Here is a 68,805-nt window from a genome sequence, read left to right on the forward strand (position 1 = left end):
TGGTGGCTGGAAAGTGTTGGTTGAATACTACGACAGTTTGGCTCCAGCAGACAATGGAAAAGTCCCAGAACCTGTTCCAGCTTAGATGGAGTTGCTGTGTAATAAGCAATGCCATGTGATTGGGAGAGACATTAAAAACTTATTTATCTCCAGTGATTGGTGAAGTTGTAAATATTATGTATCAGCTCTCAAAATAAAAAAATAAAAAAAAAACACGAGGCACTGGTATGGGAGCAGAAGAGTTGCCTCGATCTGCAATTAGGTTTGCCCATTGGGCGCTCTAGAGTGTGGGGGCCTTGTATCATACTGTGTTGTGCTGCACTTATTTGAAGAAATTGGATTGTTGGGTGTTTTCCTATGTTTAGTAAATCAAAATTTTCGAAACCATCCATAGAGTGGACATACACTTGAAAGAGTAAGGTCATTTTAATGGGCGAAAGGCATTGGACTTTTCATTGCCCATATATTCAAAAAGATAAAAGGACGCATGTACTCGAGGAAGGTATTTTATATCATGAGCTTGGGGTTGTCTCTAGTCTTTTGAGTGACAGGCACATGAACATCCTCTAATGAGCACTGGATATTGTCCATGTGTCCTCTTGCTCTTGCTGATTTTTTTGGAAATTTCAAGTCGGCTGTAGTTTGCCCTTTTCTCGTACATTTTAAGAAGACGAAAATGAAAAGCTTCAGAGTGATAAAAAAAAAGTTCATCAGATTCAGCGATAGCTATCAAGTTTCAAGAATTAGAAAAAAAGAAAAGAAGTTATTAAACATGTTTCGCGTTTACCAGTCCACGAAATTGCGGTAGTTTTTCTATTTTTTTTTAACCAAAATGCAGGATGCATGGTATTTTTGCAAGATCCAGACATGTTCCCAATTATCAGAGATATAAATTTATCTAAAAAGTCAAAAATCAACCCAACCAAGATAGCCCAGAAAGAGTAACCTCTAGAAATAGTCACCCATTGACCACAATCATCTTCGACGGCAACCAATCACGCCACATCCCGCAAGGATCAACGAAGGGCGTCATTTCTCACATTGGTTCGTCAAACACTCCCCTTCACGACGAAACAAACACCACCACCCACTACCACTCGATGGAGAATTTACAGAGAAAGCACAAATCAAACAAAAATCAAAAATCAAAAATCAAAAATAATAATCCAACTGAAATCAGAGAAGAGAAACCACCGGAAATCGTTATACAAGAAGAAACTGGACTTCTCAGAATCAATGTATGTCTCGCCGATCAGGATTTTCTACCAACAGACCAGCTCCTGACATTTTCAGTCTCATATAGTCAGGGAGCCATTTTAAAGAGGCAAACATAAAACTCCGACGACGATTATTACCGGTCCACACCTAGTCCGACCAACTTGAATCAAGCAAACCAAAGACAACATACAAGCCCATCATCCAATCGTCAGAAAACAACCCCTCCCCATTTAAGATCAACGATTAAAAAGAGGGCAGAGAAAAAAATAAACAAAAAAAAGTAAAGACTAGACCAGCGATAAGGAGGAACGCAGCACTGGAACTATGGCTACAAAATTAAAAAAACATTCCTCTGTCCAAAAAAACAAAGAAAGATAAGGAAGAACGCAGCGCTGGAACTATGGCTACGAAACCAAAAGAACATTCCTCTGTCCAAAAAAGCAGAGAAAGATTCGAAACACAAACTTAAACGGAAATCAACAAGAGAAAGCGAAAAATACTAACAGAAAAAATCTGTCTTTTCAAATATTACCAATGCTGATTCCCCTTCTTCTGCTCTCACACTTCTTTTTTCTCTTTTCTTCTCTCCGAACCTTCTTAATAACATCCTCTCAAATCCCTTGGCCATACCGTACTCACCAAGAAAAAAAATCGACAAGCCGCAAAGTCCTCCAACTTGCTCTTATGATTTAGGTTCTGATATTTTTTAAGTAGTTTTCTTGATACTTAAAATATTAAAAAAATATTTTTAATGAAAAAAATTAAATCATAAAATAATTTTATCTTTTTAAAATACAAAAAAAAATCACTTTTTATCGTTTGAGAATCTTATTAATTTTTTTATATATAAATTTATTAAAATATTTTATATTTTAAATAAAAAATAAATTATTTTATTAAAAAATATTATTCATAAAAAGTATTTTTCTTATTTTTCTCTTCCTGTAAGAAAATATTTTTCAAATATTCACAAAAAAATGGAGTTTTAATTTTTTTTAATATAAATATTTTTACATAAATGTTATTTTTTACAAATAAATAAGTTTAATTTATTTTTTAATATATTTCATTCCGTACAATCATAAGTAAAATTTATAATTTATTGATGAAATAAATAAATCATAATATAATAGTTAAAAAATTAAAACTTAATTAAATTCTAGAATTTTATAATTAAAAGAATCTAATTTATTCTAAGATCTCTCCTGTTTGGAATGAAAAAATTCAAATTTTTTTAATTTGAAATATTTTTATTATATATAAAAATAAAATTATGAATAATTTTATAAAAATTAATTTGAATTTTTTATTTCAAATATTTTTATTATATATAAAAATAAAATTATGAATAATTTTACAAGAATTAATTTGAATTTTTTTCTTATAAAATCATTTATGACAAATGAAGAATTAAAGAATAAATTTAATCTAATTGTGTAAAAACTAATTCGGAATTTTTTTAGTCAAAGATAATAAGTTGAGGATATTGACTATAATGATGCGTGTATATATATATTCTTGTTTTGAGAACTAAAGTATGTAAATGGTGTCTCATGACTCTTTGACAATACATTTATCTAAATTGTATATCTTGTAAATTTAATTTTGAATCATCTTTTTCATTGTAGATTTTTTTTTTCAAATAAAAAGTCAATTAAATCTGTTAAAAATGATTAATTATAGAAAAAAAATTTTATATGTGGATTTTTTTTTTGGTGGGATTAGCTACCCCAATTCAACCTCCGTATTTGACAACTTCACAAACTTTAGCAGTGGCAGGAATATGGTCATCCCATTGATCCCCGATAACAAAATTTCTGTTGTGTATTTCCTTGGACACACTTCTCTTCTCAAGTATTGAATTCAATAAAATATATATATATATATATATATATATATATATATATATATATATATATATATATATATATATAATACAATATACGGTCTAATAACAATAAATCAAACAGAATGCACTATATCTGCTGAGTAAAAGAACATCATCTCTATTTACTTAGTACAAATGGCCATCTATAATTTATTTACCCTAATAAATGAATTAACAACAATTAAAGAATCAATCAATTTTCCGAATTCTATCTCCTCCAATTTAGATAACTGAAAAATGGTTTTTCTGGAACAGGTATGCACTTGACCACCCAACCAATTGGCCATGTAAGAGCTGCCATTCCAATGCATGCACCCCATTGACCCCAATTCAATCTCTCTGTATCTGCAAATTTCTTCAGAAACTCCACCATCAGCACCTGAAGGACTATTGTTATCCCAATGATCCCCAAGAACAACTTGTTCTTATGTATCCCCTCGAACACATTCTTTTTCTCCAGCTTCCTTGCATTGAATTCATTGAACACTTGGCAGAGAACAAAAGTATTAAAGATCAGGGTGTCATTTACCTTCTCTGCCACACCAAAGATGGATTCGCCCTTGAATTGAAGTGTCAAGAGAATAGTTATCTGATATAAAGCTTGAGCCAATAGGTTCCTCCACATAATGTTGGTGATAAGTGGCTCAGTTCTTCCCACGGGTGCTTTATCCATGAGCTCTTTAGTGGGTTGCTCTGTAGCCAGAGCCAAAGCACCAAGTGTGTCCATGATCAAGTTCACCCATAGTAGCTGAACTGCTGTCAATGGAACTTCACCAGCTGAAACCGCAGCCACGAAATTGATTACGAGCGCAGCGACATTGACTGTGAGCTGGAACTGAATAAATTTCTGTATATTGTTGTAGACACACCTTCCCCACCTCAAAACTGTGGCAACAGAAGCAAAATTATCATCCAAAATCACTATATCTGAGCTTTCCTTGGCAACTTCAGTGCCCTGAATCCCCATAGACAGCCCAATATCAGCTTCTTTTAAAGCGGGTGCATCATTAGTTCCATCACCAGTGACAGCCACTACTTGGCCTTTTTGTTTGAGGCACTGTACCATGAGAAGCTTATCGAAAGGGGAAGATCTTGCCATCACGCATATTTTATCTGCTTTCTCCATTCTTTCCTCATGCGTGTAGTTGCGAAATTCTTCTCCTTCTACTACAGCTCCACTGAACATATCCTGACCAGGCTTCAGTATCCCACACTCGATGGCTATGGCTCTTGCAGTGAAAACATTGTCACCTGTGATCATTTTGATATTCACTCCAGCATGTTGGCAATCCTCCACAGCTTTCTTCACCCCTGGTCGGCATGGATCCTTGATACCCACAACTCCTAGCAGTGTCAAGCTGCTTTCTTTGAGCTTTTTCTCTTCCATCCCTTCTTCATACTGTTGTTCTGATATCTGTGCATGCGCGAAAGCAATGCAGCGAAGGCTGTTAGCTGCCATACCTTGAATAATTTGCTTGAATGCACCCTTTTGCTGATTATCCAAAATTTTCATTATTCCAGAAGCATCATAATAACTTGAGCACATTGCTAGTATCATCTCTGCAGCTCCTTTCCAGTGCACGTGGATTGTGTTGTCAAGCTTCTTCCTTACTAAAACTCCACTCCTCTTCTTTTGCGAGTTGAAAGCTTCAACATGGAGAGTGATGCAACTCTGCTTCTGTTCATCCACATCCAATTCCAAATCCAGAATGGCCCAAGAAAGAATTGCTTTTTCTGTTGGACTACCTGAGAATTCGTATTCGGCTTCTGGATTTGCTCTGTAGGCACTGCCCGTTGTATTAAGTGCAACTCCTTGTTTGATCAATTCAAGAACATATGGTGAAATAGAAGAAGTGATCTGCTCCATTGATTCTTGGCCTAACCAAAATTCTGTAACCTTCATTAGGTTCATTGTAAGAGTGCCGGTTTTGTCGGTACAAATTGTGGTGGCAGAACCCATAGTCTCGCAAGCAGAGAGCTTCCTCACCATTGCTTGATCAGCCATCATCCTCTTCATGGAATAAGCTAGAGTGAGTGTAACAGCCAATGGCAGTCCTTCTGGAATTGCGACTACAACAATTGTGATCGCAGCTGCTACAATTCCCACCACAGCATTCACTATATCATCTGCTTTTGTTTTGCTGCCATTAAATTCCGTATTTCCATTCTCATCTTGCGTGTTGCCAGTGAAGTAGCGAACCAACAACACCACAAGAACAAGGAAAGCAACAGCCAGACCGACCTTCCCAATTGATGATGTGAGCTTGTTGAGCCTAGCTTGCAAAGGTGTCTGTTCATCGGTGTCGCGGCTGATGTGGCTCATCATTTCGCCCCATGTTGTGTTCATTCCTACTGAGGTAACAAGCATTCTGCCATAGCCATCAGCAACCTTGGTGCCAGAGAACAAGAAAGGATTTTGGCTGTGATTAACTTCAACATGGTCGCTTTCCCCTGTCATGCTGGATTCGTCAATTTGCAAGGAATGCCCGTCTATGAACAATCCATCAGCAGGGACTTGGTCTCCAATTTTGAGACAAATAACATCTCCAACAACAAGTTCAAATATTGAAACCTGTTGTCGCCTACCATGTCTTACAACATCAATTTGGATATTGTTGCTGACTTTGGACAACTTATCAAATTGTCTATTTTGCCTGTAATTGCTTACGGCAGAGACAGCGATGACAAGAAACACAGCAACAAAAATACTGCCACCATCATACCAACCTTCCTTTAAACCATGTTCCTTAATGCCGAAGCCAAGAGAAAGTGCTGCACAGGCTAAAAGAATGGCGATGGTAAGATCTTTAAAAGCTTCTACCACAAAATGGAAAAAGCTCTTTGTCGGTGGTTTCTTATAGGTGTTTGAGCCAAATGCTTCTTGGCGACAAGCAATGTCTTGAACACCGCCATAGATGCCACCTTCTAGGTTGGTTTTAATAGCAGATGCTATACCTGCAACGCCACCTAATTGTCGAAGTTGTCGGTGATTTTTCTCTTTTACAAGCACAGTGAGATTTGCTTGCTTGATCTTGAAGGAGCTGTTTTCTGGATTAACATCGAGTACAACAAACGAACGAGAGGGGGGAATTTTGCTTGGACTTTTTATTGGTTTAGAGACACTGGCAAGAGAGTATATGGTTCTGGAACAGTAGATGGTGGCAAATGCCAAATGCCACCTTTTTTTGGGCTGGCTAATTGTAGAGGGCACATCAAGCAAGTACTCGATACTCGAACGCAAAAAAGCAGACATGTTTTTGGCGCAAGTTCGATTTTGTAAATCCTGAGGGACTAAACAAGGAAAACAGAAAGCACGGAGGGCTTGAATCGAAAAATAGATTTCGATATGAGAAATTCAAATAAGCGAAGACTCGATGGAATTTGGGAACCGAGTTCGTTCCGATTTATATGTTGTCTTTTACGCGCCTAAGAATGAGAGAGGAAACTACCAGTTCTTTAACCGACATTGTGTGTGTGCAGCAACACAACCTTGTAATGTGATTGATCTGAGATTCTCTTCATTTTCAAGAAATCTAAGTTGTACAGTAACGATAAACTTGGAGCTAAATTATCTTATGAGAGAAGATAGCTCCCAGAATGTACAAGTATTATCCGTGTGCTGACAAGCTGCCACGATCACACGCAATGTACGTGCACATAATTTCCTTTTATTTATGTAATCTATTCTTTTTTTTTTTTTTCTTTTAAGAAAAGTTCATGATTCCATCTATTTATTTATTTATTATTGGTTGCTGGCTTGACATTAACATGCATATTCTGTAAACAGATGTAAACATGGGTTTTTGTACTTATTAAAATGCCGACTAGAGAATTTTAATGCAGGTGGGACTGTAGACGCGTAGAATATTTATAAGCAACTGATTATTTTCTTTTCATTTATACGAGTGGGAAATATGAACATTCCTTTTCAACATTTTCCATCAAGAATGCATATTTATTTGATTAGATTCTTGAATTTATCGGGGAAACAATAAATGCAATCACATTAAATCGGAATTTCCCCCCAGCAGTGCCAAGGAACTGTTAGTCGGCTTTCCCATTTCGAGGTCGACATCCTCTTCTCGCTCGCGGGTTGGAGTACATGGTGTGCAGGGTAATTTATCATCAAGTCTCAATTTTTCTTTCTTTTTGGCTAAATATCATCAGACTAATTTGAAGTAAACTCATTAAAAAGTTGAATGTTTCTTCCGTAAATTTTTTAAATTGATATTTAGGGTTCAAATATAAGACTTATAATTAAAGAGAAAAAACTCATAATTTTATTTTATATGTTGAGATAAGTCTCAATTTTTATTAAATTTATTGTTTTATTTTATTTTAAAATTATTTAATAAAATATTTTGTAAAATTAAACTTGTTGGTCTTTTTATAAAAAAAAATTATTATAATTTTAACCATCCATATTATTTAGTTATTAGATTAATATTAGAAAAAGTTGATTAAGACTTTTTAATAGAAAGATTAAATAAAATGATTTAATAAATATAATAAATTTTAATTAAATAATTTTAAAATAGTGATAATTTTCCCTGTATTTTGCCACACGGTGTTACAGAGTTGGGCGTGATGGGTCAGCCTGCTTTATGATTCGCAGTCTAATGATTTTCCCTTCTCGCTTACGGTATGGCAACAGGTTATCCTTTAGAAAGGTGTGGTGGTTAGAATTATCTAGTTAGCAGTCAAGGGAGAGCTCAAACGCTTTGCTTATTGTGGCAATGCTGGGCCTGGGTTTTGTAATAGGTTATGAGCTTCGCTATTTGGGCTTGCTATTTCTCAGACCTTGGGCCTTTTATCCGTAAGTTCATAACTATCTATTTTGTGGAAATTTTCCAGGGAATGGGCTTAGATTAGCTAAAGCTCGAATCCATAAAAGCTTATACCCAAACCCAAAATGCCTTTGCGAATGCTAATTAGTCCTCCGGGCTTTTCCTCCCAACCCAAAACACTGTCTTCACCCTTCATCAGTCGATCATCCAGTTAAGTGTAAACAGTTCCGAATTTGTTTTTGGATGACAGGTCTGCAGAAATCTCGAGGAAAATCCAGGAAGACCTGCCATATAAGATAGTTATTTAATGCAATTATTATATTTATAATAATTGTACATCATGATTACATTACATGGAATTTAATATGATGAATGATTAATTAATAAAATCATTGCACATATAATGATTTTTGAAAATTTTTTTTGCCTGTTATGGGTTTTTCTTTTAAGTTGTGAATGAGTGCATGAATTGAAATTATATAATATTATTAAATTTAATTGAATTTTAATAAATCTAAATATCAATTCTTACATGACAAACTTGTATCTAATATAATTGTAATAATTCGATTAAAATTAAGGTAGATAATTTTAGAATTCATTTTACCCTTCATCTAAAATGATTTTAGTAATTTTTTAGCTAATTATATTATATATAGCTATTCTCTTCAGTAATCCCATAATGCATTGATTAATCCATCACAAATCACAAAAATTAATATCCCTGAGTGCTTGACATAATCAGCATCCACCAAAAACTTAAACCCTAATTTTTTAATAAAAAAAACAGAGAGAGAGGGAATAGTGGTATTCAAATATATTTGTATGGAAATTGAGAATGAATAAGAAAAATAAAAAAATAACAGGAGACAATTGAGTCATGTCCTGAGCTGCAGACCTGAGGGTGCCTGTCCTGATCCACACACAGAGGACGGTGATGTGATGAGAAATTACAAGTGAAGACCTGGTAGGGCCCATGGAGATGGTGACATCCGAAGCACAGTTCCTGTCAAGCAATCAAACATTTTTGTATTCCAGATTCCAACTTATCTTTATCCCACATGTTTTGGTTTATATTATAGAGATTACGCGGAGTCGAGGAATGGTCTAAATTCTATATTAGTTTGAAGGACGAATGGTGTGGCCATGACGTTTGATAAAAATGAAGAAAGACTAGAAAGCTATCCCCTGGTTTTCAAGGAAAAGAAAAGCGCAGGGTTGGTTGGTTGGTGGTCAATGGGAAAAAAAAAAGCATGAAATGGTGAGATGTTTTGTGTACTTTTCAAAAGGAGGGACGAAAATCAAACAAAGTGGTAGGCCTACCAATCCATTGCCTCCTTTTTTCAAAGTCCATCTTTATAACCAAAAAGAAGAAAGTTGTAGAAATTTCACATCTATGTTTGTACCGTCTTTGGTTTGTGGAGAATGTTCAACAACACTATTGTTTAGAAGAGGAACAAAAAATAATGACAAATTTTTTTACTTTCTTTGGTTTGAAAAGACGGAGAAATAACCTTTATTTTTTACAAAAAATTATTCTCTATAATTTGGTTGAGAAAAAAATATAAATCTTTTGTTTTAATTTTTATATATATTCTTATATAATTGATATTACATAATCTTCGTCCAAATCAAATTATGAGTTGTTACTGCAAAAGAGAGGTCACGTGGCAGAAATCTGACAAGTGAAAAACGCGGTCTCACTCGAGAAAAGGGAGATCTGGACACTTCAGCATCCAGTTTGATAACAAGGCTCGCCCTCTCTTGATGGACCGAGCCTTGGCATAAAGTTATCGTTATTAGACACTCTCCCATCTCGTCTGAGATCATAGGATTGCCAATTTATTAGTTAGCAATGCTCCTTATCGAATTGCCTGCCACATCATCACTGGATTCATAGAAAATGTTATGTTTATCTTTATCTTCATCTTCTTGCAGTATAAAAAGAGGGCTATCGCAAAGACAAATATATACTATTCTCTTATACAACTACTCTTGACTTCTAAATATTATAATTCTTTCGCCCTTTGAAATACTGACTTGAGCATCGAAATGGCTGTCATTGACACCCACCATCGCCTCATGCTTTCTTTCTTGCAATTTCTAGCCAATCACAGTAAAAGCTCTGTTTCGGCCACGTTATCAAACTAATCTCGACAACATCATTTGGTTCCGCTGCCAGGAGGAATCCGTTAAACCCTCTTTTGGATCACTACTGGTTCCCTATTGTTTCTTCCTCACTCGAAATCGTTGGAAGTCCTACAGCTGCTGACTATATCACTATCAATGAGAGAGTCATCATTTTCTCTGTCCCAGATAATCGGGAGAACACGCCTCTAGTGATCAAGGAAACAAACCTTAATAATTTGAACAACGAGCAGAAACTCCAGTATATCCAAAGGTTACAGGCTACTCTCGGACAGTATAAGGCCCGAAAAGAGGTATCTAAGATAGACCCCATAAGAAGAGATGAAGTTCCATAGACACTCCAAGGGTCCAGATGGAGGCAGCCAAATTACGACATAAAGGTAAGTTTGAATATGAAGATGAATCGGATGAGACTCCAAAAGGAGTGGATTGAAAGCTAGTACGGGCCGTACAAAGATATCAAAGAGAACAAGAAGAAAATTTTTAGGTTGAATGGGGTCTCACCTCTTTCGGAAGAAATACTAGCGGAAACTTTTCCTGCCAAGTTCAAGTTGCCCAGTTTGGATAAGTATGATGGAATGTCAGACCCTCGAAGTCATCTAGCCATTTTCAAGACGACCATGCAGTTTCAATATGTAAATGATTTTGTGTTATGCTGAGTGTTTCCATTGATACTCACGGGTTTGGCTTGGAAATGGTATCAACATCTACGTCCAGGTCTAATCCAAAACTTTACACAGTTTGCTACGATATTCAAATCCAGATTTATCACTTGCATACCTCCAAAAAAACTTTCCTCAGACCTTCAGAAGATCCGCCAGGAAGAAGGTGAGTCTTTAAGGAGTTTTATTTTTTGTTTCAATACTGAAACCACACAGGTGAAAGATTTAAATTATGAGATAACATGTGAGGCATTAAAGAAAGGGACCCGTAATGTCAAGTTTATGAATTCTTTAATAAAAAACCCAGCGGCGACATACCAACAACTGATAGATAAAGCCCAGAAATATATCAGGTTGGATGATAAAATCCAGACGCTAAAAGAAGACAAGAAGGCAAGTCAAAAGCTAAGTCAAAAGTTCGAGAGACGAGTCCATGAAGAGGATCACACGAGCTACCCCATCTCGTGAAAGAAGGATGAACATAGTAAGTATAAGAATTATACCCCACTAAATGACTCATAAACTCATATCTTAATATGGATAAAAAAGAATGATAAAGAAATCAGGTAGCTGCTCAAACTTAATCCCGAGAAGGTGGACAAATGGGATAGGACCAAATATTGTCACTTCTATGAAGATCATGGCCACACAACGGAAGAATGTTGACAATTAAAGGTCGAGAATGAGAAGCTCACAAGGGATGACACTCTCCAGAAATTCATGAGAAAAGGAAAAGAAGGGCTAAAATCTGAGTCTGAGGAAATAACCCCCAAGACAACTCCTAATAAAAGTCCCATGGAAGTCATACATGTGATAACATAAGGACCCGATGAGGTATAGACAAGATTATCAGAAAAGTAAAAAATTTTATAAGACTGAGGAAAACATTCGCCCATGAGGATCATCAGCTTGAAGTATTCGTTCCGATATTTTTTACGTTTTGACAAGCCATTTAGTTCTACCCTGTATGTAAACGAAAGATATTCTTTTAATAATAAAACCAACGAAGTATTTTTTATATATGGTATGTTTTTTGGCAGTTTCTGCCAGACTAATTGGGTGATGGTCCCATAAATTAAGACCACAACCAAATCAAGAGCACAAGGCAAATTGTCGCTAGGCCAAGTCACAAGGCGGTTCCCGCTAGACCACTTGGGTGTTGGTCCCACTAAGTAAGATCATAAGGCAGTTTTCGTCAGGTCAAGTCGTAAGGCGGTTTTTCGCCAGGGCAAGTCGTAAGGCGGTTTTTCACCAGGGTATCCGAACGTTGATCCCACTAAGTAAGACCACAAAACAAATATTCACCAGGTCAGATCGCAATGCGGTTCCCACTAGACTATTTAGGCATTGGTCTCACTAAGTAATACCATAAGGCAATTTTCACTGGGTGAGGTTGCGAGGCGGGTCCCGCCATACCACCCGGACGTTGGTCCCATTAAGTAAGGCCATAAGGCAATTTTTGTCAGGCCAGATCGCGAGCCAGGTCCCGCCAGACCACCTGGGTTTTGGTCCCACTAAACAAGGCCACGAGGCAAATCTTTGCTAGGCTAGATTGCAAGGCGGTTCTCACTAGACTACTCAGACGATGATCCCATTAAGCAAGGCCATAAGGCAATTTTCGTCAGATCAGGTCGCAAAGCAGTACCACCGAGCATTGGTCCCACTAAGCAAGACCATAAGACAATTTTCGCTAGATCAGACCATAAGGCAATTTTCGATAGGCCAAATGGGAAGTTATGAGCTGTCACCGCAGAATAGGGGCTACATGGCATAAATCTGACAAGTGGAAAATGCGGTCTTACATGAGGAAAGGGAGACCCAGACACTTCAACATCCGGTTTGATGTTAAGACTCGCCCTCTTTCGATAGGTCGAGGCTTGGCATAGAGTTACTATTATCAAGCACACTCCCAGCTCGCCTGAGATCACGGAATTGCCAACTTGTTAGCTGGCGATATCCCTTATCAAATAGTCGGCCACATTATCGCCGGATTCATAAGAAATGCTATGTTTATCTCCATTTTCTTACAGTATAAAAGGAGAGCTGTCACAAAAATAAATATACGCTATTCTTTTATATAATTATTCTTGAATTTTAAATATTATAATTCTCTCACCCTTCACGATACTGATTTGAGCGTCAGAGTGATTGTTGTACATACCTACTAACACCTCATGCTTTCTTTTTTATAGGTTTTAGCCAATCACTATAAAAGTTCTATTCCAATCATGTCACCAAACTAATTTTAGTAACATCAATAACCAATAAAAAAAATTTAAAAAAAGTATAATGGTAAATTCATAAATACATAATAAACAAAGTAAAATAAATATATTTTCCTTTCTTTTTTATTTTCACTTATTCAAATAAAAATAAAAATAATAATAAAATATTTCTATTTTCCTTTCTCTTCTAAGAAATTTTTCCAACAAGGCGTAAAAGCTTTATGCATTCAATGTTAATTACGTGAATTAAACCATAGGTGTTATCTTTTTATTATTATGAAAGATAATTTATATTGTCTGTTTTTTTTAGCCAACTAAAAGTAAATTTTCTCTCTTTTTCAAAATAAAAAATTAAAAAAAAAGATAATGGTCTACTGCACTTTAAATTCAATAACTTCAATTCAAATTAAAAAATTGAACATTATGCTTTCTACTGAAATTATTTATTATAAATGAAAATGGTTAATATGTATGAAGCCTTAGGTTCAATCCTCATTTATAATAATTAATCTTTATAATTTATTGCTGATCATTAACTTTGAGAACTCATAGTTATTTGACATCATTGTATTAAACATGGATTAATTAAAATTTTAAATTGGTAAAAAAAGCTTATATTAAATTTTAAAATATGGAGTAATAGTTATATAAATCTTTAAAATCTTTTTATTCCAAATGAACCTTTTAAATATTAAAATGAATGAAAATGAAACTTTTAAATTTTAAAAATAAACCAAATAAGAAATTAAATAAGCCATTATTGCAAATTTTATGTCGATTTTAATGTGATACTCAACTTTTTGTGACTGACATCCTTTATTAATGAAATTTAAATAAAAAATTAAAGATTTATATTGAAATAAATGGGTTGTCAGAGAAAAGATGACATAAGAATTAATTTTAGATTACATTAAAATGGAAGAATACAAAACATAATTGGAGAAATGGAAAGATGACTTTTCAAGTCATTCTACGTTTTGGTGATTGACAAGTCAATTATCTAATACGACAACAAATGGAAGAGGACAATACAAACACTTAATTAGATATTTGCTCTTGCATGGTCAACAAAATTATTATTAACCCACAGTACTCATCATTTTAACAAATTCATCGTAATTAACTTGACCGTCACCGTCCAAATCAGCCTCCTTAATCATCTGCTCCACCTCTTCATCGGTCAGCTTCTCCCCTAAGTTGATCATCACATGCCTCAACTGCACATCACCACAAATTAACATTCAAAAATATTCTGAATTTTGTCAACGCTAAACCTCGAGATAAACGAAACTTCTAAGTTGTATTAAAAAATCAGGAGCATATAAGATTTTAACCAGAGGCAGAAGCAACATTGCATTTCTTACGGCCATTTTAGATTATATAATACTCTCCTTCAGTATTTAGAGAGATGTGCATGAACCCAATCTCATTGATATATTTTTATTTTTTTTATTTTAAAAATAATAGTCTTGTTCACAAAAAAGAGAAAAAGGAGATTCTAAAGAAAATAATACCTCAGTAGCTGATATATAGCCATTCTGATCCTTGTCAAACACTTTGAAAGCTTCTTTAAGTTCTTCCTCTGCGTCGGTCTCCTGCAACAATTATAATCATTAACAAGTGCATTCTCGTCTTGTCTATATCTTTATAATATAGATATTTGGGGGAAATCGATTTACCTTGATTTTTTTGGCCATCAAATTCAAGAATTCAGCAAATTCAATAGTGCCATTGCCATCAGCATCCACTTCGTTAATCATATCTTGAAGTTCTTCTTCAGTCGGGTTTTGATCCAAAGACTTGATCACCGTTGCGAGTTCATCTACAGTAATGCATCCTGTACAATTCAACTTAATTATATCATTTATACATATATATGAAAGAAAAAAGAGCACAGCAAGAATACAAGAAAGTGAGACTGACCATCTCCATCCTTGTCGAACAAACAGAAGGCTTCTTTGAACTCAACAATCTGTTCCTCTGTGAGTATTTCTGCCATTTCTTGAATCAAGTTCTTGAGAAAAGGGAGAGAGAGAGAGAGAGTAATGAGTAGTAAAGGTGTATAGAGAGAAGGAGAGGTGGAAGCATATGTCGAGAATAGCTCAATCTGAGCTGGGTTTATGTAGAATTTCAACGAGGCAAGTGCCGTATTTTTTTTTTAAATATTTTTTTTTTGGTAAATGTAAGAGTCAAAATCAACCTTGTAATTTGACTGTGTCCATGTCTGCGTTTCCTAGAGGTTAAAACTTATTTAATCACGTATGAAACATGATCTTTAATTGAGTACATCTAATTATAAATTTAATTTTGTATATATATATATATATATTTAATTTAAGAATTATCTACGGCCAATAGCGTATGGAGATGTGAATAATAGAAATAGAATACACGAAAATGTAAAAGAGACAGCTGTAAGGGTTTAATGTTTAGGAGACAAGAGAGTAGAAGGAGGAGAAGTTACTTTCTCCTCCGTCCTCTTAACCAAACCACACACTAGGCTCATAAATTAACAAAACAAGCTTCAAAATTTGGTCTTATTAATGGGTGAGAGGCTGTCCACGCGGTTTGTCTTTAATACTCTTCCCCAAGATAAGCTCTAGTCTGTCAACCTGTCCTTAAAAACATGAAAAGGCCGTCTTCCTGGTTTTGTTAGACAAATTTTAAATCTTATATAATTAAGTATTTAATGGTTGCAAAACAAAAATGTCCAGATGGAATTCACACGTGACAGTGGCAGGGCCATGGTCCAAAAGTTAGACTTTGAAGCTTCAAAAGCAAACCAAGCTGGAGAGTGAAGACTCGGACAAATTGACCACCAAATTCTGAATGAGATTTACTTTGAAAGAAAATGAAATACATTTCAACCCAGTCGTTGAGCTTAGCTTTGAGCATCAGCCCCATACACACGATTGTTAAGATAATGACGCACAGTTTTCCTTTGTATCCGTCGCCAAACTGGGCTGATTCTGTAAAACTTTATAATTAATTCCAGGGAGATATTAAAAGAAGTGGTGGACTGGGTCTTTTCCTTTTTGTTAATTTGGTTTTAATTAAGATGTGGGTTTGTGGATGGTTTCATTATTAATACATTCTCAGTTGTTGCTTTCGTAGGTTAATTGCGGAGAAATAGTAGGCTGCTCCTTAGAGTTTACGTTTGAAAGATTCACTTGTGGAAACAATTAAAACTTTTTTATTATACTATAGATATACATGAATAGCTGAATCACTATTTATTAACGAGTATATTTGAATTTTTTTAATTTAAAAAGCCAGAATCCAGCAGAAAAAAAAAAACAAACAAAAACAAATAAATGAATTAGGACGTAGATACTACAGAATTAGGACTTGGATTCTCAACGATTGGCATTGCACTTGGATTCTGAACAATGCAACTTTTTAACTAACATGGCGTTGGACTACTCACATTGTTAAAGTTTATCATTTGAAAATCACTAGGTCCAATATACTGGTGAATAGTCCAATGCCAAGGTGACCAACTATATCTTATATTGGATTTGGATTATTCGCCATGTTTGAGTTACAATTTTTCAGATAATTTGCCGGAAAATTGAACGAATTGGAACACAAGATGGTTCTGTTGTTTTGAGATTAATGAGATTTTGCCAATAATAATCTAAAGGCGATTATTTGGGTCCCCATGCACTGCAAAGAACCGTGAATTCAATTTCACTTTTCGTGTCAACGCGTTTGGAACAACACTTCTGTATTGTTCAAAGCGTTCTGGTAAGCAGACCTTACAAATAAAACGTCTTGGCCATAATTGCCTTTGGTCTGCCAGAAGAGGATGCTATCTACTTGATGAATTTTCCTGCCCATATGTGGGGAAAAAAATATTAGAATTGCAACATAGAAACGAAAGCTGACGCATGTCATCCATCCACATGTTAAAGATTCCTCATTGTGCATACAACAGCAGGGATAATTTCAATAAAGAAATTAAAAACACAGGCTAATCAGTGGTATAACCCTAATTAGTCATTTTGACAACTGCAGAATGGTGATCAATAACTTGATTGCCATGCTTCCGCTCATTTCAAATGGGCATGCCCTTTGGAACAATTTGATCTTTGATCCACATGTAGATGGGAACCAGCACAAAGTATGTCGCTGCTATGGTCCCAAGAATGAAGCGCAGAAGGAATGTAAATGGATTTACTGGTTCTTTCACATCCTCTGCCTTTGGACCAAGCTGCATCAAGACACATTCACATTTAATAACATTTAAAAGTCAAATGGCCCATTGAAAAGTAAAACTTCATAATATTCATTCTACTTGAAGCTTGATGAGGAACTGGGGAAAAAAAATTGATCAAAGAAGAAAGCATTGCACATGCTAACCCAGTGCTCTTCTATGCCTAAAGGCTAAAACGGAAAAGTGTAAATATGGAGTTAATCTGATCCAATATTTATTTCTGAAGTTCTGATCATAATAGATTGAATTGCTTAGAGCATTCAAATATATTTCAAAGTGAAAAAAAGTCAAAGTTAAATGCAAAACCATTCAATTCTCATGATTAGATCAAGAGAAAACCAATATGTATATTATTCTTGCTCCCTTAGCGCACTAAATGGCATTTCTCTCATCAAAGAACTTGATAAGAAATGCATATTATGTACCAAGTCTCAGCAGAAGCAGAAGAACAGAACCAAATTTTAAACACAGCACAAGAACACAATTATGGGTGTTAGACAGATTAATCCAATGGAAAAATGGTAATTAATCAAAGACATCAAGCAAAAAGAAAAGTGGGGTCTCCCAGCAAAGTTTCACATATAAATATGTAAATGTTAAGCAATGAGGCATCTAACCTTCAGGGGAGAATCTCCAGAATATGGCTTAACTCCAGTTACAGAGCAACCCATAATCAAGCCATGTCGACGAACACCACGGTACCATTTTGGGCCAATTCTTTTCAATTCAATATCCGTAAACCCAGCCTTTCTAAACCATTCAATGTACTCCTCTTCCTTGGGGAAGAGCATCCACATATCAGCAAAAAAGCGAGACAGCCAAAAGGTTGGATACACAGGACCTATAATACAGGCTTTTCCTCCTATCTTCAGTACCCTGTATGCTTCCTTGATGCCGCGCTGTGGATCCGGCCAATACTCAATGCTGAGATACATAATCACAGTATTTGATTGTATAGAGAAATACCATATTGAGCATTGAGCAATAGAATTAACCGCTACTATTTTTTAAGAATTAGAATCCCCATCATTTAAAAACCAAGGATACGAAAGATAACATCATGTTTAATGCTGAGAACTCTCAAAAAAAGTTTATGATTCTTGTTGGCCCGAACATTTTCAAATTCTTTTAGTCATACTACATACCAAATTTCGTATGAAATATGAATAATCTCATCAGCTGAAGTCTATCAAGTATTAAGCATTAACAAAGGGACTAAGAGTTGAACTCTATTAAGTATTAACAATGGGAAATTACTATAATTTCCCAATTCGACTGTATAGAATTCATCCATTGACACAAAAATTCAAAATAAAGTTCAATAACAGTATTAAGGTGAGTGCCTCTAATTATTACCTCCCAGCAGATATATATCTATGTGCATAATCAGTAGGGAAAGGAAGATCCTCTGCATCTCCTTCAATTATCTTGCATTCCTTCAAGGGCTCCTTCTGCTTAGCCTTGGCAAGCTGATGAGGTGACTGATCAAGAATTGTGACATTCTTGGCATCCACATGCTTAACAATACCCAAAGTAGTAAACCCAGTGCCACCACCAACATCTACTACTATCAAACCCCTATTGTTAAGTTCAGCTGGCTCAAGTGCCTCATCTCTCATATCTTCAGTCCAGTGACCAGGGTTTATGATATGATCATACACAATAGACAAGAACCTGTAGAACCAAAATGCCTCTTTCTTATGCTGTATAAACCTCGGCTGTGAAGCGGGCCTTGAGGATGACATACTGCATCTGGCAGCTAAGATTCTGGAGCCTTGTGTATTCCAACTGTAGGATACTAAATTTTTCTTGGGGAAACAACTAATATGGAAATTTGACCCTACATAGCGTAGCCCAGATGGTGTTATGCCACTAATTAGTTTGAGATTCTCAGCTCCATTGAGCAATGAAGCAACCATCATATACCCAAAAATGATAAAACCACAAACAACTCTAAGCGTGGTGAGCTATTTACTCATCAATGTAAAGCTATTAACTAGAAAGAAAATAAACCCTTAATAAACAAGTCAATCGCGTTCTAACAATAAGTTGATCTTGCAGTGAACGGGCAACTGTAAATTATCATCGACGCTAGTGCACAGTAAACAGCTCAAGAAAAATTGCTTACCGAGGAAGGAGAAGGAGGTTTGGAGATGCAGACTCGAACAAAATCCAAGGGACTTACTTTTCTAAAATTGAGAGAGAGGGCACCACATAACAATCGACAAACATTAATGGCAGTTGCAACTAGTGGCTGTAGAGTAGTAAGAGATAAGTGGATGGTGGTTGTCAGAGCTTCTGTTGTCGTTAGTCAATTGCATGAAACGGCAATTTGTTACGACGTTTTTGGTCCATGTTAAAATGGGTTTCTAATCCACGCTAAAATCGGCTTTTCTGTGATGTCCAAGTAAGACGTTCAGCTCCTGGGGTTCCTCCTTCAATATTACATCTGATAGTGTTATCCAAGTAGTTTTTTTGTTTCTATTCAAAAAAATAGTTTTTGTTTTTTTAAAAAAAATAACGAAAGATAAAGCCTTAATTTTCTATACTAAATTAATAATTTTAAAAACTAAAAAAAAATGTTAAAATGAAAATGCAATATAGTACAAAATAGTATTATCACAATTTTCTTTATTGAAATAGTGTTAAATTATAACTTTTACTAGTGATATTATTGAAATCTTTTTAAATTGTATATTTCGTCTAAATGTTTTTACCTTTATTATAACAAGTGTATATTTAATTCATTTAATTTTATTGCAGTTAAAAATAACTTTTAAAAATTCTAACGTTAATTGTATGGACAATTTAAAAATGTGGTATGTTTAGCAAAATCTTATGCTAAGACAATCATAAATATTGAGACGTGTGTAAATGAGGTTCTCAGCCTAACTGGGCTAGGCCCTTATGTTTGTAGTATATTTTTTATCATATTGATAATTTCTTATCAAAATTTGAGATCAAAAATGTGAAAGACCTGATTTCAATCCCCCTAAAAGTTTAATTAAAACCACTTATTTAAAAACGAACTAAAATACCTTGGCCACGTCTACTCTTAATAATTTAAATAGAGTTTCCCACCTTTGCTAATGTTAGTCCAACTACAGATCATTCACAAGCATCAAACTCAATGCCGGCCTAATTAAGCTATATTAAGAAAATTTTATGCAGTTGATGCGAAAAGATTTCGGCCGACTTATGTGCAATGTTAATGTTACTTGTATATATAATAATTTTATTATAATTATATAATTTAACAATTTCATTGAATTAGTCTGTGAAAACATTTATTGGGTATGACTCATTTTATAATAAAATAATTTTAATTATAAAATTCATTAAAATTATGTATGATTTTATTTTTTTTAAAAACAAAGTTTATAAATTAAAAAATAAATTTTTTTAAAAAAAATTTAATTGAATTTTTATAAAATTTTTTAATGAAACAAAGGATAAAAGAAGAGAAAACATATAGAAAACAAAAACTTATGCTTCATGTTAGTCGGACGGCTTCAGCACTTGACGACGGTCAGATGGCTTCGGAACTTCCCGTAGTTGGATTGAGTTATCAAGGCAGTGATGGAAACCGAAGTGTGGGAATCTCTCATACCATGTCTCTTGCTCCACATGTGTGTCCCAGTGCTCTCCGCTGCTGCTCTTCCCATACTTGTGAATCCATCCAGAACCATCATGGTGCTCACCCCAAGTGCGATTCCACCGTTTTCCGTGCTTACCTTCCCACCACGTTTCCCCTTGCTTGACACCATGACCATTTGGATCGAAACGTTCATCCCATTTGTCTCCCCACTTTGTCCACATGTCATCCTCACATCGTTCAGCCCATTTGTCTGTGTATTTTAGTGTGCCACCATGTCCATCATACTTCTCACCCCACCTACAACAGGTACCCAATACATCAACTAAAATTATCCAAAAAAAAGACAACAAAATTAGAGAGCCATATCTATACGAACATACACAAGTATAACTAGCAGGTTTGATTAAGAATAGACCTGCTTTTCAAGAGTTGAAATTATTGAACATTGAACTATCACAAAACAACACTTTTCAGTATAGCAAGCATATCACTGTATGTATAGCACAGAAGCAGCGTTAATAAACCCATCACTTTCTACATATCACCTGTATCTCTCACAGATTGAAAATACAACTTAGTATGGCATATAAATTGAAATAACCCAGCTGTTATCCATGTTAGACTGCTTGAGAACAGTAATGTTCCAAAAATTCCTAATAAATTACCCAATTAAACTAAAAGGAATATTAGTTGTGCTTTCAAACTATAACAGTACATTATTAAAGAACTGCTGAGGTTCTGTGACTTGAGAGCATATAAGATATCTATTTCTCAGATTTCGCTTTAAGATGTCTACCTCTATTTCGCGTATTTGCAATAGAACCTATTTTGAGGCAAAAAGGATGTTTGATTAGTTAGCCTATGTCAAAAATAATATTCCAGTTGTTGATTACAGTAAGTTTCAAAGATGGCGAAAGAGCGCAAATTTATCTAATCTATATAGCATTTGGTACCTTTCATGCCATATATGAGCATGGCCAGCCTCAAGCTGTGTAGTTGGATCAACGCTGCACCACTTATGTGCCCATTTCTCAGCTTGATTAGAGGCATCATAATGTTCCCACCATTCCTCTTTCCACTCATCACCTCTTCCATTCTTCCCCCACTTATCTGCTGTTTTCTCAAGATGCAAAAGCCCAGATTCCTAGAAGCATCAAATACAGTATTTTAGTTCATGGAGAATAAGATCCAAACTTGAATGTTTAGTGCAGAGTTTGTTTCGCACGGACAAGTTTCAGTTGGCACAAAGAAAATACATAAATAAATAAATACATAAAAATAAGAAACAGGGTAATACAAGCTAATTATGCTGTTTTTGACATTGCAACAAGATACACTTCACAAAGAAAACAAATGTGCTTCCCATTATTTTTCTTCTCCAATTAAACAAAAAGAAAATCCTTAGTCATCATCTCCGTAAAAAAATTGTAAAGCTAAATACTTCTTCTCCTAACCTGTTACTAAAGAGATTTTTCTTTATCATGCAGGAAGTACTTCAAATGTTTTATTGCAAATACTTCAGCTGTTGAGACTGCTGTGTAACATCTTGGGCTTAAAGAACGATTAAGCACCTATGGACTCATTATTCAAGGTCATTCCAATTCCAAGCTCGACCATCACTCCATACATCCTTGACAACCAACAAAATTTTGGGCCAATCTAAGTTGTTTTCATGTTTGTTATTGAATTATATCCATTTCACCAATTTGAATAATGCATATAACAGAATCTAGTATGCCGGAAGCAAACAGGAAGCAAGTGCAAATCATCAAAATAAAAATACTAACCTGCCACATTGATTCTCTCCAGTACTCACGCCATACATTTCCTGTAGCATCTCGTCCTGATTTTTCTGAACCAAGTTCCTTATAACCAAACTCATCAGAAGCTTCCCAAAACTTCTCTTGCCACTCAACATCTTGGTTAGGACGAGCACCCCTGGTCATTGTCCACCTGCAAATCACACCATCAGGTCTCCGCTCAATTCCTGTCTCCTTCCACCACCTTGATCCGTTTGGATCTACTCCACTAGATTCTTCATCCACTTCATCAAGAACATGAGCAATCTCTAGTTCATGTGCATGACATAGAAGATTAAGTTTGCTATCTTCCTCTTTAGTAGAAGGCGTATCCAGATCAGATACAGAGACCTCATCCTTTTTAACCTCCATCAGCGACTGCAGAGGAGGAATAGGAGGAATGGAACTAGTCTCTGAAAGCTTACTCTCCAATGGAATATTGAGAAAATCCAAACATCGCTCTTTCATTGCCACAGGGCTTGCTAAAATAGGAGATATCAAAGATCTTTTAGCTTCCAGCAAGTCAGCATCGTATTGACTCTTCTCAGTATCAGTAGGAGGTCTCCACGACCAAAAATCTGGCCCAGGAACTCCATTTCCAGAATGATCAATTCGAGACACAAAAGTGCTTCCATTATTTGTTGCTGAATGATTAAAGATATTAAAATCTGAAGAACTTCAATCCATACCATAGTGGCTGTCCATCATAAACTTTGAAAAATTCGAACTTGCAACACTCACATCCAAGCCCCAGAATGATAAAACAATACAAATATATAAAACACAAAATTAATTAAATAAATAACGATTTTTACCTCCTTGTTTCTTTTCCACTCCTCCGCCTAGGCCTCCACCTTCTCCGGTGAAATTGCTATTGTCTCCGTCATTTGCCTTACTATTCCCAGGCAATCTTTCGCTGAGAATGGCACGAGCAGCCGCAATCGCTGCCGCAGCCCGATCAATGACCTGCATTCGTTGAATCATGTCGCTCTCCTCCTTGGAAACATCCAAACTCTTCCTGAAGTCCTCACTTTTCTCCTTCAAATTCACTCTGTGGCCACCATTATTATCAGCATTATCGCCACTGTCAATGCCGGCCACTCCTTCGGTGCGATTTTGGAACTCAACGATATTCTTGTCGAGATCGCTGGCGTTCTTCCACGTGTCCAGGGACGAGTTCTCATCATTAGAAGCCCTAATTCTCGAGCTTTCTACGTTCCTAGTTCTGGATTTATCGACGAATAGCAATTGTTCCAGTGGTAAGAACAGCGGTTTACCGGTTTTCTGAAAATTCACAAAGCGTAGGGTTGAGCCTGAGCTAGCGCCGAGCTTGGACGCCATTTTGGTTTGAAAGAGACGGGGAAGTACGATCAATGAGATTGGGACGTGAAAGTGAGCCAGGACACTCGTCTGATTAGAGGAAACAGAAAAGCGGAGACGCCATCTCTCATTTATTCCTAGTTTACCGGAATTTAACCGCTTTTCATGATGACGTCGATATTTATTCAAATGAATTAATGGGTTTCCTGAAACGTTGCATCATAGTAACAGATGGAGGATTTTTTGGGGTTTTAGAAGGCACGTGTCAAGTGAACTCCTCAGGTCCAAATCCTTCTTCTGTTCATAAATCTTTGATAATTATACTAACCTCCACCTCATAAACATAATAAAATTCTTAATCTTAATTACGAATTATTTGCTTTTAGTAAAATAATATAAATAAAACAATATTATAAATCAAATAAAATTCTCATTTAAAAAAAAATCAAATAAAATTTATTAATTTTATTATAATATTGTTTTATCTTGAAAAAAATAATATTGTTTTATTATAAAAGAACAATGATATAAAACGTTAAAAAAAAAGTATTTTCACATTTTTTATTTATAACGAGACAAGTAGAATATTACTCAAACTCTGTGATAACTTAGTTAATGCAATTTGATGATGGACATTATTCTCATTAATAGACTAACTCCTAAGAGGATCTGCTACTTGAAGTCGTTGATTTTGACGGTTGATATGCATGACCAGCTCTTCACGGAAAGGTAGAAGAAATGATCTCTTGTTAAGATCCGCTAATTAAAATGTTTTTTTTAATGGAGATGAGAAATTAAGATATTAGAACTTGAAATTTTTTAAATTTATTATCATTGTATACACAAATCTCAAATTTACTCAGATGATTATTTAGATACACTTATCATCTTAGTACTCATTCAAATTTTAAATTTATTCCGATATACTTATTATCAATATGACACTCAAATTTTAGATTTATTCAGATATTTTAGTATTCACTCAAATTTTAAATTTATTTAGATGCATTTATTATTTATCTGACTGTCTGTCACTCAAATCTTAGATTTATTCAGATGCATGTATATATGAATATGTATGTATACTCAAATCTTATCTTTTTAGATTTATTCAGATGTATGCACACTCAAATCTTATCTTTTTAGATTTATTCAGATGTATGCACACTCAAATCTTATCTTTTTAGATTTATTCAGATGTATGCACACTCAAATCTTATCTTTTTAGATTTATTCAGATGTATGCACACTCAAATCTTATTTTTTTAGATTTATTCAGATGTATGTATAAGCACTTATATATGCACGACATGCATGCAATGTGTACATATCTTATTTTTTAAAAATTTATTCAGATGCATGCATAAGCACTTATATGCACGACATGCATTCTACATGCAATCTTAATCTTATCTTCTTAGGCATGCAATTATGATGCACTTATCAAGTTCACTAATCAAGTTCACTAGACTTATCGAATTAAAATGTTATTAATATAAGTAGGATGAGAAATCGACTCCACAAAACCGATGAAGAATAGAATAAGAAGTCACCTTAATAAGTAGTTCCATTTCTCTTAACACGGCCGGTTTTTTATTTCAAAAAAAAGAAACTTCAAAATATATGAATTTTTAAAGCAACAGATCAATATTTAAGAGATTTTTTAAGAAAATTAATTTTCTGGACGACTCGTTCAAATTAATAAACTACTTGGTACGATCTCCCCTTATCACACTTTATTTTCACAGGGGGAAAAATATAGATTTTAAAGGAGAATCAACTCTGAAAATATTATATAATACACCGAACACGATCAGGTATCCCACCGCTTTTTATTTATTTATTTATTTATTTATTTTTGAAATGGGGATCATACTCCCACCGTTTATGCGTCATTTAGACTAGTAATTATTATTATTTAATTACCGCACATAAATAAAAGATCCGATTCTATTAGTTTTGAGTCACACCTAAGCCAGTAATTTTTTTTAATTACCTCACATAAATAAAAGATACAATCCTATTAGTTGAGAGTCATCTACGCTAGTAATTATTTTTTTAATTATCTCGCATAAATAATTTTGTTAATTCTATTAATTAAAAATGTCTCGTCATTAATTAATAATTCCAAAGTCTGAACCATTTCAATATTTTCATCTGAACCATTTTAAGAAAATGATATTAAACCCTTCCAATTCAATCATCAGACTTCAATTTTCAATGCTGAGCTTCCGACCCCAGCATATCGAGTAATCAAGATCTTAATCCAGTTTAAACTTAAAATTTCAACTGCGAGCTAACGAATTCTATCAAAAAATCTTCAGGTTTAAGCTTTCCATATGGTTGTCTGTCCCAAATCTAATCAAACAATATACAAGTGAACTGTTAAAAGGCCCATGGATCATCGAACCTCCAAAGGATGACTCATGGGGGTGGGGGGAATGGTGAACAAACAAACTGATCTATTTCTGTCGGTTTAAAGTTAGAGCTAAAACACCGAATTAGTTCAGAATCTCACTTGCAAAACCTGAAAACCAGATATTTCAATAGAGGTATCCTCGATAACTTCCAGCCACCGTACTCTCATCTCGTTCCACCTTTCAGAAGAAAAGGCCCAGGCGGTGGCTTAATTTCCGGTGGAGGCAAAATATCTGGCGGTGGATGAATCGGCGGAGGTAAAATATCTGGATCGGGTGGCAACCTTGGTGGCAGTTGATCAGGGGGCGGTGGCCGAGGCATACCCGGCGGCGGCAGTGGAATGTCAGGGGGCGTCGGATTCGGCGGTGGTGGAACAGGGTAATCCGGTCCCGGGGTGGGCACTTCTGGAATGTTTGGAGGTTGCGTTTCGACTTCAGGTGGAGTTGTCTCGATCTCTGGAACGTTAGGGAGTTCCGGGACCTCGGGTGGAACTGGAGGAGGAGAATAATCAGGCTGCCTGGGAAATTCTGGTAGGTGATCGGATTGGTCATTCACCAGTATCGAGTAAGCCCCAAGGGATACAAGATTTGGTTTATTTGGGGTTGCAGAGGAAAGTAGAAGAGTAGGGTTGGGCGCTTTAGCAGTGATAACGAATGGTGTATAAAACGGGATTGCTTTCTTCTTGAGGTTTGATGAGATCACAGAGAGTGAAGCTGACATTTTCATGGTGAGCATAGCTGACAAAGGAGGGATTGATGATGCAGAATACTATGGAGGGCCATAGACACTACCGTATAAAGGAACCAAGGCTTGAGCCACCACATGCTTAATTCGAAGAAAGAGGGACACTTGTATCCCATGCAACATCATATTTGACGTCCCTCAATGTGTTCGAGTCCTTCAATTCACCACGTAGGCCGTAGCTTTCTTCATTTTCGATTTCTGCACAATTTTTTTTTCCTTTATTATTATTTTTTATTTTTTAATAAATGAATTATATTTTAATTTATAAAATTTAACATAATTAATAAATCAGTTTTTATATTTTTAAATTAAATAATTAAATTTTTATATAATTAATTATTTTAAATTAAAAATAATTTTATTTGTAATTCTGTTAATAAATTGATTATAGAAAATAAATATTTTAAATAGTTAAAATACTTATGAATATTAAAATTTTTTTAATATAATGAAGAATTTTTATATTATATAAATTATATTTTTATTTTTAAATTTTAATAAATTAATAAGCAATTTATTCACTTATATATTTTAATAATAAAATAATAAATATTTTAATTTTATTATTAAAAATATCAAATTATTCATGTCCCGTCATATTACAGCAGAACTTAATAATTACTCTAATATTAATAAGAGTTGCCTTCTATTAAGAGTCCCTTTTGATAATTTTTCTTTTCAATTTAAATATTTATTTATAAAATTAAGGGATTTTTATAAAAATAGTTTCAAATATACTCATATTAATAATGTAATTATTAAATTGTATGATTTTTAACATTTCATAAAAAAATAGTTAAATATTACTCCGGGGTTACCACCATCAAAATTTTATGATATCCCTCCGCTTCCCATGCAAAAAAATAAACAAACAAGTGCATGCAAATCAAAAATTACAAAATAACATTGATGGGCACAATAATTGACATAACAATGGAACATACAAGCTAACAAACCTTCACATAGATCCAAGAGTTTCCACGGCTACACTATGGGAGGAAGCAAGCAATGCTGATTCTTTAAACCATTAACCGTCAAATAAAATATTTATAAACTTGTTCACATCTCAGCCTAAAGATGGAGGGGGAGAAATCCACAAATTTCAAGTTAGAAAGGACCTCTCCCCTGCTCTGTCAAATGCAGAAGAAAGCTGCTGAAGAAGAGTACTCCATATGAAAAGAAGGAAAAGAAAGATAATTGTTCATTTCGCTAATAGTTAAATAGAGTTTTTTTTTTCAATTTTATTTTTCAACAAAAAAAAAAAAAAAACAAAAGAGAGAAGGGGAAGAGAGAAAATAAATAAAAAATGTGAAAAATGTGTTTCTTTTTTGTCAAAAATAAATAAAGATTTATGGATGAAAATGGGCCTAAACCCCAAAAACAAGGTAGAGGATCATACTAAGATCCAAAGTGCTCTAACCTAGACCAAGTAACAAGGCCCAAGGGTCAACCAATCAAAACCCTGGATTCTAAACTGTGGACGAATCTGGTAGCCAGCCAAGTCGAACAATGCTGGGAGAGGCAACAGTCACGAGCACACAAAGATCCGCTTGAGAAAATCTCGACTGCGCAACCCAGGGAACTTGAGCAGCTGAAGCAAGATCCCAAAGGGCAACGGAGCAAACAGAGCATAACCATGGGATGTGGGATGAGAGAGAGTAAAGCGACGTCGCGGACGTCTTTGAGAATACCAACAAAGCATCGTCGAAGGTAGAGCGACTTGTAACACAGCATATGCAAAAGGCAGAGACAAAGAAAACAACAAAAATTACAGAAATGACAGTGCCAAAGCAAACAGCTTAGCTGCCAACCAAAGAGCCCAAAAGCATTACTTACATATAGTCTTCATAGGGAGAGCGACTCCACGAGCTAGACGAAGGTGCTAAGCCTATCCCTATCAAGAGGAACAGATTAAGCCCAAGTAATGGTAGAAAAGAAGGGATAATGTCCTAGAACCAGAGAGGAAAAACTATATGAGCGTTTATCTTTCAATATGTTTTCTTTTTTTCCCGGAATCTTTCAATGTCAACGGAAACAATAGGAATACATATTCGACCTTTTTTTCCAAAGCACACAGACCGAGAATAGATTGAAAATCTTAGGTTTCGATTTTGCCAATATGATGAGGGGAAGACTTACGCGTGGCGGAAAAAGCTTAGAAAGCAGAGACATAGTAGGGTGAAAGAGAGACAAAAAGGACAGAAAATTAGAGAGAAAAAGAGTTCCAGGTTTCATACAACACAACAAGAATAAAACTCTCTTTCTCTATGCTTTATTCGATCAAAAAGCTTCAGAAAAGGCCAAATAACATCGACCTCTCTCAACTCTATCTCTCTCTTTCTTTGAGTCATTGAACAGATCCCTTCTGTTCTCCTTTAATGGAAGCGGTCAGTTAGTTTCCAGTACATGGGGTCCATACTGGTTTCCTTGTCACGCTTACTTTCCTCGCTAATTTCGTCATTCTTGTGATGTAACTTCTGTTTCTTTCTTCTTTGTCAAGAGGGGGAGTTAAGCTAAAGCTAGGGCTTTTTCTATTACTGTGTATCCGCAAGAAATGCAATCGGATAGCTCCGATTCTTCAGGTCCGATAACACAACGTGTCAACTCTTTGCCGTCTGCTACTGATACCAGAGGAAAGCATAGGATACAAGCAGAGATCAAGCGGCTTGAGCAAGAAGTTAGATTTTTAGAGGTAAGTTTCCACTAGTTCTGTTTTTCTTTTCCTCCCTGGTTGATTATATTTTTATATGATTACACGAGCATATCTTATATGAGAAATTCGAATCTTAATTGGGTTTCTTCTTAGAACAAGAAAAACAAAGGAATTGCTTTTTTTTTTTTTTGTGGTTTTGAGTTCCAAATGTTTCAAGCTATCAATGCTGGACCTTCCTAGCTATGAAGTAAAATGTGTTTCTGTGGCTAGCTATTTGTGCAAATTCGGAATGTAGCGGCAGCAAAACATGCACTTGTAAAGAGCAGCAGAACAGTCCTGATAGGACTATAGTTAAAACCAAAGGTTTTACCTGAACTGTGATTTTGCTCCCCACCCCAAAAAAGAAATTGATCTGGTTGTTTCTAAAGGGTTTGTGGTTTTGGGGTGAATAATTACCAATTGTGAATTGTTTAACTGATTGCTGCACTATAAATATGTGGATTGTTATCCGATAAAAGCTCACTGTCGAGGGTTAGAAGTGATATTTTTTTGGTCAATCATTAGAAGTAAATTTCATGCTAAAGTTTCTAAGTCCCAATAGTTTACTTATCTGACATAGTAATACACTCAGTTGCTTATAATTTCTGTTAGATTAAACCCTTTCTAGTTTGAACAGACTGTAGCAAATATGATAGCTTTTGCCGCATTATTCTTTAGATTATAGATGTATAATATCATGTTCAGCCTCCAGCCCGCAATTGAATTATTGTCGCTTGTGACAGCCCTTTCCTCGTCCACCAAGTACAACCCCACCTACATCCCCTCCGAAAATAAAAAAATAAAACCTGCTTCCTGTCGTCCGTGGCTCTTTCTTTGGTTTCTTGGATGCGGTAATTTAGAATGAACATCACTCTACTTTGCTTGCTAAGATTCATTCAAGATGCCTATTCTTGCTTTGCAGCAACGAAATAAAGTGATTGTGTTTCATGTTACTTTTGGATCGCAAAAATCAAAGGATCAGTGGCTGGCTACAAAAATTTCATTTTGCAAAACCTATATTTTCAATAACAGTCCAAAACATTCCAGACATATTCAATCAACAATGTTGCTTGTTGATTTCTCATATATTTCTGCAACTACTTCAAAATTTCTATTTATATAGGGATTGCCTTTATAGCCTTTATAGCAGGAAGCCGCTCTCCAGAAAAAGTCGATTTTCAAGTCTTGGGAGAACTTTTATGAATGTTTATTTAAGTTTTTGTACTGCCTTTTCTATTAGGATATGACATGGGTAGAAGTTCGGGAAATGCTCTGCAGCAATTATCTGATATCCTACCTTGAATACTAGAAATACGTGATTAAGACTGCTGACTGGATTTCATATTTGCAATGAATTTATGCACAGGAAGAGTTGGAGCAGCTTGATAAGATGGAAAATGCCACAGCTGCATGCGAGGAGTAAGTAAGAGGAAAAAAAAGAAACAAAAAAGAACAAGAGATGCGCTCCAAGGCGTAATATCGAGTAATCGCGTTACAATTGATGCCAATTGTTATATCATTTTTATTTGATGCTGAATTTCGTTTTGTGTGCATCAGAATTTTGAGTTACGTGGATTGTAGACCAGACCCTCTACTGCAGCTGTAAATGCTCTTTTGTGATTTGTTTTTCATGCATCGATTATTCAAGCATTATCTATGGTCTGGACATTTCTAAGTATCTATTGTTGTGGTCTGACAGAACAAACGGCCCCCTAAGTCCAGCATGGGATCGATGGTTTGAAGGCCCGCAAGAATCACAAGGTTGCAGGTGCTGGATTCTCTGACATTGATGTCTGATTTCAAGCATTAAAACTTTGGTTGTTAATTATTGGTGGAGGCTTCAACTTCAAGAGCAACTTTTTCAACAACACTATGCCATTGACAAATGTTTTAAGTATTGTTCATTGTGTAGGGGGAAAAAAAAAAGAACAGTTCCATAGCAATATTTTCTTCATTGGCTAATTCCATAATGCGATGCTTCATTGTGCAACACATGACAAATATTTTTAGATCAATTCAAATGTAAGAAACAATATACAGTAATGGTGATGAGCACAGTTAGATATTACACAATGATAATTTAGTTTAAATCATCTTTCAACCGCATTAATATTTGAAAAATGAAGCTTCTTTTTGCACTTTACTCCGTTTTATCTTCAACTTGATGCTTTGCCAGTAACACGCTGGGCAATCCACCCTAGGCCATCATACAGACCTTCACCTGTTAGTGCACAGCAGGCTTGGATGTGCCAATCATGATTCTTTATGCTGTGAAGAGAGAGAGCATCAGAAATCTCAGCTGGGGTCATGGCATCCTTGAGGTCTTGTTTATTTGCAAAGACGAGTACAACGGAATGTTGCAGGTCCTCGTGTCCAAGCAATCTGAAAAGTTCATCTTTCATGACGGAGATTCTGGCTCTATCCGTACTGTCTATCACTGCAATGACAGCATGAGTTCCCCGATAATATGTTGCCCACGATGTCCTCAGTCTATCTTGTCCGCCAAGATCCCAGACCTGATGACGAAGGGCAAATTTCACTATGTTAAAACAACAGGTGTTGATCCACATCATGACATTAGCATATGAACAAGCAAGGAAGCAAGCATCTTTTACAAAATCAATCAAAAAGAGGAACTCAAGCAAGGGCTCTTCTACAACTAACCTAAGATACCAAAAATCAACCAATATGAAACAGTTTCTTTTCAAGGAGTGAAATATGCCGTATTTACATAGTTTCTCATATTTCTTTTCCTTTTTTCTTCCCCCCACATGGGTCGTGCCAAACTTTTATTTTCAAGTGTTCCAGGGAATAAAAGAAGCTTGGATGATAATAATTTATTGGGATAAAACAGTCAACTTCAGCATCCAAATGCTAGGGGTTTCCATGCCCAAAACCTGTTTATCCATAACCCAAATTTCCTAGTTTCTTGAAAACTTAGCATACATTAAGCTGCAGTCAGTAGCTTCTGATAGAACCAGCAACTAGCCACCAAATAAAATCTAAACATCCATACCATTGATGCTGACAACTGCATTTTACAATTTACTGAACTCTACAAAATGGTTTCAACAAACAAAAAAGATGGAACAGAGAAGATAAGACAACCATATTTTGCTGTCAATATCATATTGTGTAATGGATTTGTTTGCAATTTTCCAGATTTTTGTTTTTCTAAAGCTTTGTCAATCAATGAATTTGCATTTATTTGGAAATGGAATTATACATACATACATATATATATATATATATATTGGAAAGAGATTTCACTAAACCATTCTCCACCTTTCGCAAATGATATTCCTCTTTCATATGTGATCTGCTCATGGCTAGTGGGAAACTATCCGAAGGACTGGTTGGGCCAACTAGAAGCTGAAGGTGTAAGAGGGTTGACTTCTTTCATGTCCTAGACCAAAAAAGGTTCCATCCATTTAGAGGTTCCAGACCCCTGGGTCCCTTTATTCTGCCATATGAGAATTTGCATATAATGAAACTTGGACCCTGATCCCCAACTCATTCATCCATATGGTAAGTTGCATCATGAAACTAGCTTCTGATCCTACCCTTCCTGAAAGTCACTTTTCTCAAATTCTGAATACATGCATACAAATCCTAATAACTGATGATGACAACCTAATTTAGAGATGACTAAAAAAAAGTCTCTTTGAAAAACACAGTTGGATTGAATCCACCTATGCAAATGATGCTCCTCTTTTCAATTTAGAACACTTTCCGGCCACTGGACAGAATGTCAGACCAACAAAAATAGGCAACAGCAATAAGAAGCTAAAACCCTTGGGCATCATTTCAAGTGGTGAAAAGGTTGAGATAGATTGGTGCCTGTACTCTGACCTAATACCCACCGCAAAGATGCCAGATTTGAAATGAAATTATCCTACTCAGTTGCATAGCTACATAAATGTGCACATTACAAATTCAAAGCATCACTTAGCTAAAATGGCATTGAATTTTGATTAAACAAGTAGCTCCTACATCAATCTAAAACAAGGCATATCATCTTACCTATACGTAAAAATTCATAAGCTACTGAAACTTTCATAAACTGATATTAAGACCTGAATCATCAAGAACAGGAACAGCCTTATACAAACGCAAAACCCACTAAAATTAAAACGAAAGGGGGCAGAATTAAGAAGCTGAGCAAGAAGTGGCACCTCAAATCGAATGTTCTTGTAAACAAGCTCTTCAACGTTGCTGCCAACAGTTGGGTGAGTAGTGACAACCTCTCCTAAGTGTAGTTTGTAAAGAGTGGTCGTCTTGCCTGCATTATCTAATCCAACCACCACAATTTTGTACTCCTTTGCAGGAAACAACATGAACCAAAACTTCGACATGAACGCTCCCATCTTCTATTTAAGTACTTAATCTCACATCAAAAAAGCAAATGCCTATTTCAATATATTTATCAAATCAAAATTTAAGGAAAAAAAAAGTATTGAAAATAAAAAGACAGGCTTGCAAATTGATTGTTAAATATATATAAAACGAAATAGATTTCAATTAGTCAAGGATCGGGATTTGGAAGTTACAAATCTATATCTGACATGGTAAAAAGAAATTGAAAAAAAAAAAAAGAAGATCAAACCTTTGATCAGGGGATTTGATATAGATACTGGATACGAATATGATGAAGGATGGAAGTGGCTGAGCGTCTTGCAGGAGGAGGAGAGGACCAAATGCAACCCAAATTAGAGACGGACTAGGGGATCTGTTTTCAGAATAAAGAAAGAAATAATTTCCTTCTTTTTTGTGCCCTTCTCGTTCGTGAATGGTTTCCGCAGGAGGGAAGGGAGAGATGTGGACAATGGAGAGCCTGCTGTCGGTGACACGTTGGCGATTAAATGCCAAATATGGTGTTGAGTGGATATCCACGTCAGCCGCGGCAGGCCACGATGAAATGGGCTAGTTGTTCATTTTGGGTCCATACGGTTATGCGGGCTTCTCGTTGAGGTTGTTATGGTTCCTACAATATATGATCAAATTAAATTTTAGCGTTATACGGACTTTTTAATTATTAAATAATGAAAATTAACTTGTGTTTTCATAATAAAAAATGTACAAATATATTTTTGAATTTTAACTGCTAAAATAAAATATAAATGTTTGTAAGAAAAATAAAGCAAACTAAAAATCGTAAAATCATGACCACCTGAATTTAATAATGATTTATTTTCACTATTTAGCAACTATACTTGCCAAAAAATTGTCACCTAACTTAAGCGAGTTGTATCATATTTTGCAGGTGCAAGATGATCAAAATTATATCCTTTTTGTCTTCTGATTACCTACCTAGAAAGGCCGACCCCACCACTATGTTTGGAGATTACTTGCTTTTCTTTTTTTTTTTTTCTTTTTCAAATTCACTCGCATTGCATTCGGGATCTAAATACTGTCCAAAAAGAATACGTTCCAAGTAGTCATGAGCCATGTATTCAGTTTTTATTTCTATTTTTTTTAATTTTTCTTATATGTCTATAGTATATAAAATTAAATTAAATTAAAATAATTTCATTATTTTTTGCAAATAAACAAACGAACCGATGAGGAATGAAAAATATATAAATCCTTCGCATTTATCATTATTTTAGGTTGACACCTGCGATGTCCTTCCAACTTCCAAGCTTTAAAGATCTGTTTGGCTTTGGCACACAACATAGTGTCCAACTGTCCATAGCTGCCTGCTACCTATTCTCGGCGACTTGTGCAAAGCTCACTACTGCTTGTTTCTTGTTCCATCCGCCATTGTCTCTCTAAAACCTCCACTCTTTCATATATACGTCGCATTTCAAAATCCCCAAACTCTGCCTTTCCCTTTCTTTCCCTGTCCGTTTACCAGAGAAGTGGCCGCCGCTCCTTCCATTTCCCGGTAACCATGTCACTGTCGCTCAATTTTTTCACTCCAGCAACTCGCTCCCCAAATCTTACCTTCCCTAAATCCCCTCTCACAGCTCTCAATTGCCTGTTCCCGATCACTTTCTCGCCCAAATCTATCTCCATCAAGTCCTCAGCTTCAACAGATCCCAACTCTGCGCCGTCATCTCAGGTCTTGGTTTCCAGTAATGGTACAGGAAGCAGCTTGTTGGCGCCGGAGTATAATTACTCGGCAGCAGCAGATGTGAGTTCGATCGAGGTAGATGCGGTGACGGAGGCAGAATTGAAGGAGAATGGATTTAGGAGCACGAGGAGGACGAAGCTTGTTTGCACGATCGGTCCGGCCACTTGCGGCTTCGAGCAGCTGGAAGCTCTGGCGGTTGGAGGCATGAACGTCGCGAGGATTAATATGTGTCATGGCACCCGCGAGTGGCATAAGAGCGTCATTGAGCGAGTTAGGAGGCTGAATGAGGAGAAAGGTTTTGCTGTTGCTATTATGATGGATACTGAAGGGAGTGAGATTCACATGGGTGATCTTGGTGGAGCTTCTTCTGCCAAAGCTGAGGTGACTTTTAGACTCAAAAGATTGCCTTCTTTTTTTTCGGTGCCTAGTTGCGTGTGTTTTGTTGGATATTCATGTGAACTCCATTGACGCTTTTTGTGAGTGACAGTCATTTGAGTATTTATTGTTTTATATCTTATTATCTCCAATCGTGATTTTTTGTGTTGTTATTTTGTTTAGCAAAGTAATAAATAAAGAACGGCTGACTCAATCGAATTCCTTTGTTTTCAGTCATTTGGAGCTATGATTATGCATTTTAGGATGAACTATGAAGGCTAGCGATCATCTCTTTAATTAGGACATTCGGTTTTTCTTCGTTCACTGTGGTTTCATATATATTTATATAGTTTTTCCCACATTCATTGGCATCTATAAATGCATTGTATGGAAATTTTGTTTTGCACACTTGGTTAACTTGATACCTTATCATTGTTGACGAATACAGCTCTGCTGTGTTTTTGTTATTTATTTATTTATTTTCTGAAGTGGCTTTGACTGTAAAAGGAATACTTTTGAAATGAAATAGATTCAGCTTTTGTTTCATCTTTCATTAGCTTCCACTTGGACAGACGGCACTACTGTGCTGACAGAATTACATTCTAATGATATTTCTAGTGCTGCTATCAAAATCTAGCATTGTTATGAATCATTTCTAAAAGTTCTTGCGAGAAAAATCTTGTTGAATTAAGCAGGTTGTTGTTGACAAGTTTGGAACTTGTTGTAACAAGTCTCTTTGCATGGGCAGGATGGGGAAATCTGGACTTTTAGTGTCAGAGCCGTTGATTCACCTCGTCCAGAACGCACCATCAACTTAAGTTATGATGGTTTTGCTGAGGGTAATTTTCACAACATTATTTTGGCTGGAAATTAATTTTATGAGAGCTGGTATTTTTTTTCTCTTCTATTTTTGCTGGTAAGCATGTTAATTCTCAAGTAATCTTAAGCTGTAGTTCATGCTAGACAGATGTGCAAGTTGGGGATGAACTCCTTGTGGATGGTGGGATGGTGAGGTTTGAGGTGATTGAGAAAATTGGTCCAGATGTCAAGTGCCAATGTACTGATCCTGGACTGTTACTACCACGGGCTAATTTGACTTTCTGGAGGGAGGGGAGTCTAGTGCGAGAACGTAATGCCATGCTTCCCACAATTTCCTCTAAGGTTGTGCATGTCCTCTGAACCTTCCTCAGCCCTTCTTTTTGCTTGCCTATTTTTGAAAGTAAAAAAATATATTAATTTTCATGCATCTGCAAACAGTGAATTATGTTATACAAACAGTTAAGTATTCATTACCTTCAAAATGCTTAATGGAGGTGTCACCACTGTATCCTTGAGGTTAAGTAGCAATTATAAGTCAAACCTTTGAGTAGCTATTAATTTTTAAGATGAAATACATACTATTTCAAGTTCAATTGTAATTAATGTTTTGAGGGAAGTGATTATTTACACAAGGCATTAGAGGATTTATGGTAAACTTTTGTTATTTTTTGGCCAGAAGTTCAAGTCTCCCCATTGTCATTCAAATATTGACAAGAGAGCTAAATATTGGGATGTGGCATGAAAATTTTTTTCCTCTGGATGTGTTTGGTACGAGGTTTAAAAGATTGAAGGTTAGGTGTTACTCTTGTAAGTAAGTTTTAAGGAAGTAACTATTAAAGGATCAAAAATAATTAATGGTGGAACAATTAATGGTGTTAGATAGGATGTTAATGAAAAAACTGAAATGAAAATTATAAACATTCATTATTATATTTTTAATAAAATATGTAAAAGATATTATTTATAAATAATTTAATTAAAAATATTAACTCCATTTAAATTATTGATTGTAATATCTTTCACATTCTATAATTAGCTTGCCAACTTATATATATATATATATATATGTATATATATATATATATGGGCAACTTGGAAAAAGAGTAAATTTGATAATGTGCAAAATAAATCTTAACACAAGATATAATTTGCAAATTTGATGATATGAATAAATAATATCAATAAAGAATAAGTAAAAGATGTCATATTAGCATTGTTGAGCTCTTTTAACCTACTTTCCCCAAGTTTAACATTGAACACCTAAACAAGTAAATATTAAGGAGGTTAGTAATTAACCTATCCTCTTATTAGCATCCAAGCAATACTAATAAGGGGTTAAAAGTTACAAGAGATATAATGACTCTTCATTAACCTTGTACTAAATGCCCCCTTAGATTAGAATCTTATTTTGATGATGCCTTAATCTTTTCTTTTTTCCCCTGGTTTAAATATTTTCTTCCTTTTGCCTTTTTTAGATCATAATATTTTCTGCTGGATGGAAAATTTCTTGTTAAATGAAGCTTTTTCTGTCATCATGTATTCTCGAAATTGAAATTATATCCTCTTCTTGTCCTTTTACTAATAAGTTTAAGGGGGAAACATCTGCAAAACAAGATATGCCCACCAAAGTATAGTGATTTTCGATTTGAATGTCGTCTAAAGAGACAGTTTTTCCTATTATATTTTTGGGATTTATAAATAGCTTTCTCCATGCTACGCATTTAAAAAATTTTCACTTTGATGAACTTTCTGAAAATTCCGTAGATATCATCTGACATGATCCATTTATGTTCTGAGTTTCTTTGGTAGATAAGCTTCTGCAATCATCCTTTTGATATCAGATGATTTTCTGTGTCAATGCCATTTAGAATTATATAAAAGGAATAGGAAAAAAATGTTAACTGTACTCTTAAGTGAAACTTAATGGCTTGGCTTTTCTATTCTCAGTTGACATGGGCGGATGTCAGTTTCAGACTTGACTGTGGTGGATGTGCTGCCTGATTAAACTTTTGCAAATATAAATGGTGCCTTGTTTGAGTATGAGCGAATGAGTTACATGGCTAACTCAGTTGTATCTGCAATTTTATACTGGATATCAATTATCATAATACAATTTACATAAACTTCTAGTGGCATGCATGCAGCATCCACATTTTAGAACTGTCCTGCATTAAATTTTTCAAGAATCATTTTTGCAAAATGTGAAAAATTTCACATCTTCTAATGCTCAACCATTTTCATATTTCCAGGATTGGTTAGACATTGATTTTGGTATCGCGGAGGGTGTTGATTTTATTGCAATATCATTTGTCAAGTCTGCTGAAGTGATTAATCATCTCAAAAGCTACATTGCTGCTCGGACTCGTGATACGTAAGCACATTTAGCATTATATTGAACTTTGCTGTATTATGTTTGAATCTCATCAATAGCTAGATTCTTGGTTTGAATATGGCTGGATACTATTTTGCCAGTTAGCGTATCATTGCATGTTAAATTATTTGAGCATTTTATTATGTCATGGATCTGTTTAAGTGGTGGCCTGAGTTTGTTTGATTACTTTTTTGTATTGCTTGTGTGTCATTCCAATCATTATATGAAACCAATCAATCTTCACTATTGACAGTTGCACTTATAAAATGCTGTCTACTGAAAATAAATGATTCTGTGTGTTGCATTTGTTTTGCTTTTAGTTGCCTTCATAATAAAAATGTTTAGCATCAGTGACAATCTTTTTGGACTTACTCAGATTTTAATATTCTGATGCAGTGACATAGCTGTTATTGCAAAGATAGAGAGTATAGACTCATTGACGAACTTAGAGGAGATCATTCAAGCATCAGATGGAGCTATGGTAGCAAGAGGCGATTTGGGTGCACAGATACCATTGGAACAGGTACCATCAGCTCAGCAAAGGATTGTTCAGCTATGCAGGCAGCTAAATAAGCCAGTCATTGTTGCCTCTCAATTACTTGAATCTATGATTGAATACCCTACACCAACCCGAGCAGAAGTAGCTGATGTTTCTGAAGCAGTTAGGCAGCGGGCTGATGCTTTGATGCTCTCTGGTGAGTCAGCCATGGGCCAGTACCCAGAGAAGGCATTGGCTGTTCTTAGAAGTGTCAGTGTTAGAATTGAGAAGTGGTGGAGAGAAGCAAAACGCCATGAAGCTATGCAACTTCCAGATGTAGGATCCGCACTTTCTGACTGTATTTCTGAAGAGATTTGCAACTCTGCTGCCAAGATGGGTAAGCATTCTCTTTTTGTACTTTCTAGTCTAGATATCAATTGGTGGATCTAGGAAATTATGTTATGATCAAAATGATATATTTCTGGCACATAAGCAGAGGTAAGCAAGATCTGGATTGATGTCATTGGAGAGAATTTTTTTTTTGGACTGAATCAGACTTTTAAATAGTCAAATTTGTTTGTCCTGGTGTAAATTCCATTAAGAATTTGGGAGACTTCCTAACCACTCACCGAGGAGAAAGTTCTGCAATATGTAAACTGCTAAGTGGATTTTCTGGTTGTGGTTTCTTTTAACTGGCACCTTCTACCGCTGCATTTATAAATTACCGAGAGTACCAATATATAATGTCTTGGCAGCCAAAAGATCATGATTTAATTATCGGCTAATATCATGATTTAGGAGTACCCCAAAACCTAAGAATTAAAGGCAGTATTTTTATGTGCATCTATATCTGTTTATGTTCCTTAGGATGGTTATAATGCAGTATGTTTTTTCATTTTGCAGCTAACAACTTGGAGGTGGATGCTCTTTTTGTCTATACAAAGAATGGTCACATGGCATCTCTTTTGTCTCGTTGCCGACCTGATTGTCCAATCTTTGCTTTCACAACCACAGCATCGGTAAGGAGGCGCCTGAACCTACAGTGGGGCCTGATACCTTTCCGCCTGAGCTTTTCAGATGATATGGAAAGCAACCTTAATAAAACCTTCTCCTTGCTTAAGGCTAGAGGAATGATCAAATCAGGTGACCTTGTTATAGCTGTTTCAGACATGCTGCAGTCGATTCAAGTAATGAATGTTCCTTAGATTTTATTTAAAATTGCTCTCTCCATGCTGGAGTGTTTTATATATTATTTGCTATGTCCATGGTTACTGGGTCAACCATATGGTTACTGCTGGAATATTCATGTTGCTGTAAAGAAAAGGAGAGTGGAAGTGAGTTCATCCAGCTTTCATTTGGCCTCATACTTGTTACTCTGAGCAGATCCCCGCCTATTCGGCTGCAAGACGCTATTAGGTTCCGCATGAGCAACTCCTGACTTTTGGCAGTTGATACAATTTTAACCAGCGACTTTCATTTTATTTTAGAGTGTTATATTGCGAAATGTACCAGTTAAGCTATGACTTTAATTCCGATCAGGGTACCCATTTAGCATTTTGTTGTTTAGCAACTCGACTTTGTGTTCCCACAAATGCTTAACCAAGCACAATAACGAACCCTCTTGGCAGATTCGTTTAACCTACTATGTGGTTCCATGGAGCTTGACAAAGAACTATGATTAACTAAGGAAAACTACTTATTGCTTTTTACAGTCAAAGTGTGCCCTTCACCTTTTGTCTACCTCATTTCTATGGTTTTTTTTATTTTTTTTTTATTTTTTTTTATCAAAAGATAATAATTCCGTTAAACTGAAAAGGCCTGAGCTTAATATATATGATATAGATTTCGCAACTAGATACTGGCTCATGGAGTCATCATCCTAAGAACCATCCTAACCAAACTACCTAGATCAGAAGGCCCAGGGCTCATACCGGGTAACGCTAGTCTAAGCAGGAGGAAAAGCAAAAGAATACATCACAATAATGCCGCTGCTGTCTACCTCTTAGCCAGAAATAGCTTCGATCAAGACACCCCAAACCCAGGAAACTGTAGGGTACATGACTTACATGCGTCGATTTGACGAGTTTATGGGTGTTTTTAGAAACAATACAGTAAAAATCAATTAGTTCATTGCTCTGCCTTTCACTTGGTAGGCAGAGCCAGGGAACAGAATAAAAATATAACTCTTGATTATTTTCCCTTCATAAAAACGAAGAAAACATGGGTTTAAATATATAGAATGTCGGTCCATGAAAGTAGTTGAAAACAATAAATTCAATTTCTCGCGATAATTTCTGAGGTGTAGAAAAATGCAACATGAATTCCAAATAAAATAAAAGTAGCAGGGCGTATTTACCATTGTCAAGTTTTAACAATATCTTCAATTTTTCTGAAAATATCCACAGGGAGAGGGATGATAAGATTTCAATTTAGTCATTTTTAATCTCATTATATTAAAAAAAAAGAGAGAAAATTCCATCCCCCCTTTCCTCGAACAAAATGCAAGTCTCACGCATCAGCTTTGTAAGTTTTGTCGGGAGAGTGGGGGTGTGGATCATAGTTGCATTACATAATTGAATGGGCCCCAGCTTTTGATGCTCCACTGTGAATCCAAACCACAAAGACTGAATAAACTCAACACCTCCTTCACCTTTGAACCAGTATTAGTACATCCACCTCTTTAGCTTGATTCTATTGTTCTTTGATCTCCGTTCTAATTTTAATTAAATTTAATACTCATAATTAGAATGAATTTTTTTATAATTTTAGATAAACAATGCAAAGCTTATCTATATTAAAATGTATGTACCTAATCAATTGACAGATACCATTTTATTTAAAAAATTGGTGGGTTCAATCTAAAAATCACAGTAAGACATTAAAAATATAATAAATTAATTTTTTAAATTCATTAAATATCACATAATTTTCTATACTTTACAGAATGGATAAGGAGAAAATGAGAGGTTTTGGTGTGTGGAAATGTCAAATCAACAAATGGGTCCAACTCTATGGGCCCCCATAGATGGCCCAATGTCTCATCAAATTTGGAGTCCTTCAACCCACGCATTAATAAAAAATGAATCATCCAACAGTTGAGCTCTGCAATTAATTATTATTGTTATTATTATTTTGCTACACTGACCTAAACCTCATCCATCACAAACAAATGCATTCAAAAGTATAAGATTGATGCCTATTTTGGAGTTTCCACTTTTTTAAAGAAATATATATAAGAAAAAAATAATAAAATAAAGGAATCCAACCACAATAGTCACAGAAGAGTGGGTTTTGGTGTTGAAGTGACAAGGACATGTCCATTGTTATTCATATTTAGCTTTTCCTTATCAAACACCTTTATGTCCTCATCAGTCATCATCTCCATTATACAATTCATGAAAATATATATATATATCCCTTTTTAAATTAAAAATAATCACAAACTTCGTTGTGATTGATTCAAACAAATGGAAATTATATTTTATTAAACAATAATTCAACAAAAAGAATTCCACAATGCAGCAGCTCCTTGGCATGGACGATAGACCTAAGGCCATGAGTTCATGTTTTTTTGCACTATGATTAATCACCGTTTTACTAACCAATGGGCCTCTCAATACAAAACAACCCACTGTGTCGTTTTGGTTGTGCTCATCACATTCCATCTATGTACAAATGAATGTATATATATTATTAATTAAAACAAATAGGTTTTTTTTTTTTTTTTTTTTTTTTTTTTTTGCTGTTGGCGTGAAATTAAGGGTATGGGTAGGCCAACAAATGGAGGTTATTTAGGAAGAAGTGACGTTAGCCCATATTTGGTCATAGTGGTTATGTGTAGTTCATACCTTCTTTCAACTATTGGAATGATTAGCTTCTTTATTTAGGATGGTCACCTAAGTTTCGGTTCTCAGCCCTTTGCAATGGAAAAAAAAAAAAGAAAAAAAGACAACATCCAATTTCTTTTCTAGTAGATGGAGGGTCAATAGTAAATAATATATTTTCAGTCACTAAATTAAGTACTATAGATATGAAAATTTTCAGAGATTGTAATTGATTTCCATTAGGTCTTTTAGTGAAAATAATAGGGTGAATCATGAGTGAGGTAGTAGACTTTCCTTTCATCCAAATTTCTGAGTCTAATTTCAATGACAGCTATATTCACTCTTCATCCCATTATAAAATCAAGATATTTTGTACATGATTTTTATATTAGAAAAAAAATTACTCCAACCCTAGAAAAGATTGAAAAGAAAAGAAAATGATGTAAAAGAGTATTCCTACCACATCAAATTTGCTTTACTTTTCAAGAATCATTTCCCATGTCTATTACTAATGACACCCAAATAATTCTTAACCACTGTTAATGCCACATCACAATACACTGCATTTTATGAGTTTTTATATTTATAGACTAAATTTTTAATTTTAAATTTAAAATTTTAAAATTTTAAATATGAATAAAGGATATTATGTATATACAAAAGAAGAAAAGATATATGGGTCTGTGAATTGAAGGACCACTCCATCAACACCAAATTTATAGGCCTTATTGATTTCTGATAAAATTCTGTGGACTTTACTCTTACATGCCCCACCACCTTTGCCTCTTGTTATTTTCTTTATGCCTTTGCTTTTGCTAAGCTTGCTTCTGTTTCTTTTCTTTTTTCCCCTTTATTCTTTATTTAATATGTAAATATAAATCCAATTATTTGTAAAATTTGCTTTTCAATTAATTATGAATAAATCAAATCCACCCCTTAATTTATATACAGATTATAGAATAAACAATTCACTTAACTACAGATTGGTGAAACTTACTTTTTGGGCTTAATCCATTGGACATGATTTTATAATTAGCTTGTGATCCTAATTCATACATCTCAATCTCTATAATTCTATGTAGTTGTGTGGACAGGACATGATGACATGCTTGCAAATGAAGAATCATCCTCACTGTTTTTACCTTAATTTACCCCAATTAACTCTGGTAAAAAAAGACAACCAATTGACTGTGCAGTTGTCGAAACCGGTCAAAAATAATATTTTTTATTATCAATAATTTTACAACTATAGATAGTGACAAAAGATCGAATTCACATAAAATTTATATTTATCTATTTTTCTTATCAAAACTAAGTAAACAAACTGAAAGTAAAATAAAAAGGGATTTTTGATATTGATAAATTGAACTAGAATTAAAAGCAATAAAGTAAAGAGATTGAGAAAAGTAAAATAAAAAGGGATTTTTGAGATTGAGAAAAGCTCTAGTTGAAAAATTGAATCCACTTTAGTTGTTGGGATTGATTATTGACACAAAAATTCATTTATTTGATTCAATAAATTAGTTATGGAGATGGAAGACGTTTCTTACTACCATATCACTCCTTAAGCATAAATTAATCAGGGAACGTCCTCAAACTAATTACTAATCAACAAGCTGTCAAGGAACGTCATTGAGTCTTTGGCATCTAACAAATGTCAATTGCATTAAGAAATAGAGATATTTAATTCTAGCTACCTAAAAGCACGGTAATATAGCTAGATCGTGCAATTTTCTTAACTTTTACACTAAGAATTACTTGTATTTGAATAATTCAAGCAATTACGGACTTAAAACTATCCAAACTAACAAATTATTACTTTGCAATCAATAATTAATGGGCCCTATTGATCTAAACAACAAAGCAACAATGAAATTAAGCATGAAATTGCATAAATATTGAAAAATAAAAGACAAACAATGTATGGTCAGATCTCCCAATTCATAAAACAACAAAAGTTTCACCTAATCTTTAACTAGAAAAAGATGTTTTAACCACTCATTGCTGAAATAAAACACAAAATAAAAGATAGAGAAGAGGAAAGAAACCAATCGGCGCTTGGAGAGGAAGGAGATGTGCTGCCACTTGCAATTCCGAATGTGTGTCCATGGGAGAGAAAAAAGGGTATGGGGCGGCTCCTTATATGTCTTTGTATAGTTGAAAGTGTTGCCTTAGGTCTCCTTAATGAGGTGGAGCCTTCTTTTGAATTTTGAATTTTGAATATTGAATATTGAATATTGAATCTTGATTACTTTGGAGGCAATTATGTATTCTTGAGATTTAACTTCCTAAACAAGCTGAAATTTGAATTTTGAATGTGAATTTTCTTGAGATTTGATTTCTTAAATAAGAGAAAAACTTTTTGAAAATTTGAAATTTGAATTTCAAATTACTCTGCTAAATGTATTTTCTTTATTTGCCACTTTTTTTATTTAGCACTTTTCTTATTTATCTTTACTTCAGCTGCAACTTGACTTTGTTAATAAACTTGTTTTCCTTTATTCATTTTTAAGCAATTTTAAAAATATTTTTACCAAATTATCTCTTTATACAATTTTCTACAAAATAAAAACAAAACCACATAATTAAGTAAAAAAAATATAAATTAATATTAATAACAACATGATAAAATGATCTAAATTTGGTTCTATCAACCACCACGGTAATTATTTTTCATTTTTCACGTGATAATCCCTTTACACCTAACATTTCATTCATTTAAGTCTCTGACGGATAATGGTTTAACATGTTATTTAGGTTGTTTTTAAAGTTTCAATATGTAATCAAAGTAATTATTATTACCTACATATGATGGTGAATTATTATTATTATTGGTCAAAAAGTTTAATTTTGACTAAGAATTTTGTCTTTCTTTTTTCACAAAAAAAGATTGTTTTATTTGGCATGAAATTATATTTATGTAAATACTAAATTAACCTATATCTTGTTCGTAATGCCAGTAATTTATAAGATGGGTTTGCCAATTGACCGAGTCTCGACTCAGCCCATGTTGACAGCATAAGCCACTTTCGAGTTTCGATAACTTCCACTTCAAAAATGTTTTTAAAAACATAAATTTACATAGGTCTTTCAACTCTGAATCAAATCAATGGGAAGGGTCAACTCAGATGATCAAAGCCTCTCTACACGAAATAGTCCAAATCAAATAATGCCATTTCAGGTGCTGTCCTGACATTTGTATAATCCGTAATCTCTTTTTAAATGGCCAAATTTTTTTTTTTTAATTTTAAAAATATTTTTCATTGTAAAGAAAACAAAATCATTTTATTTGTTTTAGTTTAGTATAAATGAAAATGAAATCAATTGAAACAAAAGAAAAAAACAAAGTAACTTTTTTTATTTAAAGAAAAGCATAATGAAGTATCAAAAGAAAAGTATATTTTTCATAATTAAAATAAAAGAGAGGTTCAGTATCATAATAGCAAGTTTGGAGCCTTCTAAATAACCTCGTCAACAATATAATATTATATATGAAGATTTGCGTATGATTTGTTTGGCTAAATCAACACTTAAATTTATAAATTTATATTAATTAAATATAAATTATCAACATCTCATCAAACAATAAAATTAAATAATAAAAAATTAATATTAACTGTATTTTAATTTTTTCTAAGATAATAAAATTACCCTTATTAATGATATTAATTTTTTTTTTATTTTATGAATACAATAACTAAAACAGACTAATATGATATTAATTGTTTTACTCACTCGAGATAATATAAAAAGGTGAAAGGAAAAAAAAGGTCACTGATACACACCGGGACGCTACGTGTCACACAATGTTTGGCGCACAGTGCCCACCTCTGAACATAAGGAAGCCTCGTGCGCTTTCACTTTGGTCTTCACAACCCCTTCAGCCCTTCTCCCCTCCGCCTTTTGTTCAAATTTCAAATTTGCCCCACGCATCATCCACCACTGTTTCACGCATATCTTCAACCACAGCATGGTAGTGGGAGGTCAAGTTTGTAATTTCGATAACTATAATACCCATGAATTCATATTGGGCACGTGGCATAGACGCGCAAGGTCCGCAACCAGACCAGCTGCTCGCTACCGCTGCCAAGTTAGCAAACTGAAAGATGAGGATAAAATTTTGCCATGTCATAATCCATGTGGCAATTCAATGCCTAGTCAGCTTGGCCAACGCCGTTTCACCTATAAATGCCCTAAGCCCATCCATTTTCTGCTCCAGCTTCCAGTCCCCCAGTCTCTAGCTCTACCCAAAAAAAAACCAGGAACAAACCCTCTTTTTTTTTTTCACTTTCCCCTTCCTCAATTTCCATCGCTGTTTAACCGCTCCGGCTATGACCGGAGATATGAATATTCCGGCTATTATATATTCTGCATCCAGAAGCAATGTCCGTGCTTCCAATCATCCCCGCCTCGTCTTCCGCGAACTACCCCCAAGCTTAAAGCCATAATCTTCTTTTGCATATATTCCAAGTTATTCGACTTTCTAATTGCGGTGGGAAGGTACCATATGTTTCTTACATAGAAATTTTGTGTGTAAGATTAAGATCAAAATTTTCAGAGGCTTTTTGATTGGGCGTGGGGATCCTGTTGAGGTTTCCAATTTTGGGGGTTTCTTGTTTTTCTTTTTCTTCTTTCAGCAAGGCGTTGCTGTTGTACCTATTTGGGGGGGGGGGGGGTAAATGTCCAGGAGTTTGAATGTTTGATTGTTAATCTGTAGCATTTCCTATTATTTGTCTGGTTCATGGGTTTTGTAAAATGTACTGGAAGAATCAGGACCAGCAGTCATTGATTAGTCACTGTGCAACTCTGTGAGCCTGTGCAACCCAAGTATTTGAGAGAGCTCTGAATATGGAGCAGAACTGACACGCAGAGCTTAAACAAGAGCAATCAGTCCATTTTAACTTCTATCCTTCAGCCTAAGTCTCGGGTCTTCTCTGTTTCTTTCATCTTCATATCTGTTATGCCTTTTCCTATGAAGATCCAACCCATAGATATTGACTGTCGGCCTACGGTTCCAGCTCGGGCCGAGCCGGTGAAGCCGGTACTGAAATCGCGTCTAAAGAGACTGTTTGACCGGCAGTTCCCCAGTGTGTTGAGAATTTCGTCGGTGGAAAAGCCGAACATTGGTGAAGCACAGTGTGTGACCAAGGACGGAGGAGGTGCAGAGCCGGAATTTGAGCCGAGCTCAGTATGTTTGGCAAAAATGGTGCAAAGTTACATCGAAGAGAGCAACGAGAAACCTTTTCGGGGCCGTCACCGATGTAATTGCTTTAATGGAAACGTTAACGACAGCTCCGATGATGAATTTGATATATTTGGTGGTGGTGGTTTTGGCGAATCGATCAGCAATGGATCATCTGGCGATGCCTCCGATATTCTTAAGGTAATTAGGCTTAAGCTATTACAAATTCCAATTTAAGAGCATTTGTCCTTTCGATTTTGAAGCTATACGACTCCTTGAAGGTCAAATGGCTAAACAAATGTGTATGTCTGCATGTTAAAAACAGAGTTTGATTCCCTGTGTCAGTGTTCACGAGAGAAACCTCTTAGCTGATACTGCGATGATCGTCGAGAAGAATAAGAATCACAAGCGAAAGGAGGATTTGAGAAATATCGTAGCCGATGGATTATCTGATCTCGGCTACGATTCCTCCATTTGCAAATCTAAATGGGATAAATCCCCCTCTCACCCTGCAGGTACCTCTCTCTTCCCTCTCTGTTCTTTTCGATTAAAAAATTTCAAAATTGGAAGGGAAATTTCTGAATTTGTTTCTGCTAAATTTGGCAATCAGGTGAATATGAGTATGTGGATGTGAATATAGGAGGAGAAAGACTTTTGATCGATATTGACTTCAGATCGGAATTCGAAATAGCTCGATCGACTGGTGCCTACAAAGCAATCCTGCAATCGCTACCTTACATCTTCGTCGGGAAATGGGATCGGCTAGGTCAGATTTTATCAATCGTATCGGAGGCAGCGAACCAAAGTTTGAAGAAGAAAGGCATGCACTTTCCTCCTTGGAGAAGAGCGGAGTACATGCGTGCTAAATGGCTCTCTCCTTTCACCAGGCAGAACGACGCCATTTCAAACACCAAACCCAAAAGTGGGAAAGACGAGTGTTTGGTTGCAACGGAAAGCATTGATGATTGCGGAGAACTTGAGCTGATTTTTGGTGAGAAAACGGCGCCTCGGGACACCGTTTCATCATCGCCGTCGATTATATCCGGCGATGAGAAAGAAAAAGTAGGATTGGGGACGTGGCAGCCGCCGGCAGTCAAACCGAAGAGTGTAGATAGAGGAGCGAAGATGGTGACTGGATTAGCATCTCTGCTCAAAGAGAAACCATAAAAAATTTTGGATTTTTTCTTTTTTAATTTTCGATGGATGAAAAATATGAAAAAAAATTACATAATTGAAAAGTATCATCGGATAGTGGTACAGGTACGACCCTGTTTTCTCTTACTTCACTTTTATCCCAAAGCTCGCAAGGCTGTGTATATTGTAATAGCTACAGGTAGGCGCAGAGAACCTATCATCAATGTAATAAAATTTTTATATTTCTATATATAAATAGAACAGCAAAAAGGAAAATTAAGAAAACGAAAACCCCACTAAGATTGTAAGGGCAATACGCTGTACAAAAATATTTCTCAACTGATCTCCCCGATCTGGGGGAGGAGTACTCTGTTTCGCTTTTTAAAAAAAAAAAAAAAAAATTCTTCCTGCAATTTTAAAATATCTTTTGAGAATTTATTTCTTTGATAAATCTTGAACTTATAAATATTATTTGGTTGGAGATTTAAAATTTTGATTTGCCTATACAACCAAGGAAGCCTTATGCAGATGGTTTCTCTATGCATAGTAGTTTTAAGCAAGTTCCTGAATATATCTCACTTTTATTTTGAGATAATAATTTATATTTATTAAAATTATATAATATATTTTATCCTCCTTTAATAATTTATAATATTTGAGATTTTAGTAATTATAATTATTTAAAAAAATAAGAGGGTAAATTAAGTTTTTTTTTTCGAATATCTAAAATTTGGAAGATCATAGAACTCCTGGAAAGTCCTTGTTTCCCTAAATCGCAGCGTTGTGGATTTTTTTTTAACATAAAAAATAATAATCTTTTTGAGGCCATGTTTGTCAAAAGGGGAACACAGGAGGATGAAGCTTTCCTTAGTTAATTGCTCATCCATTACTTTGAGGATTTTTGTTTTATAATTTATAATGTCCTATTTTCCCACAAGAAAAAGGTGGAGGGCGAGGAGGAGGAGGTGGTGGTAGTGTGGATAATGGCAGTGGCTCGTGCCGTCTCGAACGCCGTGAGGAGGAGGCAAAAACGTTCATTAGAATGGCGTGATATTCCCTTCTCTTTTCACGTGTTTGAAAAGCTTTTTGGTACACACACTCCCTTTCTTTTTTCTTTTTTTTTTTTTTCTTTTCTTTTTAAGAATACTGGGAACGTCTCTTTTAAGTTTTACCTCAACTCTCTGCCTCGTGAATTTATTCAATATTTCAATGTTTTTCCATAGGGTTATCCACTGCTCAGTTCTTAGAATGAGTTTATAACTTTTTAACTTCAGTTGGTTGATCCACTCTAAGGTTTTGTTTGTTTTATTTTTGTAAAAGATCATCTATATACAGAAAATATTTTTTAAAATAGATATATTATTATAAATTTTAGTTATTAAAAGAAAATATAGGGTATATTAAAAAAATAAAATTGGAGAAGGAAAGAAACTAAAGTTAATAATCCTAATTGAGTGGCTAAACAAACAAAAAATAAAGTGGAGAGAAGTGTAAGGGATGAATTTAAACAACTTATGAGGTTGAAAAAAGAAAATGAAAAACTAGAGGGGTCAAAATGTAAATATATAAGTAGAACGGTGAAGGGGAAAAAAAGAAAGAAAGAAGGGAGTAGCGTGGGCCCTTTCCGAGGAATATGAAACGACTTTCTTATTAATGCAATAATAAACGAGATAATGTCGATAGATTAGGGAGGAAATTAGGGATAGGGCCGTGTAATTGCGTGTAACAAGTAAAAAACAAAAAAGTGCCTATTCTGCCTTTAATATAAGATGGCATAATTGTCTTTTAAGAATGTATTAATTTAAATTAAAACGAATAAAAATTTAAAACTTGATTAAAAAAAAAAGGGCTCGTCATGGTCGACGGGTGGTTCACTGGTTCGAGACTTGGAGGCTTTAAACCCTTGAGTGTTCGCACCGGGCAATGCGATGTGTGACCTCTGCATAAATAGGCCAAACTGCTGGTATTATTTAGCACAAAACAGCCCCTACTCTCCGGCTTTTATTTTTCCTTTTTTTTTTTAATTTAGAAAATAAATTTTGAAGCAATGATTGATTGTGGGGTCGGGTCGGGTCGCTAAGCTCTGAGGGGTTGTGGGGTCTCTTTCCTTTTTCTTATTTTTGGATGATAAGGTTAGGATAGGGCTGATGGTGGGGTCTCTTCCTCCTAAAATAATAAAAGCAAATTTGCCCAAATAATAATGGGTTGATGAAAGCAACCCACCACCTACACTTCCTCTATGTTTCCCTGAGGCCTAAGATACGGTTTTAGAGATTGCTTGTGAGGTGTAAATTTGATTTTACAGATTTTGCCTAGCCTTCACGAAATCAAAGCATCAATCATCACATTTTATATGTAAAAACTAAAAATTCTATTGAGGGTAAGATTTTTTTTTTTGTGTGTATGGTTATTTTGAGTTATTAAAAAATAAAATGGTGGTGGGTGTAGATAATCTTAAAACAAAGTAAAAGAGAGGGGTTCCTAAAATACAATGATGAAATAACATGCCTGGCTACAGTTTCTCCTTTATTCAAAGCTTTTATCCAGTACGACATGGACACCCCACTTGTTGATATGTGGTCCTCTTTTGGCTCTATTCTCCCTTTCCCCTTTTTTCTTTTTTCTTGAATGCACTAAAATTCTCATGAAAAATATTATAGATGCCATGCACCATGCCCATGATTATTACATTACACCATCATGCTTCCTAATAATGCCACATCAGAAAATCTTCCATCATAAGATTTCCCCTATTTTTCTTATATTGTAAATTACATCTAAAAATTGACACAGAAAAGTTGATTTAGGAAATTATCCAATTCTTATATTGTAATATTAAATTGAGTATATTCATTCGATTAGATCAATGGGTTAAAATATCATAATCACTACCACATGATAGAAAAATTTTCATTTTCATTGAAACGCCGAAAGAAAATGCAAAAGAGAAAGATATTGGTGATAAAACCTAAGACCTCATTATTTGCATGTTGAATGTTTGCATTATAAGGGAACACAATAAAGAAAGATGAAGAAACTCGCCACATGACCAACCATTTTCATTTAGTTTTCCTTTTGTTGGAGTTAACGTTCAAAAAAATATATAATTTTTTTAATCTATAGAATCACGTAGAATCAGATTTTTATGATTTGAGATTTTATAAGTAGCACCTAAACCAATGCAAATCACCTGTTAATATATAAATATTAAAGAGGAACCTTGCTTTTGCGGTTGAATTAATAGTAGATTTTATTTCCTATAACATAAACAAGCTTAATAAAAAAAAAGGTTGGTTATTTGAGCTGCTACTGTTGAAAATCAAACAGGATTTGAAGATGAACAAATAGATACTAAAAGGCAGTTGGTTGATCCTAACCACCAACCAGAGTTGAAAATCCACTGTTTGGCTTATTATTTTCCTACAAACTCTGGTACCCAGGAATCAAAATTATGCTTCTCTCTCTCAAATATGAACACCATTGATTTAACAGTCAATGATTAGCCAATGATTAGTGACTTTTCAAACAAGTAAGCATTTAATTTAATTGTCAATCCCAGTTTTAGTGGGAAGTACGAATCAAGCAAGCAACAGTCTTTAATATCTAATTCAGACTCGTAGTTGAATAATAAGATTAACAAGGGAAAATAGATTAAACTGATCCATTAGTCTGGTGGTAGAACATTAACATCCATCAACTGTAAAAGGAAGGGTAGATTTCATCAATTTCAGAATTTACCATTTAATTATTAAAATGTATTATATATTTATAATAAAAATTATTAAAAAGAGAATAAGATTTGAATAAATAACCAACTTATTATTATTATTATTAGTTTTTCAAATGAAGTAATCATTATAAAGTGGTAAAATGCCATCAAAATTTTGTGATCTAATCATTCTTCTTTTTTTTTTTCGGGTGTGTCTTTAATAAATTATATTCCATCATAAAAAGATTCAAATTTTTTCAGTGATCATGCAGACAAGAACAGTGTCATCAATCTCGTACATCACCTTGTTCCGAAAATTTGTTCAGTTCAACTCCAAGCAGTGCCATGTGGGGCTGAGGGCTGTCGCCTGCCACAACTTTTACAAAGGCTGGCCTGTGAAATACTTCAAACGGCTCTCTTGTCAAGTGTACATTACAAAAAATGAAGGCCAACCTAATTATTCCGATTCAGAAAAGAGTTGAAAGCTAAGCTCCAAAGTGTGCCGCACCAAAATGGACCTGCCTTCTCACTTTTTCAGGGCCCTAAATAGCTCCTGCGATAATGCCTGACCAAATGGGCACATCGTCTTCAACCGCTGAATCTACTTGTACCACAACCCCATTTTCCTTACCACAATTAGAACTACTGCCACAAGCAAAGTCCTCTAAACAGCAGCGTAATGAACACTGCTGGATCAAATATGCTCCATATCATCTCATGTTCAATCAAGTAAGTTGGGCAGTTGTTGCACACTGAAACAAAATGGTGACCATTGTATAATGCCAATATAAATTCCACACGGTCAATTATGCCAATATTTTATTGTAGCGGATTTAACTTGCACAGCAATACTGGTTCGATGGGACAACGAGTCCAGAGCTCAGCCTGGTATAATAGATTGGCGTTTTATCATTTTACATTATCAGTACGATGAATTGTCCTAATCCAACTTTTAACAGCAAAATCAAGATAGTTTAGGAAAAATCAGAAAGGACGCTGGAGTGATCGAGACACAACTCAACTGCATTCGTCCTACAACAGAGACTAGATATCTTATAAAAGCTCACGATGGAGCAACAGTAAATAGAAAACAGAGACAGCCATCTAAGCAGCTAAAAGAAAAGATAGCACTAGAACTAATTAGGAGGGTGCTGAGGCCACACTGAGTTGGTGGCACAATATATACACGAACTTCAAAGTCTATAAGCCTCATTCTTCGCCATCACCAGCTCGGAGGGAGCCCAGTCGCACAGGTGCTTGTGTTCCCACTACTTTTGATGACCCATAAATGGTTAAATCAACACCTTGAGCTTTCTCTTTTTCAATCTGCTCCTTAATCCAGAAGTATGTGATCCTAAGTCCATCCTGCGAGGTTTAACAAAAATTCATGCATTAGCTATTAATTAAGTAGATTGAATTGAGAGAAAAACCAAACCGCTTTTCCTGCACCTTTAACTTCATAGAAGGGGCCGATCCCAGCTTTTCTTTAATCAGAGTGTTATCTGAGTTTCGACCTCGCACTCCCTCAGGACCAGGAATGTGATGGATGGGAAGCTTCTTGATCTCAAAGCTGAGGACAATCTCAGCCATCTCATTCATACTGACCATTTCATCACTTCCAATATTCACTGGCTCTCGGAAATCTGACTTTGTCAATCTCAATACATATAGAGTTAAAATGAAGTCAGGGGATTAATTAAGTTTTTGAAAATAAAAATGCAAAATGCAGCAATACAGACATGAAATCTTTAGGCAGTTCATTACACCATGACCTTCTCGAGAAATCAAACTATTTTTGTTTCCAACAGACTTTAAACCCAAAAATGGCATAAAGCCACCATACCACTAACATTAGGTTGTTATGTTTAAGGAACACTTAAGATGGGACCAAGGCAACATGGAGTCTAGAAAAAACTGGTTTGCAAGACTCAAAACCGCAAAGAGACTACCGGCAAAGTTCCCAAGTTGGCATTGAAAATGGTTTCTGGAGATATCAAAACACTTGGCACATCCTCATTCAGAAAAAAAAGTGTTCCAACTTATTCTGCTAGTTTAAAGAGGTATGAGTCATCCACATACCTTAGTACACCCTCTACACATTCATCAATGAAGGTAAAAGACCATGTTTGCAGCCCATCTCCCCACATCTCAAACACATGGGTGGAAGTGATGGCCTTCCGACAAAATGCTGCAGGGGCTTTTTCTCTCCCACCTAGAGCAAATAATGATAATAAATGAAACAAAAAGAAAAAGAGTTGCAAAACATGTTGAGGAAATAGTTGAACTTTACCTTTCCATGTACCAAATGGCCCGTATATGCTATGAAATCGCGCAATTCGACACTCAATTCCAAAGTCCTTAGTGTAGTGCTTGCATAGCTCTTCAGTTGCAAGCTTCTCCAAACCATAAGCATCTTGAGGCTAGAAAAGAAGCCGAAATCAGTATTGCCAATATGTTATACTTATTAGAGAAGACAACTGAATACAAGTAGTCTGAAGTGAGGATTAATTAGTTAAACAGTAAAAACCTCTGCAGGCCAGGCATCAGACTCCTTCAAGCTCACATTAGTGTCTAGCTGCTTAAATTCAGGGTAAATGCAGGCACTAGAAGCATAAAAGAACCTGGAATTGGCGACACCAAGATTTCAGATGTGTCTCATGCTCCATACTAAAACCAAAGCCAATTCGTAAAACAATAGGTAGACAACAGAATACATTTGAGATTAGGAACTAAAATTTTCTCTCCTTTAAAATGACTAACAGCACCTAAAATAAGAGTTTGCTATATCTCATAAAAGTGTTCAAGTGAAATTTCTATAATAATCTCATTCTCCAAGATTATACATCTATTAACAACTCATATCTCTTAAAAACAGTGCAAAACATTTTGAACAAGTTGTCAACTTCTAAACAAATACTGAAAACAAAGTAGACTAGTATGCTGTTAAATAGAAAGGCAGCATTGTCAGTGTTAAGTGAAATAATAATTCAATTCTCCAAAAGTCAATGGAATTGATAAATCCATGGATGTCCTATTGTATATTCAAGGTAACAAACCTCTTAACTCCATTGATCCTTGCAGCCTCAAGCATATTGAAACTGATCATTGTATTGTTATACATAATGACAGAATGGTTTGATTGAATGAAGCCCATTCCTCCCATATCAGCAGCAAGGTTGAACACATGATCAACCCCAGATGTCACCTTCAAACAGTTATCCATCACTCTTAAGATCTACAAGATGAAATTCGTGACAGAACATGTCCTCTGTCATATTGCTCATTCTTCTTCCAGTCCGAAGCAATTATATAATGCCCTTCACTCTTAAGTCGCCCGGCAATGTGCGAGGCTATGAACCCACCAGCACCAGTAATTGAAATGCGGAGCTTTTCTGAAGGCCAATAGGGCTCCCTCTCAAGGTCCTCATAGGTGTACTCACCATAAGCGGTTGCACCAGAACTCCCCATTCTGCAGCATACGATCAGGAATATATTAGCTCCGGTATCAAGCTACTTCGAACCTTAAGCTGAAAATTGCAAAGGAGTAGGCAATCTGAGGCAATCAAATAAGTGAAAAAGATGGAAAATGAATCTCTGAAACTAGTGAGAAGCTAAGCTCAACCATGGAACACAAGTTTAATTCAAATCAGAGATGCAAGAAAGGAAATTTACTCCGAATAGTATGAACAGATAATGGATAAATAAATAAAGAATAAAAGAGAGAAACCTAAGTTAATAAGAAAATAAAAATTGCATGCCTACATGTTCTCTAATGGTCGAATCCTCAGGGCCACGAAACATAAGGAATGGCTAAATCAAAACAGAATCATGGCAAAGTAAAAGGAAATTGATGCCCAAGTAGTGAGTAGTGGACAAACCTTGCGAGCAGAGAAAATGATTGAGATAAAGAGAAAGTGAAGGGAATGATGCGATGATGTGTTTAAGAAAATTTTTGTTTCAGCTCCACAAGTCGCGGATCTCTTTGTCGGTGGGCCGACCTTAAACGTATATCCTTCCTTCTTTTAAAAGAAAATATCGAGCATACTGTTAATACTAAAGGTGTGATTTTTCCACGTGGCTGGATATTTAAAAAATTTTAAAATAAAAATTATATATTATTTACTTTATGTATAATCCTTTTATCATTGGCCTAAGTGTAACGTAAACAACATTGTACTGTTAATATAATTGTGTATTTAATTAATTGTCATAAGATTTTTTGTTTGAACCTGAGTTTTCATAAAAAATTTTTTTAAAAATAAAATTACTAATAATATTAATAAAATTTTATCAAATAAAGAGGGATATCATCATAAATAGAGAGACGATTATATCTAATAGATTTTTTAACTAATGAGTTAAAGTAGTATTACGATAAATTTATCTAATAGAAATATCAATTCTAAAATCTAACAAAAATTTATAATCATTTAAAATCAAATGTATAAGATAATTTGATAAAAATATTTTTCAAATTTCTGTTTAAACCCTTATATAAGATAATTTAGCAAAGACGCTAGTCCTTTTTTCTCATCCCTCCAGCATAAATCATTAAAATTTTCCGAATAAAATCACGGAAGAGAGTTTCTAAGAGATAAAACTCAAATAAGGTTTTAAGACTAACATCGTCATTGCGATTCTGGAAATCCATAATAACCAGAAAACATTCATTAAACATTACTTTTCAAAACAACTGAATAAATAAAATTTGAAAAAGAGTTAACTCCAGAAACAGACACATAATTATTCCACATTAACAAAAAGTCTCCTCCCAATCATTGTCTATTGATTGAGAAGTGACCATCAAAATGTAAAAAATTACGAAAAAAATTCATATGAGAATTAAGAGTTTTTGTTTCCATCAAAAATAAAATGTCTGACATGTAATTAGTAACCAAATCTTTCAATACATTAACTGTCCGAGGATTGTCGAGTTCTCGGTAGTTTCAATACAGGACGATCGTTGTTTTCGGCTATTCCAACCTTTGGCGGGATGAGCCGCTTCACTGTTGCCTGTCAAATTAACATTCGCAGGGTGTTGTTAGAGACATCTTGTTGAGATGAAAGAAAACCTGTAACAATGTTATATTTAGTGTTTTTTTGCATTTTTTTAACATCATCATTTATTCAGCCTGCACTTTCCTCATCAAGCTCAAAATCTCTGACCAATTTAGTCAACGTCTCGTTATAATAACTAGAATGAAGGTATTTAATTAGAACTCAAAAATCAGAATGAGTTAGAGAAATATGGATATGATTTTCATTACCTTATATCTCCTCTCAAATAAGAAGGAATCGATTGTATAACTAAGAGTCTCATTCACTATATTTTCAAAATCAACATTATTAAAAAACCGAGATATCTTTTTACCTCTAATTCCATAATAGATACCCTCTAAAGGATGTCATAAATCTGCTAAAAATGTTTACATATTCTGAAAATTGATTACATTATATGTGAAAAATATTTTGACCATATAAAAATCATAGTGACGATCGGAATATCTCTAAAATTCTTAATAGAGACAATAATTGATGCAGATCGTCTTTTATGAGAACAAGAAAAAAATAAATTAAGTTTAAATTAAGAAAAATACGAGAATATCGAGTTATAAAGGAATCACCGAAAAAAAATTGCATACAAAGTTAAAAAAGTACATACTTTACAGTTCTCATAAGATTTAAAAGGTCTTTTTAAAAAAAAAAATTTTTTTTTTTATCGATTTTATTTTTGTGATTATAAATATAATAACCTAGCTGCGATTGTTGAAAATCTCGGGCCCGATGCTTGCTTTACGTCTCCGTATAAAGCCCAGAACATTTTTAAAACCGGCTCTTCTCGGATCCGGGTCACACAATCCATAAAGTAGATTCGTAACTGCCAACTCGCCCCGAGACTGAAATGCAGAAGAGGGACCAAAACAAGTCTGCTGGCTCAGCTGGTGGCGCCACTGGACCAGCGGCCAAGAGGGGCCGCCCATTCGGCAGCACAAGCAGCAACATCGCCTCCTCCTCATTCGGCGGCGATATAGTGGCTCCGTCCAATCTGCTTGGCCCATCGCTTCAAGTTCACTCCTCCTTCTTAGGTTGTATATCAAATTACCTAAAACCTAAGCAGCCACGTGAGTCCGCTTCTGCGTTAACTAACAATCACCTATTTTTGTGATATTTGTCGTCTTCAGATCAAAACAATAAGCGAATAGTTTTGGCTTTACAAAGTGGATTAAAGAGCGAATTGACATGGGCATTGAACACTCTTACGATGCTCTCTTTCAAAGAAAAGGAAGACATGCGAAAGGATTCTCTAGCTAAAATCCCTGGCTTGCTTGATGCTCTTCTCCAAGTTGTATGTAATTATAGTAAATCATGCTTTTAGCTTTATCAGCAGCAAATAATCTTATTTGTGGGTAGCTTAGGCTTCATTTCCGCTTAGATATGGTGAAAATTTTATTTTAGAACGCACAAACACACACAGAGAAGTGGGTTTTGGGTTTATTGTATTATAGGTGAATGTCTTGCTATTAGTCAATAAAAATTGCACCTTGTAAGTTGAAATTGCATAATTTGGTATGAAGTTAACTATATATGAAGAGAATCATGCATTTGACGTGCGGAATGTTATGCAATAGTGTTGCTAAAGATTAAAAGTTTCGGTATAGTTTTTCTTTTTTTTTTTTCTTTTCGTGGGTTGATGAAATTATTATGTGTTTAATAAAACAGATAGATGACTGGCGTGATATAGCTCTTCCCAAAGAGCTCAGCAGTAAGCCTAGGGTCAGAACATTAGGTGCCAATTCTCTGGTTACAGGATTCGGTAGCAAATACGAGGCATTAGGATCAAACAATAATCTTGCCCATTCTGGGTGAGTATAACTTGTTGCTTAAAGCATCAAAATTTGGCTTTGATAACAGTGAAGTGAATAAGGATGATATCTGTTTGGCAGATTAGGGTCAGGTTCTTCTGTAACTGAAGTTTCTGGGCAGAAGAAGGCAGCCAAAGTTTGTCCTTCAGAGTGGTGGTTTGATGAGGATGGACTATTTAATTTAGATGAAGAGGGGCGAGCAGAAAAGCAGCAGTGTGCTGTGGCTGCTTCAAATATCATACGCAATTTCTCTTTCATGCCAGAGAATGAAGTCATTATGGCCCAACATCGGCATTGCTTGGAAACTGTATTTCAATGTATAGAAGATCATATTACTGGTAAGAAGTTTGCAGAAAGCAAATAGAATTTTAATGTGCAGTTGATCTTTAGTAGATGGAGCATGGTTGTTTTATTTTGTATTATTTATGCTTGTTGGACCATAGAGGCTTAAATTGTTGTACACTGGCCCACAACATATGTAATTCTCCTTATGTTGGTCTGGAATGGCTATGCCTGACCCATGCACAGTCTGAGGAGAAGCCACATGGAAAATCCATTGAGTTGTATGCTTAGGGCAAGATATTAGTGACTAGGAGAGTGCCCTCATTAGAATATAGACTTGGAAGTTTACTTATACACATTATCTGTCTTGTTCAAAATTTACCTTTTTTTTTCATTTCACTTGAAGTTTTAATGTCCTTTTGCCTCTGGTATGATTTATTTCTCCAAACGTACTACAAAGTTAAGGTCTTTGGTTTTATAGTTACATACAAAAGGATTGAATACTTGTTCATTTCTGTAAAGGAAAATGGTCATATTCTCCCCTTTTTTTTCCCTACATTTGTCAGTCATGTGAAATGGTTGTGAAGCAAAACAATTGTCAGATGTTATTTACTTACTGCATCTCCTACTGTATTTGGAATTGGTATTTACCTGGTAACTGATTAATTGTTCTTTCCTTCTTTCTTTCTGTGATTTTTCTTTTTTTTTTTTTTTTGGTTTGGATTAATTCATTTGTAATGATATCATGGGATGTTTAATTATTGCTTTTCTTTTTGGTTCAATGCTGGTAAAATATATTGACAGAGGATGAGGAACTTGTTACAAATGCCCTTGAGACGATAGTAAATTTGGCTCCATTGCTTGATCTTCGAATTTTCAGCTCAGCAAAGCCATCGTTCATCAAAATAAGGTGACGAATCTTATATGCTTTTGCTCTTAAAACAATGATTACGATGGGTAGTTGAATATTTGCTAATTGCTCTCATTGAACAGTGAGAAGCGTGCCATCCAAGCGATCATGGGGATGCTGTGTTCTGCAGTTAAAGCCTGGCACTGTGCTGCTGCAGAATTACTGGGGCGCATGATAATAAATCCTGACAACGAAACGTTCCTCCTTCCCTTTGTTCCTCAGGTTGATATCACTCAACTAACTGTTTATTTGAGATATTTAATTGGCATAAACTGTAATTTGGTGTTAAATGCATACTGCAGATACACAAGCGTTTAGTAGATCTTTTGAGCATACAGGCATTAGATGCACAAGCAGCAGCTGTTGGTGCACTCTATAACCTTGCAGAAGTTAATATGGACTGCAGATTGAAGCTTGCTAATGAGCGATGGTAATGTTCTATCTGGTTTCATAAATCAGAAATTGTGCAAGGAAGATCTTTACAGCAAAAGATTTTGTTGTTTATTTATTGATGAAGCTTTTTCCTCTGTATAATTTATCAAATCCAGGGCAGTTGATCGGCTGCTGAAAGTGATCAAGACGCCACATCCAGTCCCAGAAGTCTGCAGGAAAGCAGCAATGATACTGGAGAGCCTGGTCTCTGAGCCACAGAACAGGGCCTTGCTGCTTGTTTATGAGAATGCATTTACCGAAATTCTCTTTTCAGAAAGCAGGTATTCTGATACGTTTGCAAGGATCTTGTATGAGTTGACATCTAGACCAAACTACAAATTCACAGCAACTCGCGGTGTTTGGGGCATGTGATTAAAAGCCTGCATCACTATATCATACATCGCTCACTCACAAGAATGTTGTACTGAAACTTCATTAATGAGTAGGTCTGCTCTGGTCTTGTAAATTTAATCACACATTAGGTTTCATTTAGTCATAGTAATATCATATTTTGTTTATGTTTCGTCTTTTTCTTGTTAAAATCTATTTCTGATTGCAAGTGTAATGTGGTGTGTGTTTTCTTAGAATGTGCAATAATTAGAAATAGGGCCTCCCATCATTCAACCTCTTCTTATATTTGGGCTCTCTTTTTGCCACAACCCTAGAATTCTGGGCCTAGCTACACTACCTGCCATGTTTGAAGCTCTACACAGATAAAAGTTAGAAATCCATGCATATTATATTCACTTATAAAGCTTTAACAAGGTTTTCCAAATTCAGTTCAAATTGATATATTTAACAAACATATAATATCAAAATAACTATTTTATTAAATGATGATAATGTATTGACATGTCCTACAATAATTATTAAATAAATCTAATTAAATTTAAGCATGTAAAGCTTTTCTAAATAAAATATTTTAAGTTTTTCTAATTAAAATTTGAGATGATAATATTTTATAATCAAGCTAAGTGCGTCACACAAGTAAAATCAAGGACTAATTTGTAATTTTACCAATAATTTAATATATATTTATTTCATCTAACCGTTCATTTCAATACAAGTGCTTGATATTCACCATTAATCAAGCTTTTAGTTTAACAATAACCTATAAAAAATGAGGTTGAAGATATATATATATTGCTGAACCGCATTCAATTTCCGTGGTAAATTGGTTTTTATTTTGTGAACTGGCTAATTAGGTTTATTTTTCAACATTGCAGCTCTAGCCCTTAAGCTTTTGTTTGATCGGAGATTTTCCAAATGAGTAATTTTTTAAGGTTCCAACTTGTTTTCGAAGAATGTTGAGGTTTTTAATATAAAGTTTTAAAAACCTTACTAGAAGCTGTATTTTCAATTCCTCACATTAGTAAATTGAGAATATTTTCCCTTTTAATATATGTTAACAAGTTTTTTTTCCCTCCAAATAATAGATAAAATATTTTTTAAATATAAAATTTTAAAAAATATATTAATTTATCTCTATTTTAAAATCACTTAATTTTTTTATATATTTTATAAAATTAAACTATTTAATTTATCTTTATCAAATAAATTACTTTGTTTTAGATTCTGCGCCGAAGGGAAGTTTGGCTTTTTTATTACTTTTCTCTCTTTATAATTTTCGTCTATTTTTTTATTATTTTAAAATTATTATTCACTCTCTTTTTTATATTATAATAATATATAAATGGATTGTTATAATTTTATTTTATTTTTAAAAATATATTTTAATATTTAATAAAATTTAATATTTTTAAAATAAATATAATTAAAAAAAATTAATAAAAAATTTTATTTTTATATATGAACATATATTAAAGCAGCGATGCCGATCTTTCTTTAATTTTATGTCCGAATTCTAATTAAACTTTCCCAACTTCAATTATATTGAAAAAAAAACAAAAGAAATCAATTCCAATTTTTTTTTTTAAAGCAATTCTGAAAGCTGAGTCCTTGAAATGTGCGGACATCAATAAAGCAAACATTCAATAAAATGACTAGGTGTTAGAAATATTTCAGGTTTGATAATTTTCTTTTTGACTAGTGTCGTGATGATGCTTGTCAAACTTTAATGTTTGTCTATAAACAACAACCAAAATACGTTAGCGACAGGAAGTAGTTGAAGCACTAATAGTTTATGGTAAAAACGAATTAATTTTGACCATCTCCATTCAACAATGGCGTGGAAACTTGCACTCCATCTTTACTTATTTTCACAAGCCAACTTCTTCTTCTTTTCTCAACACATATATCAATTCGTTGATTAATTTCAACAAGTGGTTTTTCCTAATTCCTCCATTTGCATGGCTTAAATGTTTTTTTTTTCACATACTCCAATTGCATGGCTTAGATATTGAGTAATAATAGCATGAGAATGTTGACAATGAGTAGGAGTTTCACATGGGTTTGATATGAAGATAGGAATCGTTCGAGATACATGTTCAAGGAGTAGCTGAAAAATATTGTTCAATGAATGCATGCAATTGAATTCTTGGATTATTTATATAGAGAGTTGAATGTGTACAGGTAGGAGTTATTGTGGTGGTTTGATACTTGATGGAGTAGATGAAGGTGATTATGTTCAATCTTGTTAAAAGCTGGAAGAGTACGATGCATAAATGCCATTGTTGGTTGCTTGTTAAAGCTGGAAGAGGACATTGCATAAATGTCATTATTGTGCGTAGCACCAAATATTTATAGTTGTTCAGCAATAAATACGTATTTACAGTACATAATTAGTTAAAAATACTCAATTTTTCATAGGCTATAAGAGTGATGATTAATAATCAAATTGTACATCTTTAATTTTTTTACTGATGTCATATTTTTTCAATTAATATTTTCAGATTTTAAGAATAAGTGTTTTTAGGTGTTCTGTTAGTTAGAAATTTAATTATGGTACGATAGGTTAAGTTTTTTAATTTATTTAATTAATAAAATATAAATTTCAAAAACAAGAAAAACGTTACGATAGTGATGAAACCTGTTCCACACCAACATAGTAATTAAGACAAAACCACTTTATTTTTAGTGGGTATTTAGAGTTATGGAATCAAATTTTTAAATTTAAAAAATTAATATATTGAGATTTACCAGACGCAGACATTTACATTATGAGTAGATTTATAAATTCTGATTGGTTGGATAGGAAGTGAATGCCTTTAAAATCTTACATAAGTCTCCTATACTCGATATTGAAAAAAAAAAAAAATTACAGGTCTACCATGGATATTCCGGTAAAAATTCTTCGTTGCTCGAGTCAGATTCAGAATATCTCTAGTGATACCTCTTAAGAAGGTGGTGTCAAAAGAAAACAAAGCAGAGTAAAAAATAAAAAAGAAAACTTCAAACCAAGAGAGAGAATGTATTCCAAATTATATGCTAGAGTGTAAGAGATCGTTCTCTTTTTGGGTTATATTAGTGATATATATATCACCGTTCATTTTGACATTTCTTGTATCATGTTTCATTGAACTGAATTGAGTGTCATCCTATAGGTGTGTCAAGTAACTTATTAATAATGGACCGTTAACTAATAAATACAGATCCAATTAGTACATACTCGGTCTATTATGCTTATTATATCAGTTTATCTTTCTGTCCATACATTTAAAATTTGGGTGGCACACTGAGATACATTCAATGCATAGAAGGTCAGCATTTTATCTTAATTTTATAGGTCATGCTTTGCTCGATTTGTGTTGAGGTGAATTCTCCTAATTACTTATGATTGATTGGGTTTAGGGGTTTGCTCGTCTATTTCAAATTTTAATAGGGTTACCGAGTGTTGTTTTGATTTTTAAGTTTCTTAAATCGAATTTTCTAGCTCTTCATTGGACCATTCAATTAAATTTATAAAATTTTTTAAAATCTTGTGTTCTCATCATTTTAGCAAACCCATTATTTATATGTTATCAAGATTTAATATACATGGCTAAAAGTTATCCTTATCTTGCAAAAACTATGCAAGATAACTATGATATGTATCGACAGAATTGGACACTCCTTATATATTCATCAATTGAAAATTCTCATGGTTAGGTTTGAAATGTACAGTGAAATTATCATTAAATTTATACTAAGATTCATATTCAATCAAAAACAATTCTACAGCTGACCAAAGTACTAATAAGGAACGAGCATTAAAATTCTAGAGAGAAGATCTGCCTTCTCTCTTGAATTCTCCTCTATTTTTTCTTTTTTTTTTTTTGTAAAAATTTTTAGGTGGCTACTGATGAGTTTTTCAAAACCCCTAAAACTCACCTATGTTTTTTTCATTTTTACTTTGATAATGTACTTATTTCTATTGCTTATTTATGAAACTATACATAATTTAATAATAACTTAATTATATTGAGATAGAAGATAAATTGAATCTCGATATTCTACTTTGTAAATTAAATTGAGTAATAAACCTAATAATTAATAACGAGTTTGAATTAACTGCATTCAATTGCCGTGCATACATTAGCTAGCTATGCCTAACTTTCAGTAGCTAGACTTTATTTGCAACTCTAACCTCTAAGTCGATTTAAAAAAAAAAAGGAAGAAAATTGGTGCAATAAATTAATTAACCAAAAAGTGAAGTATGGGCATGAGAGTCCTTCCATTGAGTATGGGCATGAGCAAGAGAACAGAAATGCAAGACATCATGAAGTCTGGCCCTGCCACACAATGATGTCAATCCTTCTTCAATTTTATGTCCGAATTCTAAACATTTCCCAACTTTCAAATCCGACTGCTCAGTCTTTGCTGGCATGCTCAGACATTGACAGTGACAGAGACTTTATCCCATCTAATAACATAGCATATATTATTATATTAAGCAACACGTTAAAGATACTCACACTTCCCAATTCATAATTTTTAAATTGAGCATATATTTTATGTCGGATTAATTGTTTTTTAAATATATACAGATATATTTTTTTTATAGTTGTGTTGTGATCATTCATGCCAAAGACAATTTGAAGATTTGTTTATAAACAACAAATGAAACATGTTACCAACAACAAGTAGTTGAAGTACAGAAATGGGTTTATGATAAAATGAATTATTTTTGACGATCTCCATTGAACAATCGCATGGAAACTTGCACTCCATCTTCACTTATTTTTACAAGCCAGTGTTTATGGTTTTTGGATTATATAATTATTTTCTCTCTTTTCTCATGACTTGAATATTAATTCGTTGATTAGTTCCAAGACCAACTAGGTTTTTTTTTAACTCCACTTGCATGGCTTAGTTTTATTGGTGTACGTAGACCCAAAACTTCAAGTGGATTAATTGATAGTTACATATCAACTTCTTGTTTTACAAGTTGCATTTGTTTTGTTTAAATTCATAAGTATATATATTTATAATATAGATTAGCCTGTGATTCTGAACATCAGTACGAGTCTCACATGCATTTGATATTTGATATGAAAATAGCAGACGAGATAGGCGTACCAAGGTCCCCTAGCCTCCAAGTAGATAAAAATATTATTAAACTAGTGCCTGCATTTATATGGTTGACTGTGAGAAGTTGAGAGTTATTTTGGTGGTTAGATAAATTCATCCAGTTGATGAATTTGTTTATTATACATCAATATTATTATAGAAAGTTATATTTATTTTTCTTCAGCACTTGAATATATTGATATCTTTGTATATCTCAGTTGAGGATCTCAGTAAGCTGGTGAGGAAGAGAAAGATTAGCTAGCTTGTCTGCCACCATATTAATTTGCAACTCAGAAATTAAAGAACAGAAAAAATTTAACACACACACACAATCAAATAACCTCCATACTAATCAGAGTTTCAAAACTTATCAGTGCAATTCAAGGCCTCAAGTCTCTTAGCCCTAGCCTGCTCCTCATTCAATGTTTTGGAAGTTAAAGAAGTAAGAACCAACATAGCAATTAAGACAGAACCACTTGAATATTGAAGGCACATGGCTAGAAATTATTATTCATCTGCACCTCAAAAACTATTTATGATTATGTACTGACACAATTCCACACTCTGTCTCGCTACAACTCTGCAGATTCATCACACTAATAATATTCAAAATTGTCATGTTATGGGCATAAATATTTTATTCTGAGAGTTTCATTTTACAGGCCATTAAACAGAAATATTTTAAATTAACAGGTTATTTATTAATTAAATAATTTGTAATTATATTTTCTAAATTTAATTTAGTTTTTTAGTTAATAGTATCTAATAGTTTTATTAAAAATTTTAAGGATTAAAATATTATTTAAAATAAAATCTTAGTAACTGAGTATATGATACTTTAAATTTCTGGGGCCTCCCTTTCGTCTGCCCTTGAATAGAGCAAAATTATTTGGTTTCTTTAAACAATTGTCGTTCACATGTAATGTTTCCTAATAATATCATTGGATTAAATAGGTAAAGTTTTTTGCTTTTCTAATAAAACAATTTGATTATCTAGTCTGAATTAAAAGAATAAAATTTATATAATAGAATTGAGTTGAAGCTTCCACTCTCTCAATTTTTTTTAATAAAATAATTTATTATCATAGACCAATTTTTCCTACATTGTACTCCAAGGCACCCCACCCTTGGAGGACTTGGTCAAAACTCAAAACATACCATCAGCTGGTTTGATTTTTAATTTATTT

At 34.5% G+C, this 68,805-nt stretch overlaps 11 protein-coding genes and 1 pseudogene across 16 annotated transcripts in view; 5 read left to right on the top strand and 7 right to left on the bottom strand.

Moving 5' to 3' along the window:
• LOC110601752 (ATP sulfurylase 1, chloroplastic) overlaps positions 1-358 on the top strand; it is a 4,105-nt gene extending 3,747 nt beyond the window's left edge. Inside the window, exon 5 of the mRNA XM_021739030.2 lies at positions 1-358. This exon is cut by the window's left edge and continues 53 nt beyond it. Coding sequence (XP_021594722.1) covers positions 1-85 — 85 coding nt within the window. The 3' untranslated portion in view covers positions 86-358.
• A 2,817-nt stretch (positions 359-3,175) lies between these two features.
• Positions 3,176-6,741, bottom strand: LOC110600890 (putative calcium-transporting ATPase 13, plasma membrane-type). Its single transcript, XM_021737804.2, has one exon. The coding sequence runs from the start codon at positions 6,357-6,359 to the stop codon at positions 3,315-3,317; it is 3,045 nt and encodes a 1,014-aa protein (XP_021593496.1). The 5' UTR covers positions 6,360-6,741; the 3' UTR covers positions 3,176-3,314.
• A 7,070-nt stretch (positions 6,742-13,811) lies between these two features.
• LOC110601277 (calmodulin-like protein 11) lies at positions 13,812-15,138 on the bottom strand. Its single transcript, XM_043951351.1, has 4 exons — positions 14,852-15,138; positions 14,608-14,765; positions 14,443-14,523; positions 13,812-14,145 (listed from the first exon to the last, which is right to left on the bottom strand). The coding sequence occupies exons 1-4, from the start codon at positions 14,925-14,927 to the stop codon at positions 14,008-14,010; spliced, it is 453 nt and encodes a 150-aa protein (XP_043807286.1). The 5' UTR covers positions 14,928-15,138; the 3' UTR covers positions 13,812-14,007.
• A 1,088-nt stretch (positions 15,139-16,226) lies between these two features.
• LOC110602226 (2-methyl-6-phytyl-1,4-hydroquinone methyltransferase, chloroplastic) lies at positions 16,227-19,426 on the bottom strand. Of its 3 annotated transcripts, XM_021739688.2 has the most exons (4): positions 19,273-19,426; positions 18,501-18,984; positions 17,762-18,068; positions 16,800-17,141 (listed from the first exon to the last, which is right to left on the bottom strand). In XM_021739688.2, exons 2-4 carry the CDS (start codon positions 18,887-18,889, stop codon positions 16,986-16,988), a joined length of 852 nt encoding a protein of 283 aa, XP_021595380.1. In that variant the 5' UTR covers positions 18,890-18,984; positions 19,273-19,426; the 3' UTR covers positions 16,800-16,985. The 3 variants fall into 3 exon arrangements, with proteins under 3 accessions (XP_043807285.1, XP_021595380.1, XP_021595379.1); XM_043951350.1 differs by lacking the exon at positions 16,800-17,141 and adding an exon at positions 16,227-16,760 and having other exon boundaries at positions 18,501-19,385; XM_021739687.2 differs by having other exon boundaries at positions 18,501-19,384.
• Positions 19,427-20,612: 1,186 nt separating this feature from the next.
• Positions 20,613-24,135, bottom strand: LOC110601519. Its single transcript, XM_043951511.1, has 4 exons — positions 23,357-24,135; positions 22,530-23,185; positions 21,696-21,886; positions 20,613-21,039 (listed from the first exon to the last, which is right to left on the bottom strand). Exons 1-4 carry the CDS (start codon positions 23,880-23,882, stop codon positions 20,643-20,645), a joined length of 1,770 nt encoding a protein of 589 aa, XP_043807446.1. The 5' UTR covers positions 23,883-24,135; the 3' UTR covers positions 20,613-20,642.
• Positions 24,136-26,444: 2,309 nt separating this feature from the next.
• On the bottom strand, positions 26,445-26,999 carry LOC110601520 (protein TRACHEARY ELEMENT DIFFERENTIATION-RELATED 7A). The gene has a single exon (XM_021738675.1). It carries the CDS (start codon positions 26,997-26,999, stop codon positions 26,445-26,447), a length of 555 nt encoding a protein of 184 aa, XP_021594367.1.
• A 1,530-nt stretch (positions 27,000-28,529) lies between these two features.
• On the top strand, positions 28,530-31,808 carry LOC110602159 (guanine nucleotide-binding protein subunit gamma 2). 2 transcript variants are annotated; one of them, XM_021739600.2, is made up of 5 exons: positions 28,530-29,410; positions 29,524-29,715; positions 31,082-31,134; positions 31,273-31,317; positions 31,415-31,808. In XM_021739600.2, the coding sequence occupies exons 2-5, from the start codon at positions 29,578-29,580 to the stop codon at positions 31,497-31,499; spliced, it is 321 nt and encodes a 106-aa protein (XP_021595292.1). In that variant the 5' UTR covers positions 28,530-29,410; positions 29,524-29,577; the 3' UTR covers positions 31,500-31,808. The 2 variants fall into 2 exon arrangements, with proteins under 2 accessions (XP_021595292.1, XP_021595291.1); XM_021739599.2 differs by having other exon boundaries at positions 28,530-29,715.
• LOC110602158 (ADP-ribosylation factor-like protein 5) lies at positions 31,648-34,534 on the bottom strand. 3 transcript variants are annotated; one of them, XM_021739598.2, is made up of 3 exons: positions 34,322-34,534; positions 33,891-34,096; positions 31,648-32,231 (listed from the first exon to the last, which is right to left on the bottom strand). In XM_021739598.2, exons 2-3 carry the CDS (start codon positions 34,080-34,082, stop codon positions 31,872-31,874), a joined length of 552 nt encoding a protein of 183 aa, XP_021595290.1. In that variant the 5' UTR covers positions 34,083-34,096; positions 34,322-34,534; the 3' UTR covers positions 31,648-31,871. The 3 variants fall into 3 exon arrangements, with proteins under 3 accessions (XP_021595290.1, XP_021595289.1, XP_021595288.1); XM_021739597.2 differs by having other exon boundaries at positions 33,891-34,102; positions 34,322-34,533; XM_021739596.2 differs by having other exon boundaries at positions 33,891-34,124; positions 34,322-34,533.
• Positions 34,535-35,317: 783 nt separating this feature from the next.
• On the top strand, positions 35,318-41,472 carry LOC110601710 (pyruvate kinase isozyme A, chloroplastic). The gene is made up of 6 exons (XM_021738963.2): positions 35,318-36,172; positions 36,915-37,005; positions 37,134-37,327; positions 39,235-39,356; positions 39,753-40,231; positions 40,738-41,472. The coding sequence occupies exons 1-6, from the start codon at positions 35,609-35,611 to the stop codon at positions 41,037-41,039; spliced, it is 1,752 nt and encodes a 583-aa protein (XP_021594655.1). The 5' UTR covers positions 35,318-35,608; the 3' UTR covers positions 41,040-41,472.
• Positions 41,473-47,864: 6,392 nt separating this feature from the next.
• LOC110602150 lies at positions 47,865-50,224 on the top strand. The gene is made up of 3 exons (XM_021739586.2): positions 47,865-49,041; positions 49,166-49,355; positions 49,451-50,224. Exons 1-3 carry the CDS (start codon positions 48,619-48,621, stop codon positions 50,005-50,007), a joined length of 1,170 nt encoding a protein of 389 aa, XP_021595278.1. The 5' UTR covers positions 47,865-48,618; the 3' UTR covers positions 50,008-50,224.
• Positions 50,225-54,538: 4,314 nt separating this feature from the next.
• On the bottom strand, positions 54,539-57,696 carry LOC110601090 (annotated as a pseudogene).
• Positions 57,697-59,565: 1,869 nt separating this feature from the next.
• Positions 59,566-62,693, top strand: LOC110600790 (armadillo repeat-containing protein LFR). Its single transcript, XM_021737661.2, has 8 exons — positions 59,566-59,769; positions 59,866-60,029; positions 60,404-60,546; positions 60,628-60,884; positions 61,633-61,738; positions 61,822-61,960; positions 62,041-62,168; positions 62,287-62,693. Exons 1-8 carry the CDS (start codon positions 59,586-59,588, stop codon positions 62,540-62,542), a joined length of 1,377 nt encoding a protein of 458 aa, XP_021593353.1. The 5' UTR covers positions 59,566-59,585; the 3' UTR covers positions 62,543-62,693.
• Positions 62,694-68,805: the final 6,112 nt, after the last annotated feature.

The sequence above is a fragment of the Manihot esculenta genome, chromosome 15 (assembly GCF_001659605.2).
Source record: "Manihot esculenta cultivar AM560-2 chromosome 15, M.esculenta_v8, whole genome shotgun sequence".
NCBI lineage: Eukaryota > Viridiplantae > Streptophyta > Magnoliopsida > Malpighiales > Euphorbiaceae > Manihot > Manihot esculenta.

Coding starts and splice junctions, on each gene's coding strand:
- LOC110600890 (XM_021737804.2), bottom strand. CDS start 6,359: ATGTCTGCTTTTTTGCGTTCGAGTATCGAGTACTTGCTTGATGTGCCC.
- LOC110601277 (XM_043951351.1), bottom strand. CDS start 14,927: ATGGCAGAAATACTCACAGAGGAACAGATTGTTGAGTTCAAAGAAGCC. Junction 14,524..14,607: donor TGATGGCCAAAAAAATCAAG/GTAAATCGATTT, acceptor TAATTGTTGCAG/GAGACCGACGCAGAGGAAGA. Junction 14,146..14,442: donor GCTATATATCAGCTACTGAG/GTATTATTTTCT, acceptor GGTGATGTGCAG/TTGAGGCATGTGATGATCAA.
- LOC110602226 (XM_021739687.2), bottom strand. CDS start 19,066: ATGATGGTTGCTTCATTGCTCAATGGAGCTGAGAATCTCAAACTAATT. Junction 18,069..18,500: donor AGATATATATCTGCTGGGAG/GTAATAATTAGA, acceptor TATGTATCTCAG/CATTGAGTATTGGCCGGATC. Junction 17,142..17,761: donor CTGGAGATTCTCCCCTGAAG/GTTAGATGCCTC, acceptor GTCTTGATGCAG/CTTGGTCCAAAGGCAGAGGA.
- LOC110601519 (XM_043951511.1), bottom strand. CDS start 23,882: ATGGCGTCCAAGCTCGGCGCTAGCTCAGGCTCAACCCTACGCTTTGTG. Junction 23,186..23,356: donor AGTGGAAAAGAAACAAGGAG/GTAAAAATCGTT, acceptor TTAATCATTCAG/CAACAAATAATGGAAGCACT. Junction 21,040..21,695: donor GCTCATATATGGCATGAAAG/GTACCAAATGCT, acceptor TACCTGTTGTAG/GTGGGGTGAGAAGTATGATG.
- LOC110601520 (XM_021738675.1), bottom strand. CDS start 26,999: ATGTCAGCTTCACTCTCTGTGATCTCATCAAACCTCAAGAAGAAAGCA.
- LOC110602159 (XM_021739599.2), top strand. CDS start 29,578: ATGCAATCGGATAGCTCCGATTCTTCAGGTCCGATAACACAACGTGTC. Junction 31,135..31,272: donor GCCACAGCTGCATGCGAGGA/GTAAGTAAGAGG, acceptor TGTGTGCATCAG/AATTTTGAGTTACGTGGATT. Junction 31,318..31,414: donor CCAGACCCTCTACTGCAGCT/GTAAATGCTCTT, acceptor GTGGTCTGACAG/AACAAACGGCCCCCTAAGTC.
- LOC110602158 (XM_021739598.2), bottom strand. CDS start 34,082: ATGGGAGCGTTCATGTCGAAGTTTTGGTTCATGTTGTTTCCTGCAAAG. Junction 32,232..33,890: donor ACAAGAACATTCGATTTGAG/GTGCCACTTCTT, acceptor CTTCGTCATCAG/GTCTGGGATCTTGGCGGACA.
- LOC110601710 (XM_021738963.2), top strand. CDS start 35,609: ATGTCACTGTCGCTCAATTTTTTCACTCCAGCAACTCGCTCCCCAAAT. Junction 36,173..36,914: donor CTTCTTCTGCCAAAGCTGAG/GTGACTTTTAGA, acceptor TTGCATGGGCAG/GATGGGGAAATCTGGACTTT. Junction 39,357..39,752: donor GCTGCTCGGACTCGTGATAC/GTAAGCACATTT, acceptor ATTCTGATGCAG/TGACATAGCTGTTATTGCAA.
- LOC110602150 (XM_021739586.2), top strand. CDS start 48,619: ATGCCTTTTCCTATGAAGATCCAACCCATAGATATTGACTGTCGGCCT. Junction 49,042..49,165: donor ATGCCTCCGATATTCTTAAG/GTAATTAGGCTT, acceptor TGTTAAAAACAG/AGTTTGATTCCCTGTGTCAG. Junction 49,356..49,450: donor ATCCCCCTCTCACCCTGCAG/GTACCTCTCTCT, acceptor TTTGGCAATCAG/GTGAATATGAGTATGTGGAT.
- LOC110600790 (XM_021737661.2), top strand. CDS start 59,586: ATGCAGAAGAGGGACCAAAACAAGTCTGCTGGCTCAGCTGGTGGCGCC. Junction 60,885..61,632: donor TATAGAAGATCATATTACTG/GTAAGAAGTTTG, acceptor ATATATTGACAG/AGGATGAGGAACTTGTTACA. Junction 62,169..62,286: donor AAGCTTGCTAATGAGCGATG/GTAATGTTCTAT, acceptor TATCAAATCCAG/GGCAGTTGATCGGCTGCTGA.